Below are 63,224 nucleotides of genomic sequence, written 5' to 3'. Positions count from 1 at the left end.
TTTTCCTTATGTCATCTTTTATATAATTTTATTGGATATTCTTAGGTACGACTGAATCAAAGTTGTCTAAAACTTATTCTGATTAAAACAATAACAATCATTTAGACCACCTTGTGAGGCAAGCCACGTACTGGTACAGTGCAAAGAAACCAACATCTTTTTCAACTGTACCTCAGTATCGTTACAATAGTAACTAACTAAACAACCTTTCAGGCCAAGCTGCCTAGATTATTTGAAAAGAGTCACCTGAATTCCAGTGTGGTAATCCAGTGGTGTAATCTACCCCTTCTATCTTGGGCTGGCCGATTAGGAAAGGGGGGAGATGCAACGAGACTTGGGTTGTCATGGTACACCAGTCCAGTAAAAGCTAGGCATGCAGGTGCGGACAGGCAGTGAAGAAGGCAGAATGGTATGTTAGCGTTCATAGCAAAAGGATTTGAGTATAGGAGCAGGGAGGTTCTACTGCAGTTGTACAGGGTCTTGGTGAACCACACCTGGAGTATTGCTTACAGTTTTGGTCTCCTAATCTGAGGAAAGACATTCTTGCCATAGAGGGAGTACAGAGAAGGTTCACCAGACTGATTCCTGGGATGTTCAGGACTTTCATATGAAGAAAGACTGGATAGACTCGGTTTGTACTCGCTAGAATTTAGAAGATTGAGGGGGTATCTTATAGAAACTTACAAAATTCTTAAGGGGTTGGACAGGCTAGATGCAGGAAGATTGTTCCCGATGTTGGGGAAGTCCAGAACAAGGGGTCACAGTTTAAGGATAAGGGGGAAATCTTTTAGGACTGAGATATGAAACCCTTTTTCACACATAGAGTGGACTGAATCTCTGGAATTCTCTCCCGCATAAGGTAGTTGAGAGCCAGTTCATTGGCTTATTTAAGAGGGAGTAATTTTCCCTTGGTGTTTAATGGGATCAGGGGTATTGAGAGACTGCAGGTAACATTATACTTAGTTGTGATGATCAGCCATGATCATATTGAAGGGCGGTGCAGGCTCGAATGGCCGAATGGCCTACTCTTGCACCTATGTTTCTATGTTTCTATGTTTCTTATGATAATCAAACCTTTTTATTTTTCTAAAACATGTATGAGGGAAGACTTTTTGAATAGCCCTTATTTTTGGCATTGAGACTGAATATATTGTATTTTACTCCGATGGAGCTCTGACCCAGAATACAAAGTATATCAAAAGTAATATAGTATTGAAAATATTATCAGACATAAGAACAGATCAATGTCAGAAATTTGCCTTGGAGTCCAAAACCTTCAGATTGTTTTTCTTTTATTCAATAAATTGATTCAGATTACACCTGTATGGCGAAATTACAAATACACATCTAATATAATAAAATATTTTGAATCATATAGCATGGACCAGGGCCTAACAACCCATTAAGATTGTGTTACCAAAAAGATCCATTTATAACCTCTGACACTATCACAATTTTTTTGTGCATATATACCATCAACTTGGACTTTTAGATTTATAGTACAGTGTGGAAGCATGCTCTGCGTCTACGCCTACCACTGATCACCCCAATACACTAGCACTATCCTCACACTTGGGACAATTTACAATTTACAAAAGCCATTAACCTACACCTATATGTCTTTGGAGTGTGGGAGGAAACCGAAGCACCTAGCAAAACCCATGCGTAACGGGGAAATATATAAACGCTGTACAATAGCTCCGTATCAGGATCGAACCCGGATCTCTGGTGCTGTAAGGCAGTAACTACCACTGCGTCACTGTGCCGCCCTTCCCAGAGATTCACTAACCTCTGACCACCCACTCCTATCTGTGAGCCAGAACTTCATTAATGAAATTTTGATATCAGAACTTTTGTTAATACACCTAACGGGCTCAAAAAGCCAAACAGCATTTTAGTTGCATATCAAAGTTGCCCATCTTCAACAACACATAAAGTGCGTGAAAACATTTCATATCCAAGAGAAGTGATTAAAGCTCAACCAGACGCACAGTGGCATAGCGATTTGCTGCCTTACAGTGCCATAGATCCGGTTCGATCCTGACTACGGGTTCAGTCGTATAGAGTTTTGACCTGCTCCCCATGACTTGCGTGGGTTTCTCTGCTGTTCAGTTTCCTCCCGCACTCCAAAGGTATACAGGTTTGTAGGCTATTATCTTCTACAATGTAAATTGTCCCTAGCGTAGTGTGCAGGGATTGCTGGTCGGTGCAGACTCGTTGGTCTAAGAGTCCTGTTTCTGCGCTCTATCTCTAAACTAAAACAAGTTTTTCTTTAAAGAATCCCACAAAATTAGTCCTCAAAATTCCCAGCTTCCTACTATGTCTGCAGATGGCAATGTGGTAACCATTATACATAATCGACATTCTGTATATTCCTTGATATTTCCTCCATCTGTCAGAAGCCAGGATGTTCTATTGTTTGGTGATAAGGTTTGCATGTAAAATGTGGCTTATGCAAAATAGCTGTAGGTGGCATTTTAGGAACATAATGGGAATTCACAAGAAGCGGAGAGGCTTCTGCACTATCCATTTCTAGAAACTGTCCAAAAGATGAACATCCTCAGTATCAAAGTGGGGTGTGAATCGAGGCATCATGATTAGGTCTCCTATTCAGATAATTCACATAAAACTGTTGGCAGATTCAACATCCTACTATCTGAATGCAGCTATCCCCCCAATCCAAGATGTAATTATGGACCCTGTTGAGAATTTGGATTGTTTTCCTGATGAATTGGGTACGTTTCATATTCCAACTGGATCTATTAAAAACATGGGGCCCATGGTTTCTGCTTTGGATGTCAATGTAATTCAATTGCAAATAATGCTAATTTTCTGTCGTTTAAAGGCCAGTTGGATTGAAGTTCAGAACCAGCATTAAGTGGAGGGATAAGGATGAATAAAGTAAGGAAACCTTGAACTTCCTTCTCCCATATGCAGGGTACTACCATTACACCTTTAAGTCAACCACCATAGAGTACTTGAGTGGATCAACCAGCACTCTATAATTGGTTGTGGTTGGTAAAACCATATAAAATGGGTTGAAGTGTTTGACATCCTATTTAAGCACCAGATATATTACTTCTGGAGTCTACACAGCTGTTGCCAAGACCTTGCAAGGTCTCATTTGTTTAGTGTGATTGATGTTGTATGAAATTGTCTGCTTCAAAAACAACGTAGGAAAAAGAACATCCATACAACGGCCTCAACTCCTTTTCTGAGCTTTACACCTCCATTCATTCTGGCTCCAGTCGTGACAGGACCTGTGAAAGCTAAAGCAATGTCTCAACAGATTCACTGTCACCACTGAGCGGGATTATTTTCTTCCATCATTGCATATCAGGAGACAACATCTGTATCCAGCGTGAGCACCAACTTGGAGATAACTGTGGTCTTCCGATACAGACATTCCGACAGTTTTCCCTGTCCGATTTCCTCATCTTGGGACATCAAACAACCCAAGCAAAAATGCAATGATCTGTAGCAATTGTACTCAGTTAAAAGTCATGAGTAAGCCAAACCTGGTATGTCGGTATGCATTAATTATTTTCAATGACAATGTAGCATTTGAGTAACTAGTTATCCAGGACTTACAGTACATAAACTGCTACCAGCAAGGTAAAATTTTGTTAGCAGTTAAACACCACAAGTTGTGCTGAAAAGATGTTGTCAGAATTGTGAGCGGCAGAGTTCTTGCCTACAGGGCCGCCAGAAGACCCAGGGTTGATCCTGACTATGGTTGTTGTCTGTACGGAATTTTGTACATTCTCCTGTAATTGCGTGGGTTTTCCCCCGGGTGCTTCGGTTCCTCCTCCCACACTCCAAAGACATACAGGTTTGTAGGTTAATTGGCTTCTGTAAATTGTAAATTTTCCCTAGTGTACGAGGATATCGCTGGTCGGTGCGGACTCGGTGGGTCGAAGGGCCAGTTTCCTCCACACTGTATCGATAATTACAAAGTCTAAAGTCAATATGATCATGTTTTAAACTAATCACTGAATAATTAGTAGTACTGATTACCCATCTCTGATGATAAGGGACACCAAGATTTCATTCATCTCCACCACAATCTTCCTCTATATATTGGAAATAAGGAGAACGTCTTTCACGAGGAGTTGCATGGCACTTCTGCATCAGTGGGAGATTGAACAGATTGATAATTGTAATGCATTTGCTCGACTATAAGGGAGAGAGACAAACTGCAGGACGAGTGCATTTAGAGGATGGAATATCAAGAGAACGAGAGAGGCACTTGCATTGTAAGTGGATTATTGTGATTTGGAAAGCCATCTAAGAAAATGTTTCGAAACAAGAAACTGCAGATATTGGTTTATACCAAAGATAGACACCAAGTGCTGGCTTAACTCAGTGTGTCAGGCAGCATCTTTGGAGAAAAGGGATGGGTGATATGTCAGGTTGGGATACTTCTTCAGACTTCTGTCTGAAAAAGGGGCCTGACCCGAAACATCACCTATGCTTTTCTCCAGTGATGCTGCCTGACATGTGTAGTTACTCTAGCACTTGGTGTCTATCTTAGGAAAAGATTTAGTTTGTTTAGTATTGTCACAAGGTACACTGAAAAGCCTTTTAGCTACATGCTATCCAGCTGGCGAAAAGACCACATAATTACAATCAAGCCGTCCACAGTGTACAGATACAGGATAAAGTGTAAGATAAAGTCTAAAAGTCAGATTAAGATAGTTTGAAGGTTTCCAATGAGATAGATGGTAGGTCGAGACCGATCTCTAGCTGGTTAGAGGACGGGTCAGTTGCCTGATAACTGCTGGGAAGAAACTGTCCCTAAATCTAGAAGGATATTGGTGATATATTGCCATATTAGGATGTACCTGTACGTTTCTAACACTAGGTTTTACCTTTCTTCAAAGTTTGGAAAAAGGAGTGAATCTTGCTGAAAAAATATACAATATTGAAGAGGCTTGATGGAATCAAAAACCAGATCAGAATAAGGCTGAGATGAGGTTCCCTGCCCAGATGCTGCCTGACCCATTGAGTTCCTCCAGTACTATGCATAAAGGGTTTTGTTTTTTATTTCTTCTCTCGGTTGATTGTGAACCTTTAGAATACTCTATCCCAGAGAGTTGTGAATGCTGGATCATTAGGTATATTTGAGACTGAGATGGAAATATTTCTATGTTGAAGGGAAATCGTGGTGATGAGGATCAGGCCTGAAAGTGGAGGTGAAGCCAATCATTGAATAACACAAAGGTTTTTCGTCCACTAAGCTTCTTCCTGTTTCTATTTCTATACAAATTTCCTCGGCTTAAGTATCATGACTATATCATAAATCAAATGTCATGTTCAATATGACAAACTGAATGATTACTAAGGAACCTTTTAAAATAGTGGAAAATGACTAAAGGAAAGCGATGCTTGTGAAATGAACTGGAATAAATTTAAAGTCCACTCTGGTGAATTTTGTATGAAGGAAGAAATAATACATAATATGAGAGTAATTAAGAAATCAAGGAAATGCACTCATTGAGGATATCCCCAAAACAGCTCACCATAGAAAAGTGCTGCATGACAATATGTTCTTTCCAGAGATCTAACCCAGGTCTCACCAGAATCTACCAATCAAAATATTGCAAAAACACAATTATAAAATATATATTTGTGATTCATTTCAGCGAAACCATCAACAAGCTGTGGAAAGCCTCTTCTGAGGAGCTGTTCTGTTTGGAACGTGCATTCGATTACAAGAAAATAACAGGTCAGGGGAAGGATTTGCAGAATCAATTTCAGTCAGGTAGCACTTGTATGTATTGTGTTGGTTACAACTGTGGTTATAGTCATACAGCATGGAAACAGACCCTTCCGCCCAACTTGCCCACACTGACCAACATGTCCCAACCACAATAGTCCCACCTGCTTGCATTTGGTCCACTTCCCTCTAAACCTGTCCTATCCATGAACCTGTCTAAATGTTTCTTAAAGATGGCGATAGTACCTGCCTCAACCATCTCCTCCGACAGCTCATTTCATACATCCTTTGTGTGACGAAGTTACTCTTCAGGTTCCTATTAAATCTTTCCCGCCTCACCTTAAACCTCTGGTTCTCAATTCCTCTACTCTGGACAAGAGACTGTGCATCTTTCCCAGAGTAGGAGAATATTCTCATGATTTTCTACACCTCTATAAGATCGACCCTCATCCTCCTGAGCTCCAAGGAATAGAGTCCTAGTCTTCTTAACCTTTCCCTATAGCTCAGGCCCTCTTGGTTCACTACAATTCCTGATTATGTGCCTAAGAGCCCTTGATGCATTCATTGAATCTTAAAGATTTTGAGATAACATTTAGTAAAGAAACCTCTTTCTAAACTTTTCACACAAATTTCAGTTGGATATACAACTGTGCCTAGGAGGTTCAATTGATACAAGTATTGGTTTTGATTTATTATTGTCACCTGCACTGAGATACAATGAAAAGCTTTGTCTGTGTGCTGTCCAGTCTAATCATACACCAGTATAATCGAGTCATACACAAGTACAACAGATAGTGCAAAAGGGCAAAATATAGTGCTTTAGAGCGTTATAGTCTGCAAAAAGGTAGGTTGGAAGATTAAGCCTACACTCATGGGAGGCCCACTCAGTGGTCTGATAACATTAGTCAAATAAAATCCCACAAGGCCTACTGACCTTCAAATCACACAGCTGTGTTAAATACTGACTATGGCACTCCCAACCATGTGAGAATGTCTCGAGCATTACCCTGCTGTGTAGTCACATCAAACTAAAAATTGTTCTGAAACAAGCTAGCTTTGTTTGCATTTTTCCAATGCAAATCCTGAACAATTTAGCACTAATCAGAAATAAGCAATTGCTTCACTGGAACACTAACATTAATGTACAGTACAGGGCCGTGGACCTGCAGCAGCCTGGGGCTTACCTGGGCTTAACATGGATCATGGGCACTCCAGTACTGTCAGCATGTGGACTTTGGACTTTTTGTTTTGTAAATGGCACCAAAATATGGTGGACTGTGCATTTGTGGGTTGTGCAAAAAAAAATGTCACTGTGTTGTACACACATTACAATAAAGAACAATTGAACCATTGATGCATTCTTAACCATCAACAGTGATCACATTGATCTAAATTTCTAACAGAGAAAGCAATAAATAAATTGTCCAGTGCAAGGTATCTTGAACAGTTGTAAACTTTGATTAAGGTTAGAATATTGAGTGGATAGATGTTCTATATTAGGATATAGATATTCTATATACATAGGAAACATGTAAAATACAGAATATATATATATTCTGTATATTATTATTTTGTCCCACAATTATTATAAAGATATATATAAGTGTGTGTATATGTATATAATATATATATATATATATATATATATATCTATCTATATTACTAAAACTCTGTTCTTAACCGGTTTTGGCGATCTGTGCTGCAATTTCCGAGAGAACGCCGCCACCTACGGCCGTCATTTTTAGCCACCTTGCTCAGAGCCCCCCTCCGCCGCATGTTTGCTGAGGATTTTTCCCATCGATTAAATATGACAGAGATATTAATGCTTTTACAAAATTCCCCATTCACTCTGCTGCCCCTGCTGGAGGGGGGAGGGACTATAAAACCAGGAAGTGGTGTGCCTCAATCAGTTTCTGCAAGTGGTGTGCCTCAATCAGAGCTCCGAATGACACTGAACAAATGTCTCCACAGCTGTGAGTACCCATAATATGGTTTGAAAATGAATATATGGTTAGTTGGAAGTAAAAAAGCACTGCCTGCAAATGGTTGTTTGGGTTGGGTTGAAGTAAAAAGGCACTCTCTCTCTCTTCCCCCCCCCCCCTCCTCCTCTGTCGCCCCCCCCCCCAAATCTCTCTCTCCCCCACCTCTCTCACCCTATCCTCTCTCTTTCTCTCTCGCTCTCCCCCTGTCTCTCTCACTCTCCTCACTCTCCTCTCTCTCCCCCCTCCTCTTCCCCCTCCTCTCTCTCCCCCTCTCCTCCCCCTCCCCATCCTCTCTCCCCCCTCCTCTTCCCCCTCCCCTCTCTCCCTGCCTCCTCTCTCCCCCCTCCTCTCTCCCCCCCTCCTCTCTCTCCCTCCTGCTCTCTCCCCCCCCTCTCTCCCCCCTCCTCTCTCCCCCCCTCTCTCTCCCCCCTCCTCTCTCACCCCTCCTCTCTCCCCCCCTCTTCTCCCCCCCTCCTCTCTTCCCCCGCTCCTCCCCCCTCCTCTCCTCTCCCTCTCTCCTCTCCCCCTCTCCTCTCTCCTCTCTCCCCCTCTCCTCTCTCCTCTCTCCCCCCTCTCCTCTCCCCCACCCCCTCTCTCTCTCCCCCCCTCTCCTCTCCCCCTCTCTCTTCCCCCCTCTCTCTCCCCCCCTCTCCTCTCCTCCCCCCCCTCTCCTCTTCCCCCTCTCCTCTCTCCCCCCCTCTCCTCTCCCCTCTCTCCTCTCCTCTCCTCTCCTCCCTCCCTCCTCCTCTCTCCCCCCTCTCTCTCTCTCCCCCCCTCCTCTTCTCCCCCCTCTTTCTCTCCCCTCCTCCCCCTCCTCCCCTCCCTCCCCCTCTCCCTCCCACCCCTCCCCCTCTCCCCCCCTTGCTCCCCCCCTCTCCCCCTCCCCCACCCTCACCCCCCTCCTCTCCCCACTCTCCCTCTCTCTCCCCCCTCCCCCTCTCCTCCCCTCCTCCTCCCCTCCTTCCCCTCCCTCCTTCCCCTAAACCCCCTCCCTCCAAACCCCCCATTACATCTTCCCTCCACCCTCCCTCCCCCTCCCTGCTCCCCACCTCTCCCCCTCACCCACTCTCAGCACCCCCCTCTCTCCCCTTCACCCTCTCCCTCTCCTCCCCTCCTCCCCCACCTTTCCTCCCTCACCCACCTTCCCTCTTCTCCTCCTCCCCACCCCCCTCCCCCTCTTGCCCCTCTCTCTGTGTCTCTCTCTCTTCCTGTCTCTGCCCCTTCTCTCTCTGCACTCACTCTCTACCACCCCCCTCTCTAGATGTGACTGCAAGTTGGAGGCTATGTGTCAGTAGATAGGGTGGTTATGGGGTAAAAGGAGCAAATTAATAATATTAATATAATATCAAGGTGGGTAATTAGCGTGAGTGCGGGGGGGGGGGTGGATAGTTAGTGTGTGTGACGTTGCATGCCACCTCTCCCCCACAACCGCACGTTGGGGGGACAGAACCAACGGGTCTGCACTTGGTCTAGTATATCACTAAATCTTTGATCTTGACCGCTTTTGGCCTACTGTGCTGCGATTTCCGACAGAACGCCACCGACGGCCGTCATTTTTGGCCACCTCGCCCAGAGCCTCCCTCTGCCTTACGGGGGCGGAGGATTTTTCCCATCGATGACAAATCAGAGAGATATTAATCTTTTTTTTAATTCACCATTCTCTCTGCTGCCCCTGCTGGAGGGAGGGAGGGGGAGGGACTATAAAACCAGGAAGTGGTGTGCCTCACTCATTCCCTGCAAGATGGATGAAGCCAAGGGTCACGTCTCTCTGAGCTCTGAATAACACTGAACAAATGTCTACACAACTGTGAGTACCCTTAATGTGATTTGAAAATGAAAATATGGTTTGTTTGAAGTAAAAAGGCACTGCCTGCAAATGGTTGTTTGGATGCTTTGGCTTGAAGTCTAGGTGACGTGACGTCAGGTCTAGATCACGGGCGGTCACCACGGTCACGGGCACGGGCCATGGACGGAAGCCTCTGTATGGCTATTATAATGCTGCGTTCCATTGTACTCGGAACTCGGGACTTTCCCACTTCCGACTAGGAAAAGTGCGACTCTGACAGAGACACAGCGCACAGGTTGAATTTATGAATGAAAGTATGACAGTTCTGTCACAGAACTGTCATACTTTCATTCATAAAATAAACAGAACTTCTGTCACTATCGAAGTTGATACGTGTCATTGCGCATTTCTAAGTGGGCATACGGAAATGCTGGAGCTTTCTTAGTGGGTATACGGCGTATACCTGCGTATCACGTAGACTACACCTCTGGTATAAATACAGCTGTTCTGTGGAGGCCTCAGAGGTTTGTTAGAGAATATTAGTGAACAAACAGCACCATGAATAATAATAAAATCAAAGAACTTCAAAAGGAACTGAAGGTGAGGATTAAGGAGGGGAAAGAAGCATATAGGCTCAAACTAGAACGACAGCTGCAGCAAGATGGAGTGAAGCAGGTATGGGCTGGAATGCGAAAGATCACGGGCATGAAGCAGAATGGTGGTACACTGCCTGATGGTGAACAGAGTCTGGCTGATGATCTGAACAGATTTTTCAACAGATTTGACTGCCCCACACCACCCCAGCCTCCCCCACCTGGTCTGCTGACCATTGCTGCTTCCTCTCCACCCCCCCCTCCCTCCCTCCAACACTCGTGAGATGTCACCTGCACGGAGTCCCCTCTTTCCACCTCCTACTCCACCAGCAGCCCCACCTATGACTCTTCATACTGCTCAGGTCAAGATGATGCTGGACAGACTGAAGCCAGGGAAAGCAGTGGGGCCTGATGACACCAGCCCAAGGCTACTGAAGACTTGCTCTTCAGAGCTGTGTGGTATCCTAACACACCTGTTCAACCTGAGCTTGCGTCTACAGAAGGTCCCAAGGCTGTGGAAAACATCTTGCCTGGTACCTGTCCCAAAGAAGACCCATCCCACTCACCACAATGACTACAGACCAGTAGCGCTCACCTCACATATTATGAAGACATTTGAGAGACTTGTCCTCTCCTACATCAGGACTAGTGTGTCAACTCGAATGGATCCTTTACAGTTTGCATATCAGCCCAACATCAGTGTCGATGATGCCCTCATTTACATGCTGCAGAGGGCGTACACACATCTGGACATCCCTGATGCATCTGTAAGGATTACATTCTTTGACTTCTCAAGCGCCTTTAACACAATTCAGCCCCGACTGCTGGGGGAGAAGATGGAGAAGATGAAGGTGGATCCATTACTGGTACTGTGGTTGTTTGGATTACCTTTTCCTCAGACCACAGTACGTACGCCTACAGAACAATGTCTCAAGCACCATCCTGATTCGCGGGATTGTCGCGCCTCAATGCGACCACGAGGTGGCGTAATTAGCGTGCCAAGGACACGCAAGTGGGGCAGAGGCTTGAACTACACACAATCCCCAGGCAGAAAGAGCAGTGAGACTTGCAGCTTTGTGGCTGTGGTTGGGAGGTGTTGGCCAGAGCTGCCACCCAGGGACAAGGCAGCGTTTAATTCCACACCCGAGAGGCGTCGCACACACACACAGAGAAGGTTCACCAGACTGATTCCTGGGGTTCCGGGTCTATCCAGGACTTCATGAAGAAAGACTGGATAGACTCGGCTTGAACACGCTAGAATTTAGAAGATTGAAGGGGGATCTTATAGAAACTTACAAAATTCTTAAGGGGTTGGACACAGGAAGATTATTCCCGATTGGAGAAGTCCAGATCTAGGGGTCACAGTTTAAGGATAAGGGGGAAGTCTTTTGGGACCGAGATGAGAAAATCATTTTTTACACAGAGAGTGGTGAATCTGTGGAATTCTCTGCCACAGAAGGTAGTTGAGGCCAGTTCATTGGCTATATTTAAGAGGGAGTTAGATGTGGCCCTTGTGGCTAAAGGGATCAGGGGGTATGGAGAGAAGGCAGGGATGGGATACTGAGTTGGATGATCAGCCATGATCATATCGAATGGCGGTGCAGGCTCGAAGGGCCGAATGGCCTACTCCTGCACCTATTTTCTATGTTTCTATGAAACTGCCTCCACCACTTCCCCTGGAAGCTCATTCCACACAGCTACCACTCTCTGAGTAAAAAAGTTCCCCCTCATGTTCCCCTAAACTTCTGTCCCTTAATTCTGAAGTCATGTCCTCTTGTTTGAATCTTCCCTACTCTCAATGGGAAAAGCTTGTCCATGTCCAAATCCGAAACATGATCCATTCCTTCTCTCCAGTGATGCTGCCTGTCCTGCTGAGTTACTCCAGCATTTTGTCTTTTTTTCTTATAATATTATAACCACTCAAACACTCTACCTGCTGCAGTTCCTGGCGACTCTCTCGTTGCAACCTTTCTTCTGCAGTCCTGCCAATGTTGTAAACCTTTCTTGTGTCTCTCCAGTGCACTCCCATCAATCTTGTAGGGAGGAAACCAGAATCCACACAATAGTACAGGTACGGCTGAGCTAACGTTTTCCACAATTCCAAGATGCCTGTCCCACTACCTTCAAAGACACATGAACAAGCTCTCCAAAGATAGACACAAAATGCTGGAGTAATCTCTGGAGCATTAGATGCTGTCTAGTCCGCTGAGTAACTCCAGCATTTTGTGTCTTATCTTCAGTGTAAACCAGCATCTGCATTTCCTTCCTACACAACAAGCTCTCCAAGATCTTTCTGTTCCCCACCACGGTTCAGTATCCTTTCAACTGTAATGTATTCCCTTGCCTTGTCTCTCTCGCCAATGGATCAACAATTGTAAAATAATGTATTTTTTAGGATGACAAAGATACTGCTTTGCATTGATTTCAATGTTTACAAGGAGGAGCACTGACTATCCTGCTCTAGTGTGTTTAGGAGACGGCGTTGCTCCCACTTGTCCACAAGCTGCTCTTTGGTTCATCACAAGACAGCACAGGGGAACCTCTGACATCACAGCTGGTACCTTGCAAGGAACTCGAGGCCCTCCTTGCTGGCTTGGAGAAGATGATCCTCTCAGATGCTTCACTATATCCTGGTCCGGCAATGGAGGCACACTCGGCAGCTTTCAGAGCAGGGATTATTAAGGTACAAGCATGCAAGCAGCCAGTGGCTCTAACTGCAACAGACTATTGTAGTTCTGGACAGTAATTTATTCATAATATATACAGTTAATGAAATTGGGGCATGTCTTGCTCTACGTTCCATCAATTCAGCACTTTCGCTTGCAATGTGTCAATGAACACCACATCCTTAAACAGTGCTCCCATGAAGTGTTTGAGAGTCCCTCAGTGTCTAGTGGTGGCTGGACCTTAGACCAAGGCCACTTCCCACAGCCTCTGCGGTGACTGCACTGAGTTTCAGTGTGTCCCTCACACCACATACTCTCGCACCACGGAATGTGCCAGTCGGTAGCAATTCATTTACCAACATCTTATGCAGGAAGATCAATTTTTGTTTAGACGAAAGTGAGTCTTCCGCTGAGATAATGATCTTCCAGCAGCAGTTGACATTTATCTTGTTGTGCGTCCCTGTGAACAGCTCATAGATCACTGATGCACAACTGCTCAGGATGAACCATGACAAGAGCCCTTGCATTCTTCTTCTGACATTCCTGGCAAACACCCAGTGCATAAGGAGGTGAATATTGTCCACACCACAACCACCTCAATTGCAGCGTGCAGTGGGGTGCTTTTCTGACCGAGCAGGCAGGATCTGACTGGGAGAGCTCCTCACATTACTGTTGGTGAGTTCCTCGATCTGCTTGTGGAGCCATCTGATGGGATCCATCGAGTCCTTCTCCCACAGTGCCTGGAGCTTGTTCTACCTTGATCACTTGTGGTCACAAGTAGTTTTCTTCAGGAACCTTTCTGTGAAGGACAGGTAGTAAAGCAATGTCAAACTGAATGGAACATTGCTACACTAGTCCCACCTGTCTGCGTTTGCCCCATATCCCTCCAAACCTGTCCTATCCATGTCAATGTACTTTAATAATGATTGCCCTGATCACATAATCCTGCCGCCTTCTATGCAGTACACTTGGGCTCTCCATTGCTCACTTTTATTAGACCTTGCTAATTCCAGATTATGGGGATGGATAAGAGGGATCATTTTGTGGGAACTGTTGAAGGGAGCATTGCCGTCTGGTTTCTGTATGTGTGTGTGTGGGCTCTACACTCTATTGCACTCTACTGTCCCCTTATCCCACATTATTGTTATTTTCTCCTTTGGTAGGAAGTGAAAAGCATTGTGGAGCGAGCCCTGAAACTGTACAGCGCTGACAGGGTTGGATTGGTGGATTATGCACTGGAATCTGCTGGTAAGTATCAGACAAAAGCCCGGGCCAAGTAAAACTCTGAATGTAACAGACTGAAAGGGTGTTGTGTGGGCTGGCACTTTAGACATGTTTGACTTGCTCCTGTTGAATGGGGTGTTCTTTCACACTGGGCGATACGTCCTGAATAGGCAAGTACAAATCTATGTTCACAGTGCAGGTTTCCCCAGAGCTGCTGAGGTTCACACTGCTGAATGTTAATTTAACTTGTAACTGCTTGATGTTGTGCCAGTCACAACTCATTTAAAGGCCGAGCCATCGGTGGGATGGCCTTGCCCTGGGGCACCATCGGCCATCTTCATTCTGTCCACTGCTCCATCATCCCTGCAAACACATTGGTTAAACTCTTGTGCACTCTCTCTGAAGCTTCATGCCTTTCTGAGGGCAAGGCAGCCAGGACCTGTGTTTTACAAAGTTCCCCCATCACATCTTTGCTCTTGTAACCTGAGCTGTTATTTATATACAGGAGTTTTTAAACTTCCTTCTTTCAGTAAACTAGGCACATATATCACAGTCTGAAGAAGGGTTTCGGCCCGAAACGTCGCCTATTTCCTTCGCTCCATAGATGCTGCTGCACCCGCTGAGTTTCCCCAGCAATTTTGTGTACCTTCGATATTCCAGCATCTGCAGTTCCCTTTTGAACAGGAAGGAAGGGAAAGTGGGAGGATAAGAAGGAAAAGCCGGAGGGTGGCACAGTGGCACAGCTGTAGAGTTGCTGGTTACAGCACTAGAGACCAGGGATCGATCCTGACTACAGGTGCAACACATTTCACTAACCTGCCTTAATAGCTATCCGACCAAAGTGGATGACTTCACATTTCAACACACAATGTAGCAATACATTTGCCAGTCCTCTAGTTGTCTGTAGCACATTCAGCTTCACAACGTACTTTCCCACATCAGTGACTTGTAGAGTTTACACATCCCCATGGTATCCACTGGCTACACTCTGCAAACAACTGTTTACTTCTACTGCTTTCAGTTAACTATTATTCTCGGTCCAATACATACTGTAAACCTCTAATAATATGAAGCATAACCTTTCACCCAGAACATTATAGCATTCTGTGTGGTGGCCATTTAGCTTGTTTTGTCTGTTATTGATGATGGCATGTGTCTTTAAATTTTAGACTGCCCATTATATTGTGGGTGGGATTTATGACGTATTTTTGGGCGTGTTTCGAGCTAAGTTTCTTGCGCAGAAGCTTAGTTGTTAGTTTAGTTTCAGACCAGCATGGAGAAGGTTTACCCTTTGACCATACGAAGTGTAACAGAGACACAAGGATTTTTCTAATGTTTAAAGCGATAAGTTGGAGTTCAATGAAGATTATAGTAACGAGTCGGAAGAAGTTTGGATGTGCCTTATTGTTTTTCATCAACAATAAATAATTTATAAATCAAAAGACTGTGTTTTGCAGACTTATCTGTGAAGAAGCTCTGAAGGTCTGACGGTGAGCTCGCATGCGTATAAAGACATTCCCCTAAACCATGCAGTCCAGTTAGCGGCTAGAGGGAGTAATCGCTTGAACGAAATAAAAACCTGCCGCTACATTCTGTAAGAAAGTTTACATCATACTCTTACATTCTCTCTTAACAAATGTTCACTTTACAAGTCTTGAAACACAGTTTCTAGCACCACTGATGTTAAGCTAAATGGTTTATTGATTACTGTTGGTTTTGGTATTGGGGTTTATTATGGTTACATGCACTGAGATACAGTGAAAAAGCTTTACTTGTGTGCTATCCAGTCTAATAATACCATACTGGACAATCAAGTCCTATACAAATACAACAAGAGAAAAAATACCAGAATGAAGAATATACTGTTGCAGCCTTATAGCGTTACAGTTGCAGAGAAGAAGTCTAAATTCTGCAATCAGGTAGATTGGAAGATTGAGACTTCACCCTAATGGGAGGCCTGTCTGTAGTTAGTTAACAGCAAGGAAGAAGCTATTCCTGAATCTGGTGGTATGTACCTTCAAGCTTTTGTATCTACAAACCCCAGGGAAGGGAAGAGGGGATGAAAAAGGATGAAAAATGTCCTTGATTATGTTGGCTGCATTTCCAAGGCTATGTGAAGTATAGGTGGAGTCAATGGTGGGGAATTGGTTTGTGCGATGGACTGGGCTACATCCACAACTCTGTAAGTTCTCTTCGCTAAAACTGTTGCCAAACCAACTTGTGATGCATCCTGATAGAATGCTCTCTATCTTGCATCTGTAAAAGTTGTTAGAAATCATAAGTTTATAAGTTATAGGAGAAGAATTAGGCCATTCAGCCCATCAAGTTTACTCCGCCATTCAATCATGGCTGATCTATCTTTCCCACTCAACCCCATTCTCCTGCCTTTTCCCCATAACCCGTGACACCCATACTAATCATGAATCAGTCAATCTGTGCCTTAAGAATACCCAATGACTTGGCCTCAACAGCCGTTTGTGGCAATGCATTTCACAGATTCACCACCCTCTAACTAACGAAATTCCTCCGCATCTCCTATCTAAAGGTTCGTCATTTTATTCTGAGGCTATAGCCCCTTGTCCTAGACTCTTCTACTAGGTGGAAGATTGATGTCTTGAAACCACATTACAAGGCTCTCTATCCCTCCTCCTCCTCCTCCTTGCTTTAGTGAGAGCATCATTCGCTACCTCCCAAGAATCATTTATAAAATCACTCATTAAACAAGGATCATTCTAAAATCTTTGGATACTTGGCAGATAAATACCAAAGTAACTTCCATTTGTGCATCATTTTTGAAATCATAAGGCATAGATCATTAGGTGAGGGTGTTTATAATATGTTAGTCCCATTAATATCTCCAGTACTAATTGTTTGTTTTCTAACAAATTATTTAAATTCTTAATTCTCATTAGATCCTGGTGTTTGTGCCCTTATTAAAATGGCTTGGTGTCTTTTACCATAAAGATAATAATAGTTTGCTCAATATCTTTATCAATTCCTCTTATCTCAACCCTCAAGGGACTACCTTTACTTATGTTTAATTTGAATTTAACTACAGAGGTTTTATTAATCTATGTTGTACAGACAGATTTGGCATTCACTAAACACAAGAGAAAAAAGTAAGGATTATTCATTCGATTGTAAGTCTTTTTAATGATGTATTATATATCTTGCTTATTACCAAACAATCTCTATTTCATTGAAAACAACATTTACAACATATATACACATTTCTTGCAGATTCTAATAATTGGAGATGTTCTTTGAAAAAGTATTTTCTTTTATGTCTCCTTCACTTTATATCACTCTAATAATCCCATAATCCTTCCTCTTACTCAGTTTGTTTTCTCTCCTAGATTGTGAAGTAAAAGGTATAATATATGCTTATTATTTATATTGTGGGTGTATTAATATGAATTTAGGAATCTGCTTTGCTGAATAGACATGCTACAAGTACAAATGGTTCTGCTGTAACACGTGTCTTCACAACACAAGTTGGATACAATGAGAATTAGGGTAACACAATTAGCATTAATTGGGCCAAACTGGTTATAACAGGATTTCGATGGGAAACTAGGGAACCATTTAAAAGTTATTCTCAAAGTTGAGACAGAAAAAAGCTGCCCTTGATTTAAACAGTACAAAGGGAAAAACATCTGTTTCCATGTAACCTCCCTGCAGTAAGTTAATGCCATTGTCACATAAGCACATACAGTAGCTGCTCCTTTAACCATGGGTAGCCATTGAATTTGACAATCACTTTGGTTGACACTTATGCAAAGAAACACTATTAAACACCACAGGCCTTTAGCATTTTTAGCTGCAGTAACAAAGATTAATTTATTACTATTGAAAAGACATTATGTTCCTCCAATTCTATCCTCGTCATAAGTGATAGGAGCAGAATTAGGCCATTTGGTCCAACAAATCTACTTCACCACTCAATCATGGCTGATCTATCTATCCCTCTCAACCAAATTCTCCTGCTTTCTCCCCATGACCTTTGACACCCTTACTAATCAAGAATCTCCAAATGTTCACCTTAAAAATACCATGCACTGCCATCTGTGGTACACTCTCTTGCACTCTCAGTTTTAATTGTTGCATAATTGGTGGTTTTGCTCTAGATGCATAGGCCTTTAGCTCTGAAATTCTCTTCCTTAAATTCCCAATTTCTCTACTGCATTGTTCTCACTTAAGCTGCTCCTTAAAACTGCCCATGTTTTGGGGTAAGTTCTTCTGCAAGAATCACATTGTCAAATATCACTCAACAATGTACTTAAACCTGTTATACTGCTACTGCAAGGAGGACATTTATTGTTCCGTTGCGGGACATATGGCAACAAGGCTCTCTGGACTCTTAACTAAGGGGCACCTTGGAACATCCTGCTGTGCTAAAAGCTCAAAGTACAAATTATCTTTGTTGAATAATACCATCCATTTTGTTCCTTCCTTTCAAAATGGGCACATCCCGAGATGTACATTCATGGCTGTAAGTACCTCATATATGTCAACCTGCTGCACAGTTGTTGGTTCAAATGTTTGCCCATGTATTGCAATAAAGTTGATTTGCATATTCTATTTATAATAACATAATTGGTGCAATATCCCCCCTGTGCATGAAGCCTTGCCAATGCAATCGGTCATTGATTTAAATCAGACCTCAGCAGATGTTACATGGATACTTTCCCAACATTGCACATGGAATGACATAACATTAATTGCTATAAGAAATTAACACTACAGTCAAGGCTGATCCAGAAATGGCAGATGCATCCCACAAGTTTCAACAATTATAGCTATTTATTTCTAATCGGATGAGTAGGTTGGAACAGAGGCAGTCAAAATAACCTGAGGAAAATCATTTTCAAAAATGCAGATCGAACTAATTTTACACTTGATGTGGCAAATTATTTGGAAACACCTATATCTGGCTGGATTTGTCATGCACTAGTGAAGTGTTTATCATTGCAGAGTCAACAGCAGGAATGGATATTACCGCTATATAATTGAGGGTATAAAGAATCTATGCACAGCCACGTCACAGTAGCAGGTATATTATCTGATGATCTGTGCTTATTAGTATCCCTATCTGGCACAAAGAAAATGTTTTGTACACTCCAAATTTTAAGGAAATCTGTTAATAATTTAAAGCATCTCGTAGGCATAGGGCTAAAAAAAATGAGAATTGTTATCATGCCCTTACTGAATGCCAGTGGTAGGGGATGATATCGCTCTATTCTCTCAGACAACAAGAGCAAATGAACAAAAACTTTTATATCATATAAAATAATGATCAGGGAACTAATTTCACATCCATTTTAATTTTCTAAAGATTTTCTATGTACCATTATGCCTTAAAGTGTTAAAAATAAAACCTGATTCATTTTCGAGAACGAACACTTCTCTATCTTCTGGCTGCTTTTAAAGCTTCATGATAAAACAAAAATGTATTTAGCTGTAACATTCCCTTCATGTGTGGATCTCAAGGTTATTGTTTCTCGTGAGCCTCGCATGGGGCATCTAAATATCGCTTTATTGCAGCAGTTCATCTTGCACTGTGACTTGTAACCACAGCATGGCACTAGTCCAGCTACAGCATTAAGTATTCCTGCTCAGTAGTGTGTTCCCTGTCTTATTGAAGCCCCAGTGCCCCTGGAATATCACTGCGACAAACATGTTCTGCAGTGAATTGATGACAGCTTTGATAAACGAGGACTTGGAACTGCATTACATGCTGCAGTGCTTCTCTTCAATCAGCATTCATTTCATATGTGCTTTTATTTCGAGAGCTCTCCAGTTATTGACACACACTTATTTGCTCCAGATTTCATGTTACAAATAAATTGACCAGGTTTCACCGATGTGCGGGCAGCAGTGTGATCCAACTGGTCATAATCCTGGAAGTTAGTACTGAATGGTGATTTATAATTCAAAGTGTCAAATGATGAGAAATATTGCCTCCTGCATTTCACACTGGTTTATGGGAATTATGAAGCCTAACTATCCAGATAACTTGTTATTGGCCAGCAGATGGGAGCAAAAGCTGCTGCCATTAATTTTTCAAACCAATGAAGCAATGCTTGAATATCTAAACTCAATTTAGCTCTCCCGTGCTTTCCCATCAGTCCTAATTAATCTATATAAAAACAGTGTGAAATTCATTGGAATTCGTTCAATTCAATGGAAATGTCAAAGACTAGAGGGCATAGCTAAAAGGTAAGAGGAGCAATGTTTAGGGGAGATGAGCTGGGGCAATGTTTCTTTACATGGAGAGCAGTGAGTGTGTGGGACGTGCTACCAGGATGATGGAGGCAGATACGATATAAAGAGACTTTTGTATAAGCACGTGGATATTCATGGACTGGAGGGATCTGGGTCAGGTGCAGGCAGAGATTAGTTTATCTTGGCATCTTGTTCGGAACAGACATCGTGGGCTGAAGGGCCTGTCCCTACGCTGTACTATTTTTATGTTCTATGTTCAATGTTCATTTCCCAACTTTATTCCACATTGATCTTAGACTGAGATGCAAACTTTGCTACGATCATTGAAGGTCAGGAACTTTAGACGATAATCACTGCTAAAGGTTTTAACAGTTAATATTGCAGCAGGAATTACTAAGAGCTTACATCAACATACCTTAAGGCTTTGCATCCACTGTGTTATTGAAAGCCATTTCCCACCACAATACAGAGGCAGGGTTGAAATTGTCACTAGCATTGTATGCAGTAAGGAGGACTATGGGGACGGGAAGGAAAGGATGGAAGGAAGACTGGATTTGAGAATACATACCACAATTTATTTGAATTCCAAGAATGTACTGATGGTGCGTGTCTTCTGATGAACGTCTGCACCAAAAAGGCAAGAGTAGAGCTGGGCAAACTAGCACAGGAAGGCATAGAGGCACAATATACAGCTCCTGCTGCTCTGTGGTAATGTAGACAATTGATACACGCAGCCTATATGATGCAAGCTCATTTCAAGGTTGCCAGAGATGATCGATATGATATAGGAATATAAGGAATAGGAGCAGGAATACACCATTGGATTCTCAGCAATAATTTCCTGAATTATTAAACTAATTATTAATTATTAATTATTTTCTGATTTGAATAAGTTCAATGGCTGAGTTTTGACAACCTTCCAAGACAGAGAAGACATTTCTCCTCAGCTCAATCCTAAATATCTTACTTCATATTCTGAGACTGTAGCTGTGCCTTTTATGTTTCTCAGCCAGGTATAATGCTCACGAGTCTTGCAAGAATTTTGTATGTCCCAGTCAAATCACCTCTCGTCCTTCTAAGCACGCCAAGTTTACACAATCACCTCTCATCTAACAATCCTGCGCTTCCTGGAGCCAGTCAAGTGAATCTTCACTACATCAGTGTTTCAGCAACTTTATCATTGGATAGGTAAAGAAGACCAATCTTGAACACAATCCTCAAGGATGCAGCCTCATCAAGACCCTATACAGTACGGTAGTCAAATCCTCTCATTAAAAAAACCCAGACCATTTGCCTCATGTGCACGTTAGCTTTCAATTACTGGAGTACAAACATTCAGAAATCTTCTTCAACTAATAACAAGGAACTGCTGATGCTGGCTTACAAAAAAGGACACAAAGTGCTGGAGTAAGTCACTGAATCAAAAATCATCCCAGTAGAACATGGCTTGGTGACATTTCGGGTGGGGACCCTTCTTCAGAAGGTCTACTTGACACTCTGCTTTTCTCCATCGTACACCAAAGTGGATAGCTTCATTATTTTTTCCATATAATAATCTATCTTACCCACTTACGCAGCTTGCAATATCCTCTTAAAGCTTCTCCAGTTCTGCAGTGCAATAATGATCAAATCTGCAGTTTGCCTTGTCATGCCCCTTATAAATTTTGAAAGCATAATCATTGTTTCATGAAAATTTAGTTTAGTTTAGTTAAGAGATACAGCACGGAAACCAGTCCATCAAGTTCACACCGACCATTGAAGACTCGTTTATACTATTTGTTATCCTGTTTTCTCACCCACTCCTTACTTTCTAAGTGCAATTTACTGTGGTCAATAAACCTACAAACTGCACATCTTTGGGGTCACAGGGAGAACCTGCAAACTCCACACTGACATCACCAGAGGTCGGGATCAAACCCGGGTCTCTGGCAGTGTGAGGCAACAGCTCTACCAACTACGCTACTGTGCCACTGATCCCACAACTCTCTGAATAGTTGGAGTCTCTACTTTGGGTATGTCCATTTGTGTCAGGCATTTAAAGGGATCCTACATGTATCTGTTGGAGACTTAGTGTTCATCTTTAGCTTATTGTTCCCTTCCACCACCTCTCTTCCCTGTATACCTGTGATGGATTACCCTTTCTAAGATTAACATGGACACCAGTGGGGCATTTCAAAAACTCACATCACAAAACATTGGTCATAAGAGGACAATGGTGCTTCCAATAGGGTTAAATGAGCTTCACGTTAAATATCAGCACATATTGCACACTGCTCAACCTTCCCATATAAAAATCCCCTGGTTGGAAATACTGCTAATGAGGAGGTCCAGATATGTAGTCAAACATATGCAGAGGGGTAGATCAACAAGAACAATCAGTTTTACTAAGAGTTACAAAGCACTATGGATGAGTAAAGGTTCCTTGTTCACTTATCATGCCAAATCACATCAATGTGCTGAATTTATGTACCTTGTACCTTCATGCAGACCAGAGAACAGGAGGACACTACTTAAAGATTTAAAAGCCTTAAAGCAATAGTATCATTCGCGTCCATAAGTCATAGGAACAAAATTAGGCAATTCGGCCCATCAAGTCTACTCCGTCATTCAATCATGGTTGATCTATCTTTCACTCTCAACCCCATTCTCCTGCCTTCTCCCAATAACCCGACATCCTTACTAATCAAGAATCTGTCAATCTCTGCCTTAAAAATATCCATTGGCTTGGCCTCCACAGCTGTCTGTGGCAATGAATTCCACAGATTCACCACCTTCTGACCAAAGAATTGTTCTTGTTCAGAAACAAACTGCATCCCATATTGTTAAAAAAAAAACATTTACAATTTTTTTCCAAATGTACATAGTCATATCTATTAGCAAACTGTGATCCTTATGTTTACTGCTCATTTCTATTTCATTTGCAGATTCATTGCATGTTACTGGATGATCATTTACCACTGGACATAATGTCACATCCTGACTCTTCACAGAAATACTTTCCGTTGTACCTTCATGAACCAGCATGGGATTCACTTTAGGGAGATTTACCATCTCATGATCTTTTTCACCCAACGCTGGTCCACGTGGATTTACCTGACTTTCTCATCAACTTCCATGTGATTCACACAAAGGGTGGGACATAGGTTTAAGGTGCGGTGGAGGAAAGATTTAATAGGAACCTGAGGGGTAACTTTCTCACGCAAAGGGTGATGGGTGTAAGGAACGAGCTTGCAGAGGAGGTAGTTTATCTAGGTACTATCGCAATGTTTAAGAAACATACAGACAGGTACGTGGATAGCACAGATTTAGAGGGATATGGGCCAAGCGCAGGCAGGTGGGACTGGGGTAAAGGTGACATATTGGTTGGTATGGGACAGTTGGGCTGAAGGGCCATGCTGTATGACTCTATGATCCTATACTCTTAGATGCATTTACCTCCACCATTTCCTGGATAGCCCGCATCATCTCAATTCTAATCTATTAGGTCTCAACGAACTAATCCTGTAAACAGTATTTCTCTTTGTGGCTCCTGTCACGAGACTTTACTGATTGTTCTGCTATTCAAACCATCCTTCTGTCTAGGTTGGGCTAAACGTGACTCAACGGTCCCTTGACAGTTCTGTGCATCTGTATTTCTGCCTGAGTGTGTCTAACTGTGGAGTGTGGCACTGACATATAGTTTAAGTGAAATGATGTGTCAATGTTTCATGGAGATGTTCGAATAAACGTCCCTGATCTGTTTCTTCAGTGCCTCCTCTACCATGCAAACAGACATTTATACATCCCCATTTGGAGTTGGCTGGTCAGAAAAACAGAAGAGTGGCTTCAGTCCATTACCCTTCAGCACTAGACACAACATGCTGGAGTAACTCAGCGGATCAGGCAGCATTCTGGAGATTAGGTGACATTTTGGGTCGGAGACCTTCTTCAGACTGAGAGGTGGTGGTGGGGTGATGGAGGGTGGGCGGGGGGGGGGGGGGGGGGAGATAAACTGGAGATGAGAAAAGCTCAGAAGAAATCAGGCCTGACAACAGATGATCGCAGGAAGGGTGGAACCCCTAATGGCCTCTGTTGGCTGGAGGTGTGATAATTAGAGGGATACAAGGATGCGAACAGTGGGACAGGTAGGACGACTTTTCCTCCAAAGATGCTGCCTGACTTGCTGAGTTCTCTAGCATGCTGTGTATATCTTCAGTATTAACCAGCATCTGCAGTTCCTTTCTACACCTATCAGAAACTGTTCAAACTAAAATCCTCTAATCTGTGAACACTGTTCTGATGCAACTTCTTTCAGAAGATTTTTTTCTCTATTATATTTTATGAAATATCACTTTGCTTCTCACAATTGCAAATGATTGAAAAATAAAATTGGATGCTGATAATTTGAATTAAAGTCAGAAAATGTTGGAAAGGTCAGCAGATAAGGTGAATGTCCAAGGTGTCCTCGTACACAAATCACTGAAGCCAACATTTAATCCGACTTTCTTACGGGCCTGTCGAATTTGGGCGACCTAATCCGCGAGTTCGCCCTCGACTCATACTCGCAGCATGGTCGACACAAGGTCATAGGAGGTCTTCGTAACTCTCCTTCATGCTCGAGAGTGGTCTCCGCGTACTGGAGGCCTCAGCTAGGTCGCGGCTTTTTTTTTCAAAATGTTAAAAAATGCCCCTGAGTAAAAAAAGATCGCCATGGAAAAAATCTATACTTTTTTTACTCGTAGGTTTAGCCATAGTAGGTCGGCATGTTAGTCGAAGGTAATCGATGGTAGTCGAAGGTGGTCGAAGATAGCCATAGATAGTCTTCATCATAGTCGAAGGGAGGTTGAAGGAGATCGAAGGAGGTCGTCTTCACTCTCCACTATTCCGTCTCCAATTGTCCCAAAATTAGACGTAGCTAGTCGAAGCTGGTCTTCAACATAGTCGAAGGAGGTGGAAGGAGGTCTTCTACATAGTCGAAGGAGGTCTTCAACATGTCATTTTTTCAAACTCTTCTAAACTCGTCAATTAGGTCGCCCAAGTGGGACAGCCCCTTTACTGTTTGTATCAGGACTGGCCATTTTTGCCTGCAATTCCTCTGGTCCCTTTCCATTTATTTCTATATTCTGGCCTGCCGGGTACATTTCAGTAGGGCAGACTAAACAACATTGCACAAACATCAGCAGCAGAATGAGATTCAACCACCAGTCTTCCTGTACCCATCCCTTTCAGCTCTCTGCAGAGACTACTTTTCCGTGACTCCTCGGATCATTATCCCTCCCTTTCCCCCGGCAAAAGAAGGAGATGCAACACCTGTCCCTATACCCCCCCCCCCCCCCCTCCTTCATTTACATCAGGGGCCCCAGCAACCCTTCCAGGTGAGACAGAGGTTTACATGCACCTCCACCTAGTCTCTTCTATTACAATTAATGCTCTCTTAAAAGTACCTTACAAGAACAATTCCTGTGCTTTGTCATATTACAAAGATTACCAATGCATGTAGACATTCTCAGAGGAAGTCTGTGATGAACCTTTGTATAAACTACACACAGTGGTTTGAGATTGATCTTTCAGGACAGCGCAGTGGCACAGCGGTAGAGTTGCTGACTTGCAAGGCTAGAGACCCGGGCTATGGCGATCCTGACTATTGTGCTGTCTGTACAAAGTTTGTACGTTCTCCCAGTGAATGCGTGGGTGCTTCGGATTCCTCCCACATTCCAAAGATGTACAGGTTTGCTGTTTAATTGGTTAAATTATCCCTAGTGTGTAGGATGTGAAACTGGGATAACCTAAAACTAATGTATATCTCTAAAACTAAAAACCTTAAAATAATTTTCTATGCTATTCCACTTTCAACAGCTCAAAAGCTGTGCCCATTTATTCACAACAAATGTTGCTGTAATTTATTTTCTCCTTTGCTCATGTCTGCATTTTGGATTTCCAAAGAATAATGGTTAGTTGTTCAGAGCCTGTCAGCCCATTTGTGGGCTCACCCAACATCCTTTATGATGTTATTAGTTTTTATGGTTACTGTCCCATCCCTTGCTGCCTGTACAAAGTATGAACACTCAACCTGTAACACATTCCATCGTTTAGTGTGCTGGTCAATCTGTCTGAGACACAAGGAGTGTGTAGTTTATGCAAAGGTTCATCACAGACTTCTTCTGGGAATGTACATGCATTATTGCAAGTGACATTGTAGTTCTTTACACAACATGATCCTTAAGTAAATTAAAGCAATAATTATTCTTTGTAACTTTTACAACTTGTTCTGCACCTCAACCCAAAAGGTTTCCACTGGTGGGAGAGTCTAGGACCAGTGGTCATAGCCTCAGAATTAAAGGGCGCTCTTTTAGAAAGGAGGTGAGAAGGAACTTCTTTAGTCAGAGGGTAGTTAATCTATGGAACTCATTGCCACACAGGGCTGTGGAGGCCAATCAGTGGATATTTTTAAGGCAATGATAGTCAGATTCTTGATTAGAATGGGTGTTAAGGGTTATGAGGAGACGGCAGGAAAATGGGATTAGGAGGCAGAGATCAGCCATGGTTGAATGGCGGAGCTGGACTCAATGGGCGGATAGGCCCGGTTCTGCTCCTATAACTTGTGAACATGAAAAGCCAAGGGCTGATGTAGTTTCAACACCTGCTGGCAATTTGCTTATCTCCATCATGTTGTGTCTGATTTATGTCCTTAATGATATTGGCTGCCTTTCCTGTTGATCCCTTCGATGGTGGGCAGGCCATTGATATATGGAAGTAACTACCCATGGTAAAAATCAAGTTCTATACAATAAGCAAACTGTGCTAATGATGTGAACCCACTGTGTGAGATTGGTGTCACAGTTATTTAAATTAGCCAGGTACTTCAAATGTGTTACTCATGATGAGGATGGATGGGTGATTAAGATCGGAACATCCTCTGCAAGTGGGCAGAATTTTCCCACAGCACTCACTGAATTAAGATTTCTCATTATTTAATTTTTAACACTATTTTCAACAACTCTGAACTTGAAGGGTACAAGATGTCACTGGAAACATGCACTTCTTGTAAACTACCTCAGTGTAAACCACTACCTTACACCCTTGCACTTACAGTGCATTGAGAAAGTATTCAGACCCCTTCACTTTTTCCACATTTTGTTACATTACAGCCTTATTCTAAAATTGGTTAGTCATTTTTTTTATCATCAATCTACGCACAATACCTCATAATATAAAAGCGAAAACAGGTGTTTAGTAATTATTGCAAAATAATTAAAAATAAATAACTGAAATATCACATTGACGCAAGTATTCAGACCCTTTGCTGTGACTCTCAAAATTGAGCTAAGAGGAGTGCTATCCGCACGATATAGGAACGATCCTGCTCTCACCGATAAAATTGAATAGTATAATATACAAGAAGAACCCAATTATTCACAATATAATAAGAATTTGGAAACAAATAAAAGTATCCTTGAAATTAAATAATTTATCAGTACTAACCCCACTATCGAACAACCCCGCATTCAAACCTTCTCTCATCGACAACACATATCAACAATGGGATAGACTGGGGATTAGGAAAGTAGGGGATATGTATGAATTGGGTAAACTGTTATCATTTCAACAATTAAAATTAAAATTTAAATTGAAGGATAATCAATATTTTAAATATATACAGGTATGTGACTTTATGAAGAAATATATACATAGATTTCAAACTATATTTTTAGACCCTTTAGAAGAAGTAATGAATATTAAGGCTGATTCACAAAAATTAATTTCATACTTTTATAATAATATATTAGATAGAGAATCACCCTCAACAGAAGCACTAAGGGAAGATTGGGAACATGAGCTAATGATAAAGATCTCGAAGGATAGATGGGAAAAGTATTTGATGAATACACATAATTGTTCTATTAATACAAGACATAATTTAATTCAATTCAAATTATTACATAGACTATATTATTCAAAAACGAGGTTGAATAAATTTTATCCAAACGTCTCTCCCAGATGCGATAAATGTTTGTTTCAAAACGCTAATTTAACACATTCATTTGTAGGATGTACAAAGTTGAATAAATTTTGGAGTGATATATTTGATATATTTACAAAGCTCTTCAAGTCAAGAATAGAACCCAAAATGGAATGGATTATATTTGGAATAATAGGAGAAGATACCAATTTAAATAAAGACCAAAATGTTTTTTTTAATTATGGGTTAATAATTGGAAAGAAATTGATACTTAAATTTTGGAAAAATAAAACCATACCAACTGTTAAAATGTGGATTAGGAATATGATGGACATAGCACGCCTTGAAGAAATGAGACTTCCGACTAATAGATAAATATGACCAATTCTTAAGGAGTTGGTCTCCTTTCATCGACTTTTTGGAATCATGTGATGCAGCGGTACCATAAGGATTGCTGATTTCAGTTCATGACGTGGATAGATCTACATCTCCGAATATAGATTTGAAAAATTCTCTTTTAAGGGGCCTTTTCTTCTATTTCTACTTTCCACCTTTTCTTTTTTATTTTATTTTTTTATTTTTATTTTTTATATCCACACTTCACATTTTTCTACTCTCTACCATCTATTTTTCCACTCTTTCCCCTTTCTATTGTTTTCTTTTTCTTGTCTTGCCTACTCATAACATAAAACTAGAGGTTGTACATAGAATGGATTACGGTATGACATAGTTGGCAGGTGCCACTGTATTGTTTTGTATTGTATTAACTTCTAATAAAATAAACAAAAAAAATAAAAACAATTTAAAGACAGCATGGATGAACTACAAAAATTGTTCATCCCAGTTTGGCAAAAGAATAAATCAGGGAAGGTAGTACATCCGTGGATAACAAGGGAAATCAGGGATAGTAACAAAGCGAAGGATGATGCGTACAAATTAGCCAGAAAAAGCAGCATACCGGAGGACTGGGAGAAATTCAGAGACCAGCAGAGGAGGACAAAGGGCTTAATTAGGAATGGAAAAATAGATTATGAAAGAAAACTGGCAGGGAACATAAAAACTGACTGCAAAAGTTTTTATAGATATGTGAAAAGAAAGAGATTAGTTAAAACAAATGTAGGTCCCTTGCAGTCAGAAACAGGTGAGTTGATCATGGGGAACAAGGATATGGCGGACCAATTGAATAACTACTTTGGTTCCGTCTTCACTAAGGAAGACATAAATAATCTGCCGGAAATAGCAGGGGACCGCGGGTCAAAGGAGTTGGAGGAATTGAGTGAAATCCAGGTTAGCCGGGAAGTGGTGTTGGGTAAATTGAATGGATTAAAGGCCGATAAATCCCCAGGGCCAGATAGGCTGCATCCCAGAGTACTTAAGGAAGTAGCTCCAGAAATAGTGGATGCATTAGTAATAATCTTTCAAAACTCTTTAGATTCTGGAGTAGTTGCTGAGGATTGGCGGGTAGCAAACGTAACCCCACTTTTTAAGAAGGGAGGGAGAGAGAAAACGGGGAATTACAGACCAGTTAGTCTAACATCGGTAGTGGGGAAACTGCTAGAGTCAGTTATTAAAGATGGGATAGCAGCACATTTGGAAAGTGGTGAAATCATTGGACAAAGTCAGCATGGATTTACGAAAGGTAAATCATGTCTGACGAATCTTATAGAATTTTTCGAGGATGTAACTAGTAGCGTGGATAGGGGAGAACCAGTGGATGTGGTGTATCTGGACTTCCAGAAGGCTTTCGACAAGGTCCCACATAAGAGATTAGTTTACAAACTTAAAGCACACGGCATTGGGGGTTCAGTATTGATATGGATAGAGAACTGACTGGCAAACAGGAAGCAAAGAGTAGGAGTAAACGGGTCCTTTTCACAATGGCAGGCAGTGACTAGTGGGGTACCGCATGGCTCAGTGCTGGGACCCCAGCTATTTACAATATATATTAATGATCTGGATGAGGGAATTGAAGGCAATATCTCCAAGTTTGCGGATGACACTAAGCTGGGGGGCAGTGTTAGCTGTGAGGAGGATGCTAGGAGACTGCAAGGTGACTTGGATAGGCTGGGTGAGTGGGCAAATGTTTGGCAGATGCAGTATAATGTGGATAAATGTGAGGTTATCCATTTTGGTGGCAAAAACAGGAAAGCAGACTATTATCTAAATGGTGGCCGACTAGGAAAAGGGGAGATGCAGCGAGACCTGGGTGTCATGGTACACCAGTCATTGAAAGTAGGCATGCAGGTGCAGCAGGCAGTGAAGAAAGCGAATGGTATGTTAGCTTTCATAGCAAAAGGATTTGAGTATAGGAGCAGGGAGGTTCTACTGCAGTTGTACAGGGTCTTGGTGAGACCACACCTGGAGTATTGCGTACAGTTTTGGTCTCCAAATCTGAGGAAGGACATTATTGCCATAGAGGGAGTGCAGAGAAGGTTCACCAGACTGATTCCTGGGATGTCAGGACTGTCTTATGAAGAAAGACTGGATAGACTTGGTTTATACTCTCTAGAATTTAGGAGATTGAGAGGGGATCTTATAGAAACTTATAAAATTCTTAAGGGGTTGGACAGGCTAGATGCAGGAAGATTGCTCCCGATGTTGGGGAAGTCCAGGACAAGGGGTCACAGCTTAAGGATAAGGGGGAAATCCTTTAAAACCGAGATGAGAAGAACTTTTTTCACACAGAGAGTGGTGAATCTCTGGAACTCTCTGCCACAGAGGGTAGTCGAGGCCAGTTCATTGGCTATATTTAAGAGGGAGTTAGATGTGGCCCTTGTGGCTAAGGGGATCAGAGGGTCTATGTTTCCCTCTCCTCACCCATCTTCCTCTGCCACCCATCCCTCTCTCCCCCACCCCCCTTCCCTCTCTACCCCATCCCCTTCCCTCTCTCCGCCCGCTACCTTCCTCCTACCCCTCTGTCCCTCTTCCATCACTCCCCCTACCCCTCTCCTCCTCCCTCCCCACTCTTCCACCTCTCCATCCCCACTCTTTCCCCTCTCTCCCCCCACCCCTCTCCCCCTCCCTCCCTCCTCCCCTACCTCCCCATCCCCCACATCTCTCTCCCCATCCCCCTCTCTCACCCCCTACCCCGCTCTCCTTTCCCTCCCAAATCTGTCCCGTTTCCTCCTCCTCCTCTCCCCTCCCTCCCCTTTTCTCACCCCCCCTCCCCCCCCCTGTGTATTTAGGGGGTGGTTAATGTGAGTTTGATGCCGCAGCCCCCCCTCCCCCCCCCCCCGCAAACGCCGTTGGGGAAACAGACCCAACGGGTCTGCACTTGGTCTAGTCTCCTTTAAATTTTGCCCCTCTCACCTTAAAGATATGCCCTTTTGTATTTGGTATTTCAAATCTGGGAAAAGAATTCTGTCTCCCCTATCTATGCCTCTCATAATTTTATATACTTCTACTAAGTCTCGCATAAAACCCCTGGCATTCCAGAGAACACAATCCAAGTCTATCCATCTCTCTGTTCATCAATGCTGTTAAGAGTCTTGCCATTAATTGTATAATTTCTCCTTACATTTGACCTCCCAGAGTGCAACACTTGCTCGGATTAGACTATCTGACATATCTCCATTTCTGTAGCTGATCTATGTGCCGCGGTATAATTTGACAGCCTTCTAGACAGTCCGCGACTCCAGAGATCTTGGTGTAATTTGTAAATTTACTAACCAACCCATCTGCGTTTATGTCCACGTCATTTATATATATCACAAACAGCAGAGGTCCCAGCAGATCACTGCGGAACTCCACTGGTCAGAGCTCCAGCCTGAACATGATATTTCCACCACAACCCTCTGTCTTCTATCAGTAAGCCAGTTATGAATCTATACAACAAAGTCATTGTTAGCCCCATGCATCTTAATCTTCTGGATCAGCTCAGTATGTGGACCTTTATCATGCATTACCATCCACACTCTACCCTCATCGATCACATCCTTGATCAAGTTAGTAAGACATGACATGCTGCATACAAAGACAAGCTGACTGTCTCTCATTAACCCATTCCCTTCCAGGTGAGAGTAAATCCTATCCCGTAGAATCCTCCCTACCATTGACGCGAGGCTCACCGGCTATTGTTTCATTCTACTTCACCTACTTAGATAAAGGAACATTAGCTTCTCTCCAGACCTTGGCTGTGGCTAGAGAAGATGCAACGGTATTCGTTAAGGTTCCCGGAATCTCCTCTCTTGCCTCAATAACCTGGGATATTGCCTCACATCCTGAGGATTCATCCACGTTAATGCTCTTCAAGATCCCCCACACCTCTGCTTTCTTAAACTCACATTGCCCTTGCATACGAGTGTTCTCCACACTGTCCTCCATGTTCCGCTCCTTAGTGAAAACAGATGCAAAGTGCATGTTTAATGCCTCGCCTACATCGCAAGACCAAGCACAAATTCATATCTTTATCCTCGAGTTACCTTCTTATTTTATATGTCAGTATAAAAAGCCTTGGGATTCTCTTTAATTTGACAGCAAAACCTGGCTCTTCTAATTGCCCGCCTGAGTTCTTCCCTCTTTGCTTTATATTCCTCAAAGGCCCCAGGACACGCAGGGTCCGTGTGGGCCACCGGGAGTTAGTGGCGAGGTGTCGACTGTGCCTGGAAACATGGTCACTGGGTCGTCTCCCAGTATGCATCAAGCATCATACAACCCCACTCCCTCCCTCGCAGCTATCCTCCTGCTCAATGCACAGTCCCTAGAAAATATGATAGAAACATAGAAACATCGAAAATAGGTGCAGGAGTAGGCCCTTCGAGCCTGCACCGCCATTCAATATGATCATGGCTGATCATCCAACTCAGTTTACTGTACCTGCCTTCTCTCCATACCCCGTGATCACTTTAGCCACAAGAGCCACATCTAACTCCCTCTTAAATATAGCCAATGAACTGGCCTCAACTACCTTCTGTGGCAGAGAATTCTACAGATTCACCACTCTCTGTGTGAAAAATGTTTTTCTCATCTCGGTCCTAAAAGACTTCCCCCTTATCCTTAAACTGTGACCCCTTGTCCTGGACTTCCCCAATATCGGGAACAATCTTCCTGCATCTAGCCTGTCCAACCCCTTAAGAATTTTGTAAGTTTCTACAAGGTGATGTAAGGGCAAGGTTGCTTTACCTGAGAAACAGAGGTGCAGTAGTAGAGCTGCTGCCTCATAGTGCCAGAGATCAGATTTGATCAGTGCTGTCTGTGTGGAGTTTGCACATTCTGTGATCGTGTAGGTTTTATCTGGGTGCACTGGTTTCTTCCCACATTCCTAAGTGGTGAAGGTTTGTAGGTTATCTGCCTACTGTAAATTGTCCCTAGCATATAGCATATAGCATACAGAAGTGGGATCATTCTTGTTTCGCTTGGGCAACTAACAACCCAGGGGTATGAAGCAGTGTTCAAGTCAGATGATTTAGAGTCATAGAAGAAATCTAGATTATGGCAACAAGCCCACTCAGGTAAGACAGCAATTCCCCAATATCATGTTGTTCAAGAAGGAACTGCAGATGCTGGAAAATCGAAGGTACACAGCAATTCCCCAATATCATGTTGGGCAATTTACAGAGGAACAGTCCAATCCACTAGGTATACAAAAATGCTGGAGAAACTCAGCGGGTGCAGCAGCATCTATGGAGCGAAGGAAATAGGCAACGTTTCTGGCTGAAACCCTTCTACACACTATTCAATATTTCTGTTTGTACACTATTCACTATTTCTGTTTGTACAGAACCAGATCACTTTCCAAGTCTCATCTATCCCTGCAAAGTGCTGAGTCAGGTGGTCTGGATGAGGCTGGAGATATCTGGTGTGTATAGGATCTCAGAGAGCAGAACATGTGGCCTGCACTCCTGCTGTATCCACCCTCAAGACTGAAAAGCTGGTACGTGCCGACAATTGTGGAGCTGCCTCCCAGATTCAGCAATTTGCCCTCATGTATAACTCACCTGCTAATTGCCCACTAACTAACTCACTGGTACACTATGATGCTAAGACATTACTAAACATTAATCAGCTACATTAACTGTCCTTTAAGTAAACTTTCATTTATTGCTGCTGGACAAAGATGAAATCAAATAAGCATTAACAAATTGTGAGATACTAACTGAAATTCACGACAATAATGTGCATTTTATAGGATATGCAAAAACTACCATTCAATAAAAAAACTATTTTATTAGCAACTGTTAAACAGGTCTGTTAATCGTGCATTCTACAACCTTCAGATCACGTCCCCAGCTACTACACAATACTGAAAGCACAAGCTAAACATTTCTGAAACTTTTTTCCAATCATCTTTAAAATTACCTTCATTAGTAGGTGTGAAGACATTTTAGCACTACCCGGAAACCCAAAAAATGGTGACCAAAGTAAAACACTAGCCAATGTTAGCCTAAATTAGCAGAATTGTAATTTCCTGAAGCATTTACTAATCTGAGTGCTTGGTTAAGTGAGCAGACAGGTGTTGGACATGGCAGGAGAAGCAACATCTACTGATCGAGTGATCAAGCAGGCAAATAGTTACAATAGCAGGCAATGGATGCCTTGCTCACCCACCAGTACAAGGCCAGATACTACTACTGCACAACATTTATAAAACTAATCCCATATTAAAATAAATGGTACATTTACAAATTAAACTATCCAATTGTGGATTAAAATGAAGGGGAAAGACTTTTACCAAAAATGCTTCATTTTACAATAAACTGTTGTGAGTGGAAGTATTTCCCGAACTGTAGGAATAGTCAATGACCTGTTACCACAAGGTTTTGACTGCACACTATATACTAACTCACTGGGGCGACTCCAGGCTCACACCAACATGACAATCAAATGTGCAGTTATGTTGCTGAATCACTGACCTGAACGAACAGTCATACAACTAAACTTTCTGATCAATGTCTCCATCACTAGTTGTCACCTGGAATCTTCCTTAAAACATGTCTAGGGAAGGAACAGGGCGGAGATATTCAGCCAAGATGTTCATTTCGCACAGGAGCCTGCAGGTCTAAGCCTGGCTATCCTGCATATTCACCATATTCCAGTTAGTCACTTCACAAAGGATAAACAGAAATGTTAATAGAGTCGACTTATCAGCATATAATGATGGAATGTGCAGCGGTAAACCCTCAGCAAGCAGCAGTCTGTGTCATTGCTACTGTGTACCCCAGGAAATGTAGTCGGGGCGAGTTGCAGCGTGATATTCATCAATTAACTGCTGGACAATCTCCCGGGAATTATCCAGTTCATCAAAACTCTCCTTAAATATGTCCTCTTTGCGAAATTGTTCTAAGAATGCTTCTCTTTTTCTGAGTTTATCATACTGTCTGCTGGTTCTTTCAAACAACTGTGGGATGAAGAGAAAACCCTTAATAATCCCATAAACTCAAACACATGTTACATTAAGGTGCAGAATGGTTTCACAGTTTTTTTAGTGTGGAACCCTTTAATGTCAAACTCCTTTTTTAAATTCTCGGATGTTCAATATTCTTTGACCGGTATACTATGAATCAGTGTTTTCACACTGAATATTTTATACAGGGCAGGTTTCATATGGTGCTTTATAACATTCAACCAAAACTTTTGTCAACAGTTCTAATCTTGTTGGCTGGAATGTACATTCAATCCATTCATGGTCTCTTGAAACAGACATACCCAGAAAAGAGCAACACGACCAAATCCCTCATTCGAGGCAGCAGGATTAGAACTCTTGTCAACATTGTTTTGAATGTATACATACATGATAAAGTACAGTATGGGGATAGGGCCTCAAAGGTTTCAAGGCCATTCCGAGTCAAGCAAGCCAGAATGGCTGATTTGTTGGGACTTTCCAGCCCTGGCAGCACACTGCAAGGAATGGTGCTCTGCCAACAGCAAGTGACCAGTGAGTTCAGCCAATGCACCAGTGGGTGCAACAGCTACTATCTTGTTGAACAGAATTTGTTTATAAAGTGTTCTTTACACTCAGTCATTTATTTCACTTTTCACTGCACATCAACAATTTAATCACATAAATATAAACACTCATTGCCAGACAATAAGAGTCAAACTATTAGAACTGTCACGTGTCAACCACAAAGATATTGATACTTACTGAGGAGATGCTGGTATGATTGGCCATCATAAGCCCACTGACACGGTGAGCTGATGGCAGGTATGGAGACTTCCGTGACAATGCCACCTGAATACTGGCTGGTCCCCACGGTATGAAGTTGGCCAATTTTCGCTCTCGTATTCTTTGCAGACTTTTATGGACCTATATAAAGAACGTGGCTTAGAGTGAAAACATAGAAACATAGAAAATAGGTGCAGGAGTAGGTCATTCGGCCCTTCGAGCCTGCACCGCCATTCGATATGATCATGGCTGATCATCCAACTCAGTATCCCATCCCTGCCTTCTCTCCATACCCCCTGATCCCTTTAGCCACAAGGGCCACATCTAACTCCCTCTTAAATATAGCCAATGAACTGGCCTCAACTACCTTCTGTGGCAGAGAATTCCACAGATTCACCACTCTCTGTAAAAAATTATTTTCTAATCTCGGTCCTAAAAGACTTCCGTCTTATCCTTAAACTGTGACCCCTAGTTCTGGACTTCCCCAACATCGGGAATAATCTTCCTGCATCTAGCCTGTCCAACCCCTTAAGAATTTTGTAAGTTTCTATAAGATCCCTCCTCAATCTTCTAAATTCTAGCGTGTACAAGCCAAGTCTATCCAGTCTTTCTTCACATGAAAGTCCTGCCATCCCAGGAATCAGTCTGGTGAACCTTCTCTGTACTCCCTCTATGGCAAGAATGGGTCACAACATCGGAGGCTTGGATTGCCTCAGCGCAGAGGGAGAGCAAGGAGGGAAGAGACAATGACTTTGGGACTTTAAACTGTGTTGTGTGTTTGTAATTTATTCTATGTTATGACTGCAGGCTAAACCATTTTGTTGCACTGAAAAGTGCAATGACAATAAATTGAATCCAATCAATGTCTTTCCTCAGATTAGGAGACCAAAACTGTACGCAATACTCCAGGTGTGGTCTCACCAAGACCCTGTACAACTGCAGTAGAACCTCCCTGCTCTTATACTCAAATCCTTTTGCTATGAATGTTAACATACCATTTGCTTTCTTCACTGCCTGCTGCACCTGCATGCCTACTTTCAATGACTGGTGTACCATGACACCCAGGTCTCGTTGCATCTCCCCTTTTCCTAATCGGCCACCATTCAGATAATAGTCTACTTTCCTGTTTTTGCTACCAAAGTGGATAACCTCACATTTATCCACATTATACTGCATCTGCCATGCATTTGCCCACTCACCCAGCCTATCCAAGTCACCTTGCAGCCTCCTAGCATCCTCCTCACAGCTAACACTGCCCCCCAGCTTCGTGTCATCCTTTTGCATCTGTTGAAGAAGGGTCTCGACTCGAATCTTCGCCCATTCCTTCTCTCCAGAGATGCTGATTCACCCGCTGAGTTACTCCAGCATTTTGTGTCCTCCTTCAATTTAAACCAGTATCTGCAGTTCTTTCTTACGCCCTTTTCTTTAGATTGCTCTTACTTAGTGACAAGCAATTACAGTGCAGTAAATACCAGACACGAGACGATGAGAAACATCTTGTTGCTGTTAGTTGATGATTATTGCCTAGGCATCAGAAAAAATTCCTACTCTTTTCTACAGATGTTTTTACCTCTACATATAAGGAAACTAATTGATCACCACTACCTCAATATCAATATCAGTTGTATTCGTCACTTGCACATAAAGTGCAAATGAAATTAATTTGCCAACAGCAGTACAATAAAAAAAAGAACACACAAAAACACAATAAAAAATGTAACACAAACATCCACCACAGCATTCATCACTGTGGTGGAAGGCATAACATTTGGCCGGTCCTCCTCCATTTCCCCCCCGTGGTCGGGACCTCAACCCCCGCAGCCATCGCTGCGGGCGTCCAGAGGTTTAGACAAGTTAAAGTCCAGATAAAGTCCAGGTAAGGCCTGAATCGGTGCTTCCCCACCGGAGACAGCGGCTTCAGGTTGGTGTAGGCCGCAGGCTAGCGGTCGAAGATTTAAAGTCCCCGCCGTGCTGCAGCCAGAAGCACCGCAGACCGCAGGGCCGGCGGTCAGAGCTCCTCTCCAGGGATCCCCGGCGAGGGACCCCGCTGCTGATGGTAAGTCCCCGCCGCGCTGGCGGTAGAAGTAGGCCGCGGGCCGGCGGTCGGAGCTTCTTCTCCTCCCGGGTCCCCAACAAGGGATCCCAGGCTGCGGACGGCCCGCCAGCTGGAGCTCCGCAGACCACGGCTTCAGGCTGCCGCAGGCCAGTAAACGGAGCGCTCCCCTCTGACAAGCCCCGGTGAGGGCTCGCCCGATCCTCGACGAGAGTCCGCGCTGCGCCCGCCGCTGAAGCCACGGGCACGTCTCCGGGAAAGGCCGCACTGATCCTCGATGTTAGGCCACGGGGGAGGCGACATGGAAAAAGTCGCCTCTCCGTGGAGGAGGCGACCAAAATGGTTTCCCCCTTACCCCCCCACACAAGACACACAGAGAGACACCAAAAACACACATTAGGACACACTAAAAAATAAAAAAACGTTGAAAAAACCAACACGTTGCTGGCAGGGCTGCCGGCTTGCAGCGCCCCCACCGACCTTGAAACTGTTCCTAATTGTGAACCAGTATCGCCACTCTGACAGCCCAGGAATCGGTCAGCACTAAAAGGTGCACTGACCCCCACCCTGATCGACTACCCCAGGTAACATCCCGGTGAATCTCCTCTGCACCCTCCTATAATGTGGTGATCAGAACTAATCAGATCTCAGCTGGAGTACTGGATGTAAAATCAGAGCATCACCTCCTGACGTATATAATGCCCTGACTGATGAAGGGCAGTATCCCATATGCATTCCTATTGACATCGCTCACCTGCATCTCAGGTCTCCGTGTTCCTCAGTACCCCCAAGACCTATTAATGGTATGTGTCCTAACCTCATTAGTGCTCCCAAATTGCATCACCATATTAATTTGTATTAAACACTATCTGCCATTTTCAGCCCATGTCATCGCCATCGATATCTCACGACTAGCTTTCACACCTTCAATAACTCAATAACCAGTCTTCATGTCATCTGTGAACCGATGAAGGCAAGCATACCAATGCCTTCTTTACCACTCTAGCCTCTCATGGTGCCACTTTTGGTGCGGGGGTTATGGATTTGGGTCCAGAGATCCCTGCACGTCAATGTTATTAAAGGTGTTGCCATTATCTGTATTCTTTTCTTTTACATTCAACCAACTTGCTTGCAAAAAATGATGATACACACAAAATGCTGGCAGTTAGGCTGCATCTCTGGAGAAAAGGAATAGGTGACGTTTCAAATTGAGACCCTTCATCAGACCTTGCTTGGAGTAAACTGTATCTGCCATTTCTTTGCACATTTCAGTAACTGATCCTACTTTCATTTACCTGGTAACAGCCTTTCTCAATCAATCAAGTTCCTGTCTAATACCATCAAAATCAGCCTTTCACCAATTTAGATTTAATATATTAGTGCACCCTCTTTCCACAACTATTTTTAAATTAATAGAATTATGGTCACAGCTCTCAAAGTGTACCCCCACTGATATTTCAGTCATTTGCCAAGAGGAGGTTGAGTGTTGCCTTTATGGATGTGGAGAGTATCCATACTCATCCTTTCCTTAATGTGGTTCTAACCTGAATCTATATTCTTACCTGAGTAGGGACCACTTCTCCTTGGATAATGTTGAGGATGGCAATGTAACAGTGGTTAGTTTGCCTGTCTCTGCCAGTGGACACCATCACATTCTTTGGTTGCAACAGTCTTCGCATGACATCCAGGACTGTAGTTTTACGTATACTTGCCACCTGAGGACAAAAGATGCGCTAGTTTTAAAAATTAGAGAGTTGTAATTATCTATCCCTCCCTTTGAACAAAAGTAGCATAGAATCAGTGAACAGAATTAGAGCCAAAACTAACTAGATTCTCATTAAATAAGGCAAACATATCTGGTATTGGTTTTTGATGGTTTATCATTGTCATGTACAGTGCCCTCCATAATGTTTGGGACAAAGACCCATCATTTATTTATTTGCCTCTGTACACCACAATTTGAGATTTGTAATAGTAAAAAATCACATGATTAAAATGCATATTGTCAGATTTTATTAAAAGACCATTTGTATACATTTTGGTTTCACCATGTAGAAATTACAGCTGAGTTTAAACATAGTCCCCCCATTTCAGGGCACCATAATGTTTGGGACATAAGGCTTCACAGGTGTTTGTAATTGCCCAGGTGTGTTTAAATGCCTCCTTAAAGCAGGTAGAGAGCTCTCAGCACCGAGTCTTTCCTCCAGTCTTTCCATCACATTTGGAAACTTTTATTACTGTTTATCAACATGAGGACCAAAGTTGTACCACTGAAAGTCAAATAACCCATTATAAGACTGAGAAACAAGATGACAACTGTTAGAGACATCAAGCAAACCTTAGGCTTACCAAAATCAACTGTTTGAAACATCATTAAGAAGAAAGAGAGCACTGGTGAGCTCACTAATCGCAAAGGGACCGGCAGGCCAAGGAAGACCTCCACAGCTAATGACAGATTAATTCTCTATATAATTAAGAAAAATCCCCAAACACCTGTCCGACAGATCAGAACCACTCTTCAGGAGTCAGGTGTGGATTTATCAATGACCACTGTCTGCAGAAGACTTCGTGAACAGAAATACAGAGGCTACACTGCAAGATGAAACCACTGGTTAGCCACAAAAATAGGATGGCCATGTTACAGTTTGCCAAGAAGTACTTAAAAGAGCAACTACAGTTCTGGAAAAAGGTCTTGTGGACAGATGAGACGAAGATTAACTTATCAGAGAGATGGCAAGAATGAAGTATGGAGGAGAGAAGGAACTGCCCAAGATCCAAAGCATAACACCTCATCTGTGAAACACGGTGGTGGGGGTGTTATGGCCTGGGAAAACTGGCTGCTGAAGGTACTGGCTCACTTATCTTCATTGATGATACAACTGCTGATGGTAGTAGCATAATGAATTCTGAAGTGTATAGACACATCCTATCTGCTCATGTTCAAACAAATGCCTCAAAACTCATTGGGCGGCGGTTCATTCTACAGCAAGACAATGATCTCGAACATACTGCTAAAGTATCAAAGTAATTTTTCAAAGCTAAAAAATTGTCAATTCTTGAGTGGCCGTCAATCACCCGATCTGAACCCAATTGAGCATGCCTTTTATATGCTGAAGAGAAAACTGAAGGGTACTAGCCCCCAAAACAAGCATGAGCTAAAGATGGCTGCAATACAGGCCTGGCAGAGCATCACCAGAGAAGACACCCAGCAACTGGTGATGTCCATGTATCGCAGACTTCAAGCAGTCATTGCATGCAAAGGATATGCAACAAAATACTAAACATGACTACTTTCATTTACATGACATTGCTGTGTCCCAAACATTATGGTGCCCTGAAATGGGGGGACTATGTATAAACACTGCTGTAATTTCTATATGGTGAAACCAAAATGTATAAAAATGGCCTTTATTAAAATCTGACAATGTGCACTTAAACCACATGTGATTTTTTCAATTACAAATCTCAAATTGTGGAGTATAGGGGCAAATAAATAAATGATGGGTCTTTATCCCAAACATTATTAGGAAAAGGGGAGATAGGAAAAGTAGGCATGCAGGTGCAGCAGGCAGTGAAGAAAGCGAATGGTATGTTAGCATTCATAGCAAAAGGATTTGAGTATAGGAGCAGGGAGGTTCTACTGCAGTTGTACAGGGTCTTGGTGAGACCACACCTGGAGTATTGCGTGCAGTTTTGGTCTCCAAATCTGATTAAGGACATTATTGCCATAGAGGGAGTGCAGAGAAGGTTCACCAGACTGATTCCTGGGATGTCAGGACTTTCATATGAAGAAAGACTGGATAGACTCAGCTTATACTCGTTAGAATTTAGGAGATTGAGGGGGGATCTTATAGAAACTTACAAAATTCTTAAGGGGTTGGACAGGCTAGATGCAGGAAGATTGTTCCCGATGTTGGGGAAGTCCAGGACAAGGGGTCACAGCTTAAGGATAAGGGGGAAATCCTTTAAGACCGAGATGAGAAAAACATTTTTCACACAGAGAGTGGCGAATCTCTGGAACTCTCTGCCACAGAAGGTAGTTGAGGCCAGTTCATTTAGTTGAGGCCAGTTGATTGGCTATATTTAAGAGGGAGTTAGATGTGGCCCTTGTGGCTAAAGGGATCAGGGGGTATGGAGAGAAGGCAGGTACGGGATACTGAGTTGGATGATCAGCCATGATCATATTGAATGGCGGTGCAGGCTCGAAGGGCCGAATGGCCTACTCCTGTACCTATTTTCTATGTATCTATGTATTATGGAGGGCACGGTATATTTACATACAGTGGACTGCTATGTTTGCGCACTATCTGATCAAGTCATATTAGTACTAGCAAGACATATACAAGGACAACAGCAACACAAATACCAGAGTACATGCATTAAGGTGTTAGAGTTACAATGAAATTTCCAAGGTCCACAATGAGATAGGTTGGAAGATCAGTACTGCACCCTATCTTATGGGAGGACCATTCACTAGTCTGATATTGTCATAGCTTACACGGTTACCATTTGCTATCAGGATTGCTTGAACATAACCTATATAAATGCATGCACAAGCCCCTCAGACCACCATCTTAATCAGAAGTAGGATGAGCACAGAAATGGTCCAGCTCAGTGGCACAGCTGGTAAAACAGCTGCCTCGCAGCACTAGTGATTCAAGGTCGATCCTGACCTTGGGTGCTGTCTGTGTGGAGTTTGCATGTTCTCATCGGTTTAAGATGAAGGGGGAAAGATTTTATAGGAATCTGAGGGGTCACTTTTTCACACAAAAGGTAGGTGTATGGAACAAGCTTCTGGAGGAGGTAGTTGAGACAGGGATTATCGCTATGTTTAAGATGCAATTAGACAGGCACATGGACAGGACAGGTTTAGAGGGACGTGGGCTAAACGCAGGCAAGTGGGACTAGTGTAGATGGGACACATTGGTTTGTGTGGGCAAGTTGGGCCAAAGGGCTTGTTTCCACACTGTATGATTCTACGACTCTAAACCAGTGATCTTCTCAGAATAGTGGAGCACATTGGCCCCCGAAGATACAAACCACTACAATGTTTCATGACAAACAAATTAATTGTTGTTACATCAAAACATAATTTAAGACATAACACGAATCACCACGTACTGATTGATCTGTCGTAAGCGGAGTATAGCCAGTCATGAGAAAATGAAGCCTTGGAGTGGGAATAAGGGAAGCAATCAGTCCAATTAGATCATTATTCATATAGCCTGGGTACCGGAGTGTGGTGGTACTTGCAGACATGATTGTGGACACCTATGAAAACAAATCACAAAACAAAGTCATACTGCAGCTAAAATCAATATATCCTCTATCATTAAAACTCATCAACACACTAGGTGAGTAAACCTAAACAGAAGCTGATCAAAGCTTTGGTGCTGGGAAGCAATAAATGGAAGCATAATTTATCAGTACAAACCCAAGAAAAGAATTAGCTTGATCAGATCAAGGCTGCAAGATAATTCCAGCTGCCCATAAAACTGCATTTCAACATTAGATTACCCTCCATGAGAGCCCCTTCCCCGAGCTGTGCTTCCCACATTATAATGCCAAAGAACTAATGTGTTAGCCGTGCTTCCGATTACTTTTTCTTCTGACCCAAAAGGCCAGCAGCCGAAACGTTAAGCTGGGAAAGTCGGTGGGTGGCAGCAGTAACAATAGCAATAGACAATAGACAATAGGTGCAGGAGTAAGCCACTCATTCGGCTCTTCGAGCCAGCATCGCCTATCATGGAGGGACATTGTATAAACACAGCTGTAATTTCTACATGGTGAAAATGTATAAAAATACCCTTTAATAAAATCTGACAATGCGCACTTTAACCACACTTGATTTTTTTCTATTACAAATCTCAAATTGTGGAGTACAGAGGCAAATAAATAAATGATGGGTCTTTTGTGTTATGGTTTAAAGGGGCAGAGTGCTTTGGGATGTGATTCTAGAGCAGAGGTCTCAGCAGCCAGGTCTGGAGGAGATAAGGGAGGAGGTGAGATTTTAATGAGTAAGGCAAAACAAAATATACACCCACTTCCAGTCCCAGGTCCCTCTCTCACCTCAGCCTTCCTTGCATTTGTTGCTCAAATATTCCCTGTGGCCTTTGAACTCAGGAGGCTAAGGGGTGATCACATGAAGTTGTAGATATTATCGTCCATGTAGTCTGAGCATTTGACAGCACTGGGCCTCTATTCGCCGGAGTTTAGAAAGTTGAGGGGGGACCTCATTGAAACTTACAGAATCCTGAAAGGCATAAATAGAGTGGATGTGGAAAGGATGTTTCCACCAGTTGGAAAGGTTAGGACCAGCGGTTATAGTCACAGAATTAAAGGGCACTTGTTTAGATACGAGGTGAGGAGGAACTTCTTTAGTCAGAGGGTAGTTAATCTGTGGAACTCATTGCCACAGAGGGCTGTGGAGGCTATCAGTGGATATTTTTAAGGCAGAGATAGACAAATCTTTGATTAGAACAGGTGTCAAGGGTTATAGGGTGAAGGCAGGATAATGGAATTAGGAGGCAGAGATCGGACATGATTGAATGGCGGAGTGGTCTCAATGGGCCAAATTGTCTAATTCTACTCGTGTAACGTGAACTTTTACCCTAAGATGGGAAATCAGGAACAAGAGGACTTAAGTTTAATGTGAAAGTGAAAAGATTGAATAGAAATCTGAGGGCAGCATTTTCACACAGAGGGTAGGTAAATAGAACAAGCTGCTCGAGGAGGTAGTTTAAGCTTCGATCGCCCCGACGGCCTCGACCACGGGATAATAAAGAGGAAGAAGATTAAACTTTATTGCCTTCCATTATAGTGAGGAAAGTGGGAAATCCGCTGTGGTGGATGTTCATGTTAATTTTGATGTAGGTGTGTCTTGTTGCTTTTTTTTAGTATGGCTGTATGGTAATATGAGTTTGACTGGACCTTAATTGGTACATGTGACAATAAACAGACCTTTGAACCTTTGAACAGACATTTGGACAGGTACTTGGATAGAAAAGGCTTCCAGGGATATGGGCCACATACAGGCAGGTGGAACTAGCGTAGATAGGAAATCTGGTCTGTACAGGCTAGTTGGGCAGAAGAGCCTGTTTCCATGCAGTATGACTGTAGGTCTGATTAGAGATAGCCAGTGAGCAGGGCAGTTTATATGGACTTCAGAAGACCATTGACAAGTTGCCATATGGTAGGCTAGTGTGGAAGGTTAGATCACATGGAATCCAAGGCAAGCTACACAATTGGATTCAAGATTGGCTTGGAGGAAGGAGTCAGTGGGTAGTTTTGGAGCACAGTTTCTCTCATTGGAGGCCTGTGACAAGTGGAGTGATCCAGATGTCGGTGTTGTGTCCACTGTTGTTTGTTAGCTACATTAACAATGTGGATGACAGTGTTGTTAACATTGTAAGTGAATTTGTAGACTATGGTAATAACACCATAATTGTTCAGTCACATTCAGGGAGAGCATGGTGACACTGGAATTCTCCACCCTGGAGGTTAGATTGTTGGTAATAGTCATAGATCAGTATTTCAATGATAGGGAATGGAAAGCTACGTGCAGTTGGCACAGGAGAAGAGTTGTGGTGTGGAGCAAATTGGCCATGGTCATATTAAATTACAGTGTGAGGAGACAGGTGGCCTACTCTTACTCCTGTCCCTTTTGTGTTATGGTGTTCAGTGCTTTGGAATGTGATTCTAGAACAGATCGATTCTAGAGATAAGGTCCAAAATACAAAATTAGAGGGCAAAATTAGGGCACATGGTATTGGGGGTAGAGTGCTGACATGGTGAGAGAAGTGGTTGGCAGATAGGGAACAAAGAGTAGGGATTAACGGGTCCCTTTCAGAATGGCAGGCAGTGACTAGTGGGGTATCGCAAGGCTCGGTGCTGGAACCACAGCTATTTACAATATACATCAATGATTTGGATGAAGTAACATTAGCAAATTTGCAGATGACACAAAGCTGCGTGGCAGTGTGAACTGTGAGGAGGATGCTATGAGAATGCAGGGTGATTTGGACAGGTTGGGGGAGTGGGTAGATGCGTGGCAGATGCAGTTTAATGTGGATAAATGTGAGGTTATCCACTTTGGTAGCAAAAACAGGAAGGCAGATTACTATCTAAATGGTATCAAGTTGGGAAAAGGGGAAGTACAACGGGATCTGGGGGTCCTTGTACATCAGTCTATGAAAGTAAGCACGCTGGTACAGCAGGCAGTGAAGAAAGCGATTGGCATGTTGGCCTTGATAACAAGAGGAATCGAATATAGGAGCAAAGAGGTCCTTCTGCAGTTGTACAGGGCCCTAGTGAGACCACACCTGGAGTATTGTGTGCAGTTTTGGTCCCCTAATTTGAGGAAGGACATTCTTGCTATTGAGGGAGTGCAGCATAGCTTTACAAGGTTAATTCCCGGGATGGCGGGACTGTCATATGCTGATAGAATGGAGCAGCTGGGCTTGTACACTCTGGAGTTTAGAAGGATGAGAGGAGATCTCATTGAAACATATATGATTGTTAAGGGCTTGGACACGCTAGAGGCAGGAAACATGTTCCCGATGTTGGGGGAGTCCAGAACGATGTTGGGGGAGTCCAGGGGCCACAGTTTAAGAATATTAAGAAAGGAGTAAGGCATTTAGAACGGAGACGAGGAAACACTTTTTCTCACAGAGAGTTGTGAGTCTGTGGAATTCTCTGCCTCGGAGGGCAGTGGAGGCCGGTTCTCTGGATGCTTTCAAGAGAGCTAGATAGGGCTCTTAAAATAGCAGTCAGGGGATATGGGGAGAAGGCAAGAATGGGGTACTGATTAGGGATGATCAGCCATGATCACATTGAATGGCGGTGCTGGCTCGAAAGGCCGAATGGCCTACTCCTGCACCTATTGTTTATTGCCTATAGAGCAACCAGGTCTGGAGGATCTAATTTCAAGGAGATAAAGGAGGTGAGATTTTAATGAGTAAGGCAAGACAAAACATACACCCCCTTCCAGTCCCAGGTCCCCCTCTCACCTCAGCCTTCCTTGCATTTGTTGCTCAAAGATTCCCTGTGGCCTTTCACAGACCTTGCCTCTGTCTCTGACATGTAGAGCCCAGTGTTTTCAGTCCGTCTGCCACCTGTAACAAATGTGACATCAGTCAGGGGTGCGACGGGGAAATAAAATTTGACTGCTAGAACTTTAATGGATGTTGGAATAAAATGGACTCATGCAGCTCATCAAGTCCGCATTAATTTTCCCCCTCTCACACTAAACCTATAGACCCTAGTTTCAGACCCTCTACCTTGGGAAAAATGCGCCCTTCATCCGATCTGTGCTCTTGTGATTTTATAAACCTACATAAGGTCATCCCTTAGCTCCTTCGCTCCATGGAAATCAATCCCAGCCTATCCAGCCTCTCCTTCTCACTCAAACCCTCCAATCCTGGTAATCAATGTTGCATCTTTTCCAGTTTACTGACACCATTCCTGTAACAGGGTGTCCAGAACTGTACATATCCCAGCTGGTGCGGTATCCCCGAGGTCTTGTACACTGAGACAGGACGCCGCAGAGTGAACCAGACACAGATGACCTCTTGGGCTGTCTGCACCCCTGGCTTGGCTCCGTCTCCCAGCTCCAACCCCCTCCATGTCTCCCTCCTGCCTAAGTCCCCCTCCCCTGTTCAAATCCCCTTCCTCCTCTGCATCCTAAACCCTCACCATCCCCTCTTCCCCTCCCCGCCATCCTGTGCCCATCTGCCTGCCCCCTCCCACGACCCCCATAACCCTTCCTTGCTCTATCCTCTGCCCCTCCCTGCTGCCCTGCCCCAGATAACCCTCCCCTCCAGCCCCGCCCCCTCCCCTCCAGCCCCGCCCCCTCCCCTCCAGCCCCACACCCTCCCTCCAGCCCCACTCCCTCCCCTCCAGCCCCACTCCCTCCCCTCCAGCCCCACTCCCTCCCTCCAGCTCCACTCCCTCCCCTCCAGCCCCGCCCCCTTCCCTCCAGCCCCGCCCCCTCCCCTCCAGCCCCACTCCCTCCCCTCCAGCCCCGCTCCCTCCCCTCCCCACACTCAACGTGACGTCACCTCACATCCCCGCTTCATCGGCGACCGTTAAACCGTCACCCTCGTGGAGCTCGCGCTACCTGACGGCGTGACGTAGTTGGGGGCGGGGAGAGTCTACCTGACGGCGTGACGTAGTGGGGGGCGGGGAGTTTACCTGACGGCGTGACGTTACGGGGGGCGGGGAGGTTGACGGCGTGACGTAGCGGGGGCGGGTCTAACAGACGGCGTGACGTTGTGGGGGGCGGGGAGTCTACCTGACGGCGTGACGTTGTGGGGGGCGGGGAGTCTACCTGACGGCGTGACGTGGTGGGGAGGCGGGGAGAGTCTAGCAGACGGCGTGACGTACGGGGGGCGGGTCTAACAGCCGGCGTGACGTGAGGAGCGGTCAACCTGACGGCGTGACGCGATGCGGGACTCGCAGTCCAACTGACGGCGTGACGTAATGGGGGGAGGGTCTACCAGACGGCGTGACGTGTGGGGAATCCCACGGGCAATCCGATACGTGACGTGTGGGGAATCCTACGGGCTGCTTGACGTGTGACATGAGAGGGGAGAGGGGCAGAGGAGGGGGGGAGATATTGTAGTGAGGGGGCAGGCGAGGGAGTGCCGGGGAAGGGGGGGCATAAGGCCTAGTGTGTGTGAAGTTGCGGGGAGGTTTACAATGTTTCTTATTTAATGTCCCTTGTCTAGTCTGAAATAAACTTCATCATTGGATCAGAAGAAATATAATTGTATGTGTTATAGGATTCTATACATTTATATCACATTCATGTGTGTGTTTATAAACATTTTATTCTTTAACAAGAATTAACAGAATTATGAACTAACAGAATGATGAATCTAACCCTATATCACACACAAACACTTCCCCCGCAATGTCAATTACCCTGCGAGTCGGGTCGGTTCCGGTTACTACAAAATCAACTCAAACACTGCTTGTGAGCCATTTAAAATTAAATGATTTAAAAAACATTAAAAAAGACAATTACCAGAGTCAAATTTTATTCTTGACAAGAAGTATGAACTGACAGAATTATGAATCTAACCCTATATCACACACACAAACTGTTGCCCCGCAACATTGATTACACTGCGAGTCGGGTCGGGTCAGGTAGGCTCAGGTTACTAAAATGGGCGGGGAAAATGCCCATGATCCCCTCCATAGCGTACTACACGTCAGCCCATTGTATTCCGCAGGAGTAGCCTATCTTGCTCCGCTATAAGATCATTGGGTCAGTCCACTTACAGTCGAGCCCTCGTCAGTGGTTACAACAACTGTCACGTGACGTCATGGGTTAAGGCGAGTGTCCTGCTGCATCAACAGATCTTACCTTGAGATCACCAGTCTACAGACAGCTGAGCTCAAGTCAACACCCTCGCTCAGCAGCAGCAGCAATGACTCAATATGTTAGAGAGTCCCAACGCACATGTATGTCAAACTTATCACACCAAATAAAGTAAATGTTTGACCACGAAGTTTGGACTCGATACAGTGTTTTATTTTGGGAAGTCTAACATGGGCAGGACCTACACAGAGAATGGTAGTGTTCTGGGTAGTGTTGTAGAGCAGAGGGATCAAGGTGTACAGGTACAGAGTCCCTGAACGTGGCCTCACAGGTAGATAAGGTGGTCAAGAAGGCTTTGGCACATTGGCCTTCATCGGTCGGGCTTTTGAATAGGATCCAGAGGTGAGGGGGTTACAGAGAAAGTGAGGGTTGTTGGGGTCAGAGGCGGGGGGAGGGGTTACAGAGACGGGAGAGGGGGTGTAGGGGCCAGGCAAGTTTGACAACTGGTACAAGTGTGAATCTAACTGCTAATTTTCGAGGCTGGTACAGAAACAGTTGTTACTCACTGCATTCGTCCCCACAGACAGCTGAGGAGGGGAGAAAAGTAGGAAGGAGTTTAGTTAATAACAAGTGATTCAAGGATCTAAACCCTCCCTCCCTCCCGCAGTATGGAGCTCCATCATCACCGCTCCTCCCACCCTCCCTCCCTCCTCACCGCTCCTCCCTCCCACTCTCCCTCCCTCCCTCCCTCCTCACAGCCCCTCCCTCCCTACCTCCCTCCCTCCCCCCCGCAGTGCGGCGCTCCCTCCTCACAAGATGAAAGGAATACGGAAGATTGGGAAATATTTAGCCTCTGACCTGATTTTAATTTAACTTGGAGAAAGGCATGTAACATATCCAGGGGTTCATAATCTGTGGAGATAGAATGTACTAAATTCCAATCTTTAATCCAACTTACTTCATCTCCCCGGCTAATATCAGGTAACTCAGCTGAACCGTCCTCTCACCAACTAGAGAACAGTCCTGACCTCACATCTACCCCATTGGGGACCCTCGGACTATCTTTAATCGGACTTTACCTTGCACTAAACGTTATTCCCTTCATCCTGTATCTGTACACTGCGGACCATTGTAATCATATACAGTCTTTCTGCTGACTGGTTAGCACGCAACAAAAAAGCTTCTCACTGTACCTCGGTACACGTGACAATAAACTAAACTAACTTAAGTTGAACTTAACTGAACTAACCTCAATTAATGAAAATTAAACTAAATTAAATTAATCTAAATTAAACTAAACTAAATTAAACTAAACTGAACTAAATTAATCTAAACTAAACTAAACTAAATTATGTAACCTAAGTTAAATTAAATTACGTGAAGTTAAATTAAATTAAAGAATACTAAACTCATTTCCCTCTCCCCTGACTCTCAGTCTCGACCCGAAACATCACCCATTCCCTGTCTCCAGAGATGCTGCCTGACCCGCTGAGTTACTCCAGCACTTTGTGTCGAAACAAAACTAAATATCACAAAGTGATCAAACATGTCGGAACAGGCCCTTCGGCCCACAATGTCTGGGCCGAACATGATGCCAAATTATACTAATCTCCTTTGCCTGCAGGTGATCCATATCCCTCCATTCACTGCATATCGATCTGCCTATCCAAAAGCCTCTTAAACACTACTATCGTATCTTCATTCACCACCATCATCAGCACGTTCCAGGGACCCACCACCCTCTGTGTAAAACACACTTGCCCTGCAAAAGGGCATGTTTCCTCGCTCTATCTCTATATGGCTCTAGGCTGGTTTACACCAAAAGATACACACAGTGCTGGAGTAACTGGAGGAATCGGTTTTCACACCTTACTCTTCCATATCTCTAAGGAAGACAAAAATGCTGGCGAAACTCAGCGGGTGAGGCAACATCTATGGAGAGAAGGAATAGGCGATGTTTTGGGTCGAGATCCTTCTTCAGACGAATGTGGGGGTGGGGGTGGGGGGGGGCAGGAAAGAGAAAGGAAGAGGTTAAGACAGTGGGCTGGGAAGGGGAGGGGAAGGAGGGCGAATGCTAGGTCGACCTGAAATTGAAGAAGTCAATGTTCATACCGCTGGGATGTAAACTGCCCAAGCGAAATATGAGGTGTTGTTCCTCCAATTTGCGCTGGGCCTCACTCTGACAATGGAGTGCCCAGGACAGAAAGGTCGGATTCGGAATGGGTGGGGAGTTGAAGTGCTGAGCCACTGGGAGATCAGGTTGGTTATTGGGAACTGAGCTGAGGTGTTGGGCGAAGCGATCGCCAAGCCTACGCTTGGTCTCACCGATGTAGGGCAGCTGACACCCAAAGCAGCAGATGCAATAGATGAGGTTGGAGGAGGTGCAGATAAACCTCTGCCACACCTGGAAAGACTGCTTGGGTTCTTGGATGGAGTCGAGGGGGGAGGTACAGCATTCCCTGCGGTTGCAAGGGAAAGTACCAGGGGAAGGGGTGGTTTGGGTGGGAAGGGACGAATTGACCAGGGAGTTATGGAGGGAGAGGTTTCTGCAGAAAGCCGAAAAGGGAGGAGATGGGAAGTTGTGGCCAGTAGTGGGTTCCTGTTGGAGGTGGCGAAAATGTTGAGAATTATCTGTTGTATGTGACTGCTGGTAGGGTGGAAGGTGAGGACAAGGGGGATTCTGTCCTTCTTACGAGTGGGGGGGGGGGGGGGGTTGGGAGTGAGAGCGGAGCTACGGGATATAGAGGAGTGGTGAGAGTCTCATGTATAATTGAAGAGGGGAACCCCGTTCCCTAAAGAATGAGGACATCTCCGATGCCCTGGTTTGTAACATGGAGTCCTTACAGGAAACTGGGAGGGAAGATGTGTAGTCCAGATAGCCATGGGAGTCAGTGGGTTTGTAGTAGATGTCGGTCAGTAGTTTGTTACCTGTGATGGAGATAGTGAGGTCTAGAAACGGTAGGGAGATGTCGGAAATGGTCCAGGTGAACTTAAGTGCCGAATGGAAGTTAGTGGTGAAATGGATGGTCAGTGAGATCTGCATGGGTGCACGAGGTAGCACCAATGCAGTTGCCAATGCAGCGGAGGTAGAGTTCGAGGATAGGGCTACGGTACTCCTCGAACAAGGATTGTTCCGAATCTGACCTTTCTGTCCTGGGCCTCCTCCATGGCCAGAGTGAAATGGAGGAGCAGCACCTCATATTTTGCGTGGGTAGTTTACACACCAGCAGTATGAAATTGACTTCTCCAATTTCTGGTCGTCCCTGCTTTCTCCACCCCCCCCCCTCCTTCCCAGCTCTCCCACAGCCCACTGTCTCCGCCTCTTCTTTCTTTTTCCCGCTCCCCCCCCCCCACGTCTGTATGAAGAAGGGTCTCGACCCGAAACGTCGCCTATGCCTTCTTCTGCATAGATGCTGCCTCACCCGCTGAGTTTCTCCAGTACTTTTGTCTACATTCGATTTTTCCAGCATCTCCAGTTTTTCTTAAACCTTCCATATCTCCAGACTCCTTCTCCCCTGAATCTCAATCTGAAGAAGGGTCTCGACCCAAGACAACACCCATTGCTTCGCTCCAGAGATGCTGACTATCCCGCGAAGATACTACAGCACTTTGTACCTGTCCACGTTCTCCACAGAGATGCTGCCTGCCTGACCCGCTGAGTTACTCCAGCACTTTGTGTCTAATGAAGGCAGTAAAGACTTGTGTTTACTTACCAAGTGAAAACATGAAGGGGTAAATCAAATCCATGTTCTTGTGAAAGGTATAAACCATAGCCTCTGTATAGACTAATGGAAGGGAGGGCGGGAGAGAGAGAGAGACAGAGTCAATGCTGATAAAGACGGGTGCGTGGGGTTATCTGAACACAATTAGCTTCTTCCCCACTAAACCCAACACGCCCACTCTCTCCAGCACATCCTGACTATTCCCAGGTTACAATTATCTGTTTAATAACCAGATGCTCCCCTCCTCACCGCCTCACCCACCTCCTCTCCCCTCCCTCCCTACACTCTATCTAGCCCCTCCTTCTCTCCCTCCTTCCTTCCCTTTCTCCCTCCCTCCTCCTCTCTCTCCCTCCCTCCCGCAGTGCGGCACTCCCTCTCCATCTCCCCCTCTCAATCTCTCCCCCTCTCTCACCCATTTTGAAGTCCTTGGTGTAAGTCCAGCTGAGAGGAACATTCGTCCTCAGAAGCCACGATCAGACAGCGGTTGATCAGGTCCAGGAAGTTGGACCAGAGCAGGCGGTCACAGTTGATACAAGCGCAGCCCCTGTGAGCCAACACGGCGAGAAGGAGAAACACAGAGGCCAGACTATTCTGGGACATCTTGACCTCGGCACTGGATGAGAAACATTCTCGCCTTGTGGGCGACATCGTCCGAGAACCTCCCCGACGCTCAACAAAGGTCTCCAGGATGTCCCGTCACAAAGACCAACCCACGCCCCGACACAAACATTGGAGACACAGAGTGCTGGAGTAACTCAGCGGGACAGGCAGCATCTCTGGAGGACACGGGTAGGAAGAGGGATGAGGGAGAGAGGGAGGGAGAGGGAGAGGGAGAGAGAGAGATGGAGAGAGGAAGGGGAGAGGGAATGAAGGGAGGGACAGATGAAGAGAGGTAAGGTGAGAGGGGAGGGGAGGTTAATAGGAAGAGGGAGAGTAGAATGGGAGGGATTGAGGGAGGGAGGGAGATAGGGAAGGTGGAGGGAGGTGGGTGGAGGAGGGGGTGTCGCGAAGGAGGGGAGCATTGGATTATTAATCAGACACTTGTTCCCTGGGAATAGTCAGGGTGTGCTGGAGAGAGTCGACGTGTTTGGGTTTAGTGGGGAAGAAGCTAATTGTGTTCAGATATCCCCACGCTCCCGTCTTTATCAGCATTGACTGTCTGTCTCTCTCCCTCCCTTCCATTAGTCTATACTATTAGAATCTGGTTTATAAAATTTCAGAAGCTGATGAATTTGGTTTGCCCCTTCATGTTTTCACTTGGTAAGTAAATACAAGCCTTTGTTGCCTTCAATAGACACAAAGTGCTGGAGTAACTCAGCGGGTCAGGCAGCATCTCTAGAGAACGCGGACAGGTACAAAGTGCTGGAGTAACTCAGCGGGTCAGGCAGCATCTCTAGAGAACGTGGACAGGTACAAAGTGCTGGAGTAACTCAGCGGGTCAGGCAGCATCTCTGGACTGTGTATATTTAACACCATTTATCCTCTATTTTAAACACCATTTCAAACCGGCTTAAACACAAACCGATTCGGGACATTCACGGCTTGGAGGTTCCGAATCGGCCGCTTCCTCCCGGAGACCTGGGCTTCACGATGTTATAGTCCGCGGGGCCAGCGATCGGAGCAATTCTTCTGCCGACCCCCGGCTCCGCGATCTGAGCTATAGGAAGAGATCGGGCAGGCTAATAATTGTTTTCTTACCTTTCGTCCTTAGTGGGGAAGGTGAAGAAAGATTGCTATAAAATGCTCGGGTCGCTTACATTGGCGTTTCGTGCACTTTATAGCAGATCAGCTCACTACACTTGTAGATGTGGACGTCATGACAGAAGCCCATTAAACAAAACCTCATATATTTGATTCCCAAAATGGCGCGAATAAACTTACCCTAGTGGTCGGCGCTGGGCACTTTCTCCCTCGCTTTGAATTGTGGGAGATCTGGCCGCCATTGCTGTCCGGTTGCCTCTAAATGGAATTTCAACTGGAGGTGGTGGAGGACTAAACAATAACAGCCTATTGCATTTTATATGTTTATTTATTGTGTATATATATGTGGTCTATGGTATATAGACACACTGAAATTTTATCTCATGTTCTGTATTATGTTTCCATATTCTTTTGTGCTGCAGCAAACAAGAATTTCATTATCCTATCTGGGACACATGACAATAAAACTCTCTAGACTTGAACTTAAGCAAAAAAGGTTTCTTGGGGAAAGAAGAGGTTTTTAGTTGCGTCTGGTTGGGTAACTATGGTAGGGTGAAGACTATTCCATGCTTTAAATACTGTTTAAAAAATGTTGAGAATCTCTCCTGTCAATCACGCCATGAAGGCCACACCTTTTAAGTGGGAGAAGGGAGGGATTATAAACCCCAGAAGTGTGGGTGTGGCCCAGTCTCTGCATGATGGGGGAGGGAGAGATCACGACTCTGTCTGAGCTGTGAATCAACTGAACACATGAATGTCTACTGAACTGATTGTGGTGTTTTGCTTGATTTTATAGTGGTTTTATGGTGGTTGCACCCTGCATTGAAATGGTATGAAACTGCATTTGAATGTGGTGGCCTTGCAGCCTGCATGAAATGGTATGAAACTGCATTTAAATTTGGTGGCCTTGCACCCTGCATTTGAATGTGGTGGCCTTGCACCCTGCATGAAATGGTATGAAACTGCATTTGAATTTGGTGGCCTTGCACCCTACTTGAAATGGTATGAAACTGCACTTGAGTTTGGTGGACTTGGATCCTGCTTGGAGTGGTATGAAACTGCACTTGAATTTGGTGGCCTTGCACCCAGCTTGAAATGGTATGAAAATGGATTTGAATTGGGTGGCCTTGCACCCTGCTTGAAATGGAATAACCGTGTCAACTTCCAGCCCACCAGCCGTGAGTGAGCTGCCAGCACATCAGGCTTGAGGGACTGAGCTGCCACCCCAAGAATCCATTTGACCCACATTGTCCATACTAGCCCTCTGTACACGTCCCTTCAGCCCACAACACCCTTACTAGCGCTCCAGAAAGCCCCCCCCCCCCCAACTTGTCACCAATACTGGAATTGGTGGAGAGGTGGAATATTGCGTTGGGGGACCAGCCCTCCCCGTGTGAACATCCCACTTAGTCTAGTAGTTATATTAGATTTTACATGGTTATGGAAATGGAGATTACTGATCCTCACGTTAAAGTTAAAATTTGAGGCAAGGATAACTTCAATGGTATTGGATAGGAGCCTGCAAACTCTTATTGGAGCAAGTTGTTACACAGAGAGTGGTGGGCGCCTGGTATCTGTTGCCAGGGGTGGTGTTGGAGACAGATACGATGATGATGTTTAAGAGGTTTTTAGATCGATACACGGATCAGAGAATGAAGTGATATGGATCACGTGTATGCAGACGAGATTAGTTTCAGTTTGTCATGGGTGTTGTGGGCTAGAGGGCCCATTCCTGCACTACGTTGCTGAGCTTCTGTTGTATGTTTGTGACAAAGGAATGTCTGGCAGGTGGACGATCTTTCTGGGTGAAACAGTGAGAGTTTAACACATCCCTGTTCCTTTTTAGAGTGAATAACAAGGCTGGCAGTACTAGGAAGACCCGGATGACACGAGACAGAGTATTTAATGGGGAAACGGGAAAGAGTGAGTATACTGGGGGGAGGGAAGGGGTTGGCGTGGGTAGGATGGGGGAGGGGTTGTCGTGGGTGGGAGGGGGTGGCCTGGGGAGGAGGCAGTGACAGGGGTGGTGTGGTGTGGGAGGGGCGTGTAGTGTGAGGGGATGGGGCGGTGTAGGGGGGAGAAGGCGGGGGGGGGGGCGTTAGGGGATGTGGGGTGTGTCGCGTGGGGTTGTGTGGGCGCGGGGTGATGTCGTGGGACGGGTTGGCATGGGGCAATGTGGCCTGAGGGTGGAGGGGTTGGCATGGAGGGAGAGAGGGTGGCGTGGGGGGGAGGAGGCGGTGGTGGTTGATGGGGGGCGGGGTGCTGTGGGGAGGAAAGGGTGGGGAGGAGGTGGTGTGGGGGGCAGGGGGTGGTGTGGGGGGTGGTGCGTGTGCGGGGTGTGGTGGGGGTTTGCAGGGTGTGTGGTGGTGTGGGGGGGGGGATTAGGTGTGTGGGGAGTTAGTAGTGTGGAGTTAGGGTGGTGTGGGGGGGGGGGTTAGGAGTGTGGGGTTGGGGTGTGCGGGAGTGGTGTGGGGTGGGGTGTGGGGAGGAGGGGTGGGATGGGGTGGGATGTTGACGGGTGTGGCGGGAGGAGGTGCTGGCATGGGGGGAGGGTGTCGTGGTGGGTTGGGGGGAGGAGAGGGTGGCGTGGGGGTAGGTGGCCTGAGCGGGGTGGGGTGTCGTGGTGTCGTGGTGTCATGGGGCGGGGAAATGGTGGTGGGGGGAGGGGTTGTGTGGGTTTAGGAGGGGTGGTGTGGGCGGGAGGGGTGGTGGGGGAAGTGGGGTGTTAGAAACATAGAAAATAGGGGCAGGAGTAGAGGCCATGCGGCCCTTTGAGCCTGCATCGCCATTCAATGTGATCATGGCTGATCATCCAACTCAGTATCCCGTACCTGCCTTCTCTCCATACCCCCTGATCCCTTTAGCCACAAGGGCCACATCTAACTCCCTCTTAAATATAGCCAATGAACTGGCCTCAACTACCTTCTGTGGCACAGTTCCAGAGATTCACCACTCTCTGCGTGAAAAATGTTTTTCTCATCAAGGTTTTAAAGGATTTCCCCTCTATCCTTAAGCTGTGACCCCTTGTTCTGGACTTCCCCAACATCGGGAACAATCTTCCTGCATCTAGCCTGTCCAACCCCTTAAGAATTTTGTAAGTTTCTATAAAAACCCCCCTCAATCTTCTAAATTCTAGCGAGCACAAGCCGGGTCTATCCAGTCTTTCTTCATATGAAAGTCCTGACATCCCAGGGTGGGTTAGTGTGTTGGGGTGCGGTGGTATGGGGGTTGGGGTGGTGTGGGGGGGGTTGTGGTGGTGTGGGGGGGTTGGGGTGGTGTGGGGTGGTTGGGGTGGGGTGAGGGGTGTGAGGGTGTGGTGTGGGGAGGATGGTGTGGGAGGAAAGGGGGAATGGGCGGTGTGGGGAGGGCGGCAACATACAGCACCTCCCAACTCCACACAGCGGCTTTCCCGATTCCACACAGCGACTTTCCCGACTCCACTCTTGCCGACTCAATCAGCACTTGTGGACCCAGCCCCGCCTCCGGGTTTTATTCTCCATTGGGTGCCGGAAGGGGCTTGTGGGGGTAGGTGGTGTGGCGGTGTGTTGTTTGGGAGGGGGTGGCGTGGTGGGGTTATGTTGGTGGTGTGGTGTGTAGTGGTGGGATGGGGTGGTATGGAGGAAGTGGGGTGCGGGGGTGGTGTGGGGGGGGTGTGGTGGTATGGAGGTGGTTTGGGGGAGGTTGGGGGAGGTTGGGGTTGGGGGCGGGGCAGGGGTGGTGTGGGGTGATGGGGACAGGGGGCGGGGTTTGGGGCAGGGGGCGGAGGGAGCGGCGGGTGGTGGTGTGAGGGAGGCGGTGGGGTTGGGGTAGTGGAGGTTGTGGGTGGTGTGGGGTGCGAGGGGGGATTTGGGGGGTGTGGTCTGGGGGTGGGTGGTTGGGGTGATGTGGGGGATTGGGGTAGTGTGGTGTTGGTGTGGGCGGGTGGTGTGGGCGAGGGGAATGGGGCTGTGTGAGCGGGGTGGTTGTGGGGGCTGATCTGCCTCTCGCACTCCTCCTCTGTCAGCAGCCAGGGGGCTGGAAGTGGTAGAGCATCCATCACTCGGCTATGTGAGCAGACAAGGCCCGCGGGTCCCAGTCCGTGACAGAGCGATGATGGTGGAGACAAGGGCAGGAACCCAGACAACACAAGGACAGCGATACCCAGTCTGAACAGACACGGCCCACGGTACTCACTGGGCACCAACTCTGACAGGTGACCACACAGGGTGACACTGACTCTGAATGACCACCACATGGGGTGACACTGGGCACTGACTCTGAATGACCACCACATGGGGTGACACTGGGCACTGACTCTGAATGACCACCACATGGGGTGACACTGGACACTGACTGACGACCCAGTCAGAGCCAGTACCAAGTGTCACCCTGTTTGGTCGTCATTCAGAGTCAGTGTCACCCCGTGTGGTCGTCAGTCAGAGACTGATACCTGAACACATCTCTGACTGACGTCCACACGGGGTGGTCAGACCTGATACCTGGACACGTCTCTTCCTCTGGGGCTGTGGACGATGTCCCGCTGGGCTCTCCGGATGTTGACTCTTTGTGTCCCTCACCTCCGTCACTCTGGGGCCTTGGAACAAGTGAAAAGACGGGAGAGTGAGAGTGGAATCACCAAAATACATCACCAGCATGTGACAGGAAATGGTAGAATGTAGGACTTCAAGGTCTAGAGAAACCTCAACCACTCGCTGACTGTCTCTTCCACTGACAATCCCTCCACAACCTCTGACACTGCCCGCAATCCAAGTGGGGACCAGCTTCAGGACTGACCATGGGGATCCGCGTTCCCATCAATGATCCCAGTGCTAATTCCTGAGGTGACAGACCCAGCTGGGGCGTTGGTCTAACTGGGACCAGGGTTTCCAGTTGTGGCTTCCATGGGTGCCCAAGTGGTGTCAAACTATGGATCAGGCAGAGAATTGAGGAGTGCAGGGAAAAGGGAAAAGGCTGGGGAGATGGGAGGTGTCACCAAGACCAGAAACATCATCAGTGTCTACAGGAGGAACGTCCAACCCCAAACACACAATTAAAAGACTAAGACATAGGAGCAAAATTAGGCCATTTAGCCCAACGGCCTTGCTCCACCATCATGGCATTTCCCCCTCTCATCGCCATTCCCCTGCAACATTACTAATCAAGAAGCTATCAAACTCTGTTTTAAAAATACCCAAGTGCCTCCACCACCGTCTGTGCCAATGAATTCCAGTTTCACCATCCTCTAACTAGAGAAATTCTTCATGCTAGAGATACATCCTTTTATTCTCAGGATGTGCCCTCTGTTCCTAGCCTCCCCTCGACTGGACACATCTTCCCACTTGTACCCTGTCTGGGCCTTTGGTTGGATTCAATGAGATCCCCCCTAGTAGTTTTAATCACCAGTGACTACATCCCAGTGCTGTCACACACTCCTCATCCCTAATCATCCACGGGATCATTGATATAAACATATGGACCATCTCCAATACCAGCACATCCTTCCTCAGATATGGGGCTAAAAAGTGCTTGCAATATTCCGCTGGTCTAACCAGCGCCTTATAAAGTTTGTATAATTTGTTTTATATACTGGCTGCCTCCGCCCACGGTCTGGGTTGTCTTTTATTTTTTATTATGTTTAGAGTGTTTTTTTAGTTATTTTCAGTATTTTATGTGGGGGAAAGCGGGGAGGGTAAGGGGGGAAACCGTCCTTCAGTCGCTTCCTGGTGAGGAATGCGGCTATTATCCGTGTCGAAAAGCTGGCTGCAGGGACTGGCGATAATGTGTGAGGGGGCTTGGGTACCTGAGGATGTGTCTCCCACTGGGACCGATGATGATTCATCCCTCCAAGATGGCGGCGGCGCGGGCACATCGCAACGCCCTGTGTCTCACGAGAATCAGCGAACTAGCAATAGTTTACTTACTTGTTTCAAGTCTGTTCACACGGAGCAGTCTTGCGTTCCTATCGTACAGCCGACAGGAACTTCTGGACATCGGTTCCTACAGCTGCAACACCATTTTGGTCTCGCTTCTGAACTAGCCAGAACAGCGGAGCAGCGGAGCGTACCAAGCCAGCTCGGCCGACCAGAAGCACCCATAGATGGCGACGCAAACACAAACACCGCCGTGGTGGGTTAAAGGCTAGGTTAGGGTTAACCACACACAGGCTATCGATTCCTAGCCTTTTCCTCTCCAACGTACGCTCACTGGCGAACAAAATGGATAAACTCTGGCTACGGATAACCTCCCACAACCGGATTAAAGATTGCAGCATCATGATCTTCACAGAAACATGGCTTAACATCGACGTTCCTGACAGCACCATCGAGCTAACGGGGCGCCATATACTCCGAGCGGACAGAACAACAGACTCAGGTACGACCAGAGGTGAGGGTCTGTGCATTTATGTAAATAAAGCTTGGTGCATGGACACTACCATCATCGAGAGTCACTGCTCAGCTAACCTCGAGTTTCTCATGGTTAAATGCAGACCATTCTTTCTTCCCAGAGAGTTTACTTCCACTGTTGTGACTGCAGCCTATACTCCTCCGGATGCTAATGCTAAGCTTGCAATGAAGGAACTGCATACTGCCATTAGCAAACAACAGACTCACAACCCCAAGGCAGCCTTCATTGTTGCGGGTGACTTAAATCACTCCAACTTGAAGACTGTACTCCCCAAATTCCACCAACATGTCTCCATCGCCACTAGAGAAGACAAGATACTGGACAAAGTTTACACAAACATGGCTGAAGCTTACAAAGCCATCCCCCTACCCCACCTTGGACAGTATGATCACCTCTCATTGTTCCTGCTCCCAAAGTACTCTCCACTCAACAGACGTGTTAAACCCACAGTGAGGACAGTTAAAGTTTGGTCAGAGGGAGCGGACTCTACACTTCAGCAGGGTTTTGGAAACACTGACTGGAATGTGTTTGCAGCTCAGGCCACCCTTGACTCCCACACGGACATTGACTCTTATACCTCCTCCGTTTTGGACTTTATAAACTCCACCATTAACAGTGTCACCTCCCTCAAACGGATTACCACATTCCCGAATCAGAAGCCATGGATGAACAGCGAGGTCAGGCTACTGCTGAAGGCACGTGACAACGCTTTCAGGTCGGGCGATGCTCGAGCCTACAGTTCATCCAGGGCTAACCTGAAGAGGGGCATCAAGAAGGCCAAGCACAGCTACAAGCTAAGGATCGAGCAGCACTTCAAGAACAACTCCGACCCCCGACGCATGTGGCAAGGCATCCAGGCCATCACGGACTATAGACCCACCAACACCACCCCCACATCCAGCGACGCCTCCTTCCTTGAGGAGCTTAACCACTTTTTATGGCCGCTTTGACAGGGACAATCAAGAGATGGCCATCAAGGCTGTGCTCCCTGCTGATCACCAACCCCTCACACTCACCCCCATCGACGTGTATGCAGCACTGAGCAGGATTAATGCACAAAAGGCTGCTGGCCCTGACGGCATCCCCGGGCGCGTCCTCAGGGCCTGTGCTGCGCAGCTGACAGACGTCTGGACTGACATCTTCAACCTGTCACTTGCCCAAGCAGCTGTCCCCACGTGCCTTAAAACCACCTCCATTGTGCCGGTGCCAAAACACTCCACTGCGGTGAGCCTCAACGACTTCCGCCCAGTTGCACTTACCCCCATCATCACCAAGTGCTTCGAGAGGCTGGTCCTGGCACATCTCAAAGGCTGCCTACCTCCCACACTGGACCCCTATCAGTTCGCCTACTGCAAGAACAGGAGTACGGAGGATGCCATCTCCACGGCACTTCACTCCGCCCTCTCCCACCTCGACAACAGAGACACCTACGTGAGAATGCTCAGCATTTAACACCATTATCCCGTCCAAACTGATCACCAAACTCATCGACCTGGGCATTGACCCCTCCCAGGGATCTCACTTAATTATTTTTCTCTGTTGTCAGCAGGGCAACCGTGGCAGCTTTTTAAGTTGCCAAATGACAGTTTAGGTGGTCATTTAAGGCAGCTTGCATGGCGCGTGCGATAATGTGCTCGGACGAAGTGGGTAGTTACCAGTCGGAATTATGCTCAATGAAGCATTCACATATTATTTATGCTTCAAATAAAGTCACAAACTAAACATATTCACCAATCAAGACATGATATATACCACAATGACATGCAGCAAAATTATAATACAGTATCTCAACTCTTTTTACAC

General features: G+C 45.2%; 3 long non-coding RNA genes across 3 annotated transcripts; all 3 read right to left on the bottom strand.

Moving 5' to 3' along the window:
- Positions 1 to 18,038: 18,038 nt before the first annotated feature.
- LOC116966196 lies at positions 18,039 to 36,400 on the bottom strand. Its single transcript, XR_004409925.1, has 4 exons — positions 36,218 to 36,400; positions 34,090 to 35,470; positions 32,731 to 32,735; positions 18,039 to 18,049 (listed from the first exon to the last, which is right to left on the bottom strand). It is a non-coding gene; the product is annotated as an uncharacterized LOC116966196 (long non-coding RNA).
- Positions 36,401 to 39,920: 3,520 nt separating this feature from the next.
- LOC116966194 lies at positions 39,921 to 43,581 on the bottom strand. The gene is made up of 2 exons (XR_004409924.1): positions 43,413 to 43,581; positions 39,921 to 40,006 (listed from the first exon to the last, which is right to left on the bottom strand). It is a non-coding gene; the product is annotated as an uncharacterized LOC116966194 (long non-coding RNA).
- A 6,513-nt stretch (positions 43,582 to 50,094) lies between these two features.
- Positions 50,095 to 54,119, bottom strand: LOC116966193. The gene is made up of 4 exons (XR_004409923.1): positions 53,749 to 54,119; positions 53,328 to 53,399; positions 50,473 to 50,526; positions 50,095 to 50,201 (listed from the first exon to the last, which is right to left on the bottom strand). It is a non-coding gene; the product is annotated as an uncharacterized LOC116966193 (long non-coding RNA).
- Between the last annotated feature and the right edge of the window lie 9,105 nt (positions 54,120 to 63,224).

The sequence above is a fragment of the Amblyraja radiata genome, chromosome 36 (genome assembly GCF_010909765.2).
Source record: "Amblyraja radiata isolate CabotCenter1 chromosome 36, sAmbRad1.1.pri, whole genome shotgun sequence".
Classification (NCBI taxonomy): Eukaryota; Metazoa; Chordata; class Chondrichthyes; order Rajiformes; family Rajidae; genus Amblyraja; species Amblyraja radiata.
The sequence above is the reverse complement of the archived record's forward strand: the minus strand, read 5'-3'. Positions and strand labels throughout refer to the sequence as shown.